General features: G+C 39.6%; 2 protein-coding genes across 4 annotated transcripts; both read right to left on the reverse strand.

Annotated features, from left to right (window-relative positions):
- Positions 1–568: 568 nt before the first annotated feature.
- Positions 569–18,655, reverse strand: slc17a6b (solute carrier family 17 member 6b). Its single transcript, XM_022200959.2, has 12 exons — positions 17,954–18,655; positions 16,261–16,516; positions 15,227–15,345; positions 13,487–13,601; positions 11,952–12,039; positions 11,755–11,841; positions 11,222–11,364; positions 10,845–10,994; positions 9,639–9,771; positions 9,167–9,277; positions 7,694–7,821; positions 569–3,580 (listed from the first exon to the last, which is right to left on the reverse strand). The coding sequence occupies exons 1-12, from the start codon at positions 18,025–18,027 to the stop codon at positions 3,239–3,241; spliced, it is 1,746 nt and encodes a 581-aa protein (XP_022056651.1). The 5' UTR covers positions 18,028–18,655; the 3' UTR covers positions 569–3,238.
- A 1,336-nt stretch (positions 18,656–19,991) lies between these two features.
- On the reverse strand, positions 19,992–52,258 carry LOC110955801 (anoctamin-5-like). 3 transcript variants are annotated; one of them, XM_022200932.2, is made up of 22 exons: positions 51,909–52,258; positions 46,383–46,427; positions 38,948–39,000; positions 33,651–33,758; positions 31,585–31,653; positions 31,091–31,375; positions 30,803–30,922; positions 30,363–30,422; positions 30,122–30,237; positions 29,883–30,017; positions 28,880–28,985; positions 28,584–28,644; positions 27,955–28,106; positions 27,766–27,840; positions 27,461–27,686; positions 27,181–27,359; positions 27,001–27,098; positions 24,905–25,035; positions 23,805–24,010; positions 23,531–23,712; positions 22,348–22,453; positions 19,992–22,248 (listed from the first exon to the last, which is right to left on the reverse strand). In XM_022200932.2, exons 1-22 carry the CDS (start codon positions 51,982–51,984, stop codon positions 22,024–22,026), a joined length of 2,814 nt encoding a protein of 937 aa, XP_022056624.1. In that variant the 5' UTR covers positions 51,985–52,258; the 3' UTR covers positions 19,992–22,023. The 3 variants fall into 3 exon arrangements, with proteins under 3 accessions (XP_022056624.1, XP_022056633.1, XP_022056640.1); XM_022200941.2 differs by lacking the exon at positions 46,383–46,427 and having other exon boundaries at positions 51,909–52,257; XM_022200948.2 differs by lacking the exon at positions 30,363–30,422 and having other exon boundaries at positions 51,909–52,257.
- Between the last annotated feature and the right edge of the window lie 5,469 nt (positions 52,259–57,727).

The raw sequence follows: 57,727 nt of genomic DNA on the forward strand, positions 1-57,727 counted from the left end.
TTTTCAGGTGCTACATTAGTAGTTGTTTAGGCATAAAAAGAAATCAAACAAATGAGCAAAATTTCATTTGAAACTACATTTCGGTTTGTGTGCCTGTGGTCTTTTCTTGTCACCCTTTTTGGCACAACATAAGAAAGTTATATTCCAATTATTTCCTGACTGTTTTGCTGAAATCTTTGGACCACTGATAATGATTGTGTGGTATTATACAACTGCACTTGGGAGTGGGACGTTTAGTGGCTCATTTAGTGACTAAAGAGTCACATAATTCCCTTAGGAGTTGGTAGAGATCTAAAATGAATATTGGACTTATATAGACACCAGGTGGCCAGAAACATGAGTCCAAATTATTATAATGTTGCTCCACAACTGCAGAAGATGTAAAACAAACAAACAAACAAACAAACAAACAAAAAACAGTCCTTTCACCTTATCAACTTGTATCTAGAGCAACATTTAAATATATTTCATAAAGTGATGTCTACTGCACTTATGTTGTTAAATATTAGCTGACTTTTTGCATGATTTGCCTTCCTCTGCCAGTACAAACACTCAGGACACACATAAATTAGTTTACAATTTTCTTTTTTTATCAAAAAAAGGATATAGAGTATTTCATTTTGACATCGACAAACCTCTCAATTTACACAGCAACAGAAGCCATAGAATCACACTTTAACTTCAGAGGCACAAAAACAGGAAACTTCTTACTACTTCAGGTTGCACATTTTGTCATTTTTCAGAATCGCATGTTAAGGTTTCCTCCTTAATCTCTGTGAACATTGTGACAATGAGATCAGGGTTGTTCAAGGGGGGAAGGAGGAGGTACATGTGGTTAAGTAGAGCAACGGGGGTCCAGACACTGAATGAAAGACATTAATCCAACTAAAAGCTGAGGAAAGACAGAAATAGACAGAGAGAGAGAGTGTAAGAGAGAGAGAGGAAACACCAGCACACAGTCAGTGCGGACCACACCAAAACAAAGACAGAAACATGAAGAAGACGAAGAGCGTCCGCTGCTTGGTCGGAGCTCTTTTTATCATTCTCATCTGGTGAGCAGTCCCGTCACAAACTCCTTGCACTTTCTTGTAGTCAAAGATGTTTGTGTTGGACTCTATTACTATATCTTTATACATATACTTCTACATTTTTTTCTTTACAAGTGTTTATTTTCTACATTTGTTATCACAAAAAACACGACTTTTAAACAAATGCATAAAAAACTGTTACAGAATGAATGTTTGTGACGTTTGACCAGAACTGTTACTATGGATTTATTGCTTTGTACACTGAGTAATGTTTGGTGCCACCTGCACACTTGTGGGGTCCAACATGCTGGAACTTCGCTGCTGCTGGTCCGTACTGCTTTAAAACATCTGGCTTCCAGCTAAAGCCCAGCTGTGCTTAACATCCTTTGGTTAATTGTGCAAAGAAATTGAAGCATCAGTAACAGTTTCTGAGACAAAGACAAAAAAAATCGAAAAGAATAAGAAACATTTTTGTAAAAGAAGGACAAACTACAAATTTCACTTTGTTCCATGCATAAATACACATCCACACACAGCTACATGGTGAAGTGACTGACATGAGGTCTCCACAGACGAGTGACAAACAACAAAACAAATTTGGCCCCCTTCAGACCTTGTCAGTGTAAGTGCAGAATGAGGACAAAAACGTAAGGTTCCGGTGGATTCTGCTCAGGAGCATAAAACACTTTTCATTAGCAGACAAAGGCAGGTTTTTACATTATAAACTGTCTCACTTCACCTCCATTCTGTAATGGAAAAAAAAGACAAACAGCCAGTTTGTCCAAATTGCACATATTAATGACTGATCCTCCGACTGTATCTTCTCTGTGACTCCTATTTTGGTGAACTTCATGCAAAGCATCGATACATGTAAACATTCAAACACTTGTTTGGGAATGTTCACAACTTTTATAATGCTGTTTGATATTTTATACTCATCACCTTCTCAGTCGTCTCAGTCTCTTTCTCATTTTAAACAATGAAGACTTATTTCTGTATTTCTTTTTCTTTTTCCTGTGGTACTTTTCTGGTTTGAAGTAGGGGGACTCAGCTGGAAAAAGGCAAGATTATGAATTTCCATGAGTCAATAAGCAACACTTATCCCTTTGATTGTGTAAATATCTATTCTAAATATTCTTTGTTTTCATCTCATTAAACTGAATTTGCCTTGTGGCTCTATAATAGTAAGACTGATTTCAGTTAATCCAAGTCTCTGCATTGCACCAGCCCTTCTTAAGGTCACGTAGGACCATAAATGAAGTCTAAATTTAATCTTATATCTTTATTCTTTCATGTCTCTGTTAGGTTTGTTTTAGATAAATCTTTTTAACAACGCATTGGTTCAACTAGATTCTTAGTGGCTTGACAGTGATGTTGAGTAAAATAATGGCTTTACTCCTGCATTGCACTGCAGAGATGTGTAGGGTTGTAAAAGCAAAAAAAGACCAAAAGTGCGCAGTTTCAAAAGGGATCACGGGTAACACACATTTGAAAGACATTTTTCACTTTTTGTGCAACCAAACAATCATCACAAATCATGATGCCACTTGTCAAAATCTCTACACCAGGTCACTTACATGTTTAGATTTACACACACAGAGAAGCCGGTGATAAGAAAACAACAATTAAAAAAAGTCATATTGTGCATCAAAGGGACACGCTAGTCTGAGTGCATTCAGGAGAGCTACAGTACAATCTATATCAACGGTGTGTCTAGTTTCTGTTTACAACGCTGTGCAGTGACATATTTATACACTGAAATGGCTGGCTTGTAGGATGCATGTACTGTAACTGTTAATTTAATAGATAAGGGGGTCAGTTCTGATGGGCAGCTTCTATTTTTAACCTACAGGCTTCATTGTGTTCAGGAAGCCTTCGCTGATGGCATGAAAATGTTCACGTTTACACACGATTGCACTCCAAATAAATATATCTATTATCAATATGCATAATAATACATTTACAGACTGCCAATTTGATATGTGTTACACCTCTATTAATCAAATATCTTTCACTTTTTTTATATATATTTTAGTAATTTTTACATTAAGTTGATCATTTTTTAGTTGTTTTTTAAATTTGTGCAAACAATACGACAATGGATTGTAGCTTTTCTTGTTTCTCGCTTGTTGACATTTTTCTGACTAAAACTGATGCACACTCAGGAAAATAAGTCTACTCATGTGTCAATGAAAGTGTGTCTGTTTGGTCTAGGAGTATCCCTCATCCTGCCTGTATCCGTAGCCTCCTGCCTGGGCTTCTTCCTGGACGTACTCCTCCGTCTTCTCCCAGCCGGCGGCCCAGCCTCCGTTCACCTGCGTGGTCGCGCCGTATGTCTTAGCTGGACCTCCGAAAGCACCGTAACTCTGAGTGATGTCGCCCGTTTCTTCTGCCAGCTCGTCCTCGTCGATGAAGCCGCACTTCTCCTCGCTGGTCAGCTCCGGGTCGGCCCACGGTTGCTTTTCTCCCGACGCAAAGATCCCGTAGAAGACGACGCCCCCATAATGCACCATGGAGGCGATGAGGAACACATACTGCCACTCCTCTCGAGTCTAAAGAGGGAAGAGGGGAAAATAGCAATTGAATATTCTACATATTTAATGAGAGAGTGAGTGAACTGATCCTACCAACAAGTTTGTACACTGTAGACATCGTTGTCTAAAAAGCCTTTAAAAACACAGTAAAGCACACGTTACGTTGCCCTGTCATTCTCATTATTATGTACCATACTGTTGCCACCACCACACCTAATATGTATTCACTAGCAAGGACCGCACCCTCAATTTGAAGCTTGATTGTTTATTGGATGCAAAGGATCATTTTGTTGGTGAGGATGACGAGGTAATCAGATTGGAAAAGGATGGATTGTTATTTGACCATTCCTGGTTCTATGAGAGGGTAGCAGTAACAATGAGTAGATCTTGAACACTGCTGGAGATGGTTAGAGAGGTTTTTGAAGAATCTGTGAGAACTCGGAAGGGTACGGCATGGAAACCATCACTGACCAAGAAACCAACAGAAGGAACATGACTGAAGAGCTAACTGTTGCTTAGAATCTTGTATCAGCAGTTGTACTGGACCATCGTGATGAGGAGGGAGCTGAGCTGGAAGGCGATTCTTCTATTTACCGATGAATCTACATTCCAACAATAGCCTACAGTCATGAGCTCTCGATGGTGACGGAAGCATGAAATGCCGAAATGAGTTTCCTCTGTAGGTTGGCTGTGTGTGGCCTTTGAGATAGGGTGAGGAGCTCTCAATGTGGAGGGAGCCTGCAGTAGAGTTGTTGCTCGTTTGTGCCAAAAGGAGCCAGGTGAAGTGGTTTAATGTCTGGTTTGGATATCTTTTGGGTAAATTGTTGGTGAGGCCAATGGATGAATGTGCAACTGGCATCATTTGCTGGAAATTTACACAGAAGGTTGATGGAAGCTGAAATGGTTTAAGTGGAGGATAGAGATGAGTGAAACTGTCATCTTGATCCTGCAATGAGAGTCAAATTTGTTGAATGGGAGGACAGAGATGAGTCAAACTGGCATCCTGGTGCTAGACTGAGACCAGTGCTTAGACAGGAGCTAGATGGAAGAATGATAGATGCCTACATCTCCAAGACGGAGAGCTATGTTGAAGATTAAGGTCAGGTTGTTGTCAAACTCTTGTACTATAAACTGGCAACGTGGTGCAAATTTATATTAGTAGTGGATAGAAACTGGCAACCCGGTGAGAGAGAGTTTGATCGGAACGGGGCATGGAAGGGAGAAACTGGCAAACTGGCAACCCGGTGCCAAGAGACAGAGAGAGAAAGAGAGAGAGAGAGAGAAAGAGAGAGAGAGAGAGAGAGAGAAGGACGTTGCTGATAACAACAGTGATGAGGATACAGTTAATTTAAGGTTAAGGTTCATCACGTGTTGAAAGCTCCAAGAGTTTGTCAGAAATTCATATATAGTTTGACTTTGACTTCAAGACGTTCTCATATGGTATCTTAAGACCAGAAACAATCTTACAACATGGTGAGTGGAACTGTTAGAAACGTGATGAGTGTTTCTGGGTGCATTCAGAGAAGAAGTCAGCTGTTCTGGTCTGGAGGTTTGCTTGCTTCAGTCAATGTGTTGTTTTTTTTAAATGGGCGGAGCTACAGGTAGCGTGGTGACGTCACGCTCTGACTCACGGCGTCTGCCGGATGGAAGATTGTTGTGCTTTACCACGTGATATACGCTCCGGGAGTTTGAAAGAAGTTTGGATAGTTCGACTTTGTCGTCAGCGCGGTGGCAAAGTAAAGTCTTTTTCTTAGTGTTTTCTGAAGACCCACGACTGTAGAAGTGTAGAAGGGCACATTCCGGATGCGCGTCTTTTCTGGACGTTCACCTGCTTCTGTCATCAATGCTGGAGCGAGTGGAAGTTGAGGATGGAGTAGCTACGTTTTGGTCTTCACTGAGAAGAGCCTCCCTGGTTGTAGCTGGGATGGGATTAGGAGTGTCTGATGCACCGGAGAACAGAAAGAGGAGTTCAGATGGGAGACGCGGGTTAATGTGTTTGTGGAGCGTCGCAGATCCCCTCTGTTCTGGGGCCTCCAATGTGGAGGAGATCTGGAGCTGGGTCAATGTTTCCTCGTGGAGGGCTGATGGATGAGCGGTTGGTGGTAAGTCAGAGTTTTCTAAAACTTTCAGACTGGCAGTGTGGCTAAGCGATGGTTGAACAAGAAGCGACAAAAGTGGGAAGGGCAAAGTGGTGTGTTGGAATATAAAACTGAGGGACTTTTGAAGTCCATGGGATATATCTTGCATACATTTTTATTAAAAGTTGAAAAATATATAATTTTATGTTCATTATGATCCTGTCTTTTCAAATTTCACAATTATTTATTATGGAAACAATCACTTATTTATAAAAAATGGCTGGATATCACTAAAATGTCAACTAAATAACTGTCCGAATTTAATAACAACCACCTTCTAATTAGCTAAACAATAATACAATGAGCTTGTTCAAAAATAGTGTTGATTGTGTTTTTTTATTAAGTTGAGATAATCATGATAGATATTTATTTTTTTAGCAACATATTAAGCTTTATATAACAAATTGCATCTGTTGAAGAAATCACTTTCAACTCAATTATCCATTACAAAACAGATATTCAGAAACTGCAGATTCCTGTGAAAGTGGAAAATTATTATTTTGCACATGTTTATATACTGAATAACAACAGCACTGTAGTGATATTTTTTAGCTGTTTATTAAATGGAGATACAATCTTGAGCTGAGGTTCAGGAGCAGGATGTCACCTCAGTCACTCCCCTTCCTGTTCTAGGGTCAATATACACTCAGCAAAAATATAAATGCAGCACTTTTGTTTTTGCTCCCATTTTTTATGAGATGAACTCAAAGATCTAAATCTTTTTCCACATACACAATATCACCATTTCTCTCAAATATTGTTCACAAATCTGTCTAAATCTGTGATAGTGAGCACTTCTCCTTTGCTGAGATAATCCATCCCACCTCACAGGTGTGCCATATCAAGATCCTGATTAGACACCATGATTAGTGCACAGGTGTGCCTTAGACTGCCCACAATAAAAGGCCACTCTGAAATGTGCAGTTTTATCACACAGCACAATGCAACAGATGTTGCAAGATTTGAGGGAGCGTGCAATTGGCATTCTGACAGCAGGAATGTCAACTAGAGCTGTTGCTCGTGTATTGAATGTTCATTTCTCTACCATAAGCCGTCTCCAAAGGAGTTTCAGAGAATTTGGCAGTACATCCAACCAGCCTCACAACTGCAGACCACGAGTAACCACACCAGCCCAGGACCTCCACATCCAGCATGTTCACCTCCAAGATGGTCTGAGACCACTAGTTGACAGGTATCGTAGTTGACATTTTTTCTGTTTTCAGGCCTAAAATCAACTTGGCTGCCTATAACAAAACACCACATGGCATTTTTACAGAAAGATTCTTCTAAAATATTATATATACAATTGAGTAAAAGGGAAATTGAAAGTTATTTATAAAGATATTGTAGTAAACCTGTTGACATGCCATAAATCCACATCTCTTTATATTCAATAACTCAGCAAGCCTTGGAGTCTTGCTAGTCTTTTCTTCAGGAGGAAATGACATCATGTGGAGCAGGTCATGTGATCTGGAATTAACGCAGTTCTTTGACAGGCGTTTTGTAATGAGTAACTTAGTTGAAAGTGTTTTCTCAGACACAATTTGTTATTTTCCATATCAAATTTTATATATTGCCAAAAAAGAAATATCCTTCATGATTATTTCAACTTAATTTAAAGAACACAGTCAAAACTATTTTTGAATAAGCTAATTTTATTACTGTTTAGCTAATTAGAAGCTGGTTGTTACTAAATTCGGACGGTCATTTAGTTGACATTTTAGTGATATTTAGTCATATTTTATTCATAAGTGATTGTTTCCATAATAAATAATAATGGAATTTGTAAAGACATGATCATAATAAGCATAAAAAACATTAACTTTTTTTTTTTACTTTGAATAAAAGTGTATGGAAGATATATCCCATGGACTTCACAAGTCCCTCAGTTATACATTGACCCTTAAAATGGAGCCGTTCTGTCTTGTTCAGGCCTCCTTTAGGACTTTTTTGCACACTGTATGACAGTATTATTTGGAGGAAAACCTCTTACCTTGTTCTTTGTCATAGCACCAACAATCAGTGGGCAGACCATCCCAGACAGGGTCCCCACCCCATTAGAGATGCCCATCAGGATACTTGCATAACGTGGAGCAATGTCCAGGTGATTGACGTTAAAGCCTGACAGATCAAATGAAAACACAGACGACAGATTTTTACTCTTGCGAATTATAACAAGGGCACTAACCCGATTTAGATTCCAAATGGAGGGAGACAGAGAGACAGTGTGTAAAAGAAAAAAAGAGCAACAGAAGCAGGACACAGTAGTAGATGAAAGCAGCACAAATGGTGACCATCTTGTTGGATAAAAAAAATCGGCATCATCTCATCCCGTATCATCCTCCTCCTCCCCCACCCTGACTGGCTGAATGAGTAAGTGTCCTCGCGAGCTGCTGCACACTGGCTGCCTGGCAAATCCCCCGAGACAGCTAGCACTGAATTATTAAACACTCCGGGAGAGAGCTGGAGAACAACAGGCAAGAAACTGATTTTGCACGCAGTCGTGGACCTCTGCATCCTCTGCAGCTAAACGTAAACAAGATCTGTTGAATGAATGAAGGAAGAAAGGTTCAGGTGTAAGGCCAGCAATATGAATCAGATACGGGGAGTATTAGGCAGCTAATACTGATAAAGCTCCATGCACAAAGATGGGGAGCAAAGGTCCAGAGGCGTTCTTTGAAGTCACTACTTCTGGCCCCTTTTACACCGATAATGTTTCTTTGATTTTCACAATGGATTAAACAAACTAAGATGTGCTATTTGGCTTTAGAGATGATGGATTTCTTTTTGATTTCTTTGGTCAGTCTTGCTGTTTTCTTTGATTTGTACCATCTTCTGGCTACAACGTCATAATTAACATGCAGACATAAGAATATCCTTCTCTTGTACACACCAAAAAAGAAAATAATTCCTTCAAGTAAGATAATATACTCTGAATTGCACACTTTCTTTATAAATATTGACTCATTTATTGTGCCATTAAACAGTATACAGCAGCCCCAATAATTACTAAACTGTACACATGTTAGAGGCTTTGGAGATAAAGTCAGAGAGGCCAGACTAAGATGGTTCGGACATGTCCAGAGGAGAGAGAGTGAATATATTGGTAGAAGGATGCTGAGTTTCCCACTGCCAGGCAGGAGGCCTAGAGGAAGACCAAAGAGGAGGTTTATGGATGTGGTTAGGGAGGACATGAAGGTAGTTGGTGTGGGAGAGGAGGATGCAGAGGACAGGATTAGATGGAGGCAATTGATTTGCTGTGGTGACCCCTGAAGGGAAAAGCCGAAAAGAAAAGAAGAAGAAGAAGATTCCCACTGAAATTTTGAAATCTGGTCAGTTAGGATTCTCAAATCGTAGACTCAATAAATGCACCACGATCACATCATTTTAAAGACAGCATATTATATTCTAATTTTAGTCGTGATTATATGCTGATTGCAGTGGAAGTGTGGTTGCTTGTACTAACCTGATATAGCAAATCCGCTGAAACCCACAGCCAGCACAAGGAAGGAGATCGCCACCCCTTTGCTGTGGGAATATCCAACCACCAGCAGCAATGTGGCCTCCATGCCAAATCCTAGCAGCGAGAGACAGCAGGTCACACACATACACACACAAACCCACACAAAGCCCACGGGCTGTTGGTCATCGTGGTGCCAATTGAATTAAGCACGATACACGGCCTTCACTCAATTACGTCAGTGACAGATATGAAATCAATGCACAGTGACAATCAGTGAGTCGACTTGTGTGCTGAAGTATTGAACAGACAGTAAAAGTATAAACAAAACCCGTCTCTTAAACCCAGTGAGGAGCAACTCAAAAAGAAAAAAAAAAACAACAACAGTATGGATCTAACACCGTGAAAGTAACACCCTGTAGTTGTGCTGAGAGAGGTGTGGAAAATTTTGATTTCATCCTCAGCTCAGACTTCTCACCTCCACAGTTCATGATTTTCCTGACAGTGGTAGTCGTCAGGATGTTCTTGCTGCGCAGGTAGTCGGCCAGCTGGCCACCGATGGGCACAATGATGGTCATCACCAAGTGGGGGAGGGCAGACAGTATGCCGACCTGCAAACGCATGGAGAAAATCAGGCCAAGTCAGCTGCAGGAGGAAATGGCAGCACGATAAATGTATGTAGGATATGGATATTATATGTTTAATAACATGTTGTCTTTTATTATTTTCTGTAAAGGCCTTAAAAATCTGCTTCTCATGTATAGAGGCCTTCACCAACACAAAATAATTTGTCATGGTTAGAAAAGTGCAGGAGATTCTCGTATTCTTCCGTATTTGTGCTTTTCTCACTGATTCGAGATAGATGTGACTCAGCTGGAAAAGAAAAATATTTTGCACTTTTCTTATTCATTCATTCCCTTCTCTTGATACAGCAAACTCAACAATCTGAGCAGTTTGTTTTCAAATGTGAAGTAAACAGATATTTCTGACTCTAATAAGTCATCATCACTAATAAGTGTAGTGTTGCCCAACTGTCAGTTTGCAGCTTTGAAATGTGACTCATGTGGGATTGTTAGTAGAAAGTCCTTTTTTTTCCCTGTTGAGAGAATTTTTGAGGAAACTGTAGTAGATAATAGTCACATTCAGAATTTGGACACTCAAAGAAAATGGCAAAGAGACCATTAAACAGCAAATGACATACTTTAAATTTGATTGTTGTGGTAAAGTCGTGATTGTTTCAGCTATAAAATATGTTCTAAGTGACTCTCATGGATATAATTTATTCATTTTCACCCGGTCTTGAAGTTACAGTTCTAATAATGTCATTTTACTCCTTATGAATCACTTGATCTTTCATTGTGGATTTTCCTGACTTGTAATATACCTTTATCCTAGAGACATAACAGCCTTTTATACTGGTTGTTGTGAACTTATTTCACCTTGTTACACAATGAACCGGATCACCAGAAAGAACCTGCGGCCACTAGTTTCACTGACAGTGATTCTGATGACGGATCAATGAATCAGCCAAACAGCAAAGTGTCACATGCTCGGCTTTAAAACATCTGACTCTGAAACACTGGTGTCGCGTTTCGCCCCATGGCTTTTGAATTCATCGCATATCGATTGTGTAATTGATGCTGCATGTTTGCCGCTAGTCCAGTGACTTACAGCATACGCTCACCTTGCTTATCTCAAAGCCAAACACTTCCTCAAAGTACGCAGGCTGGCTGATCAGCAGCAGGTAGAACGTCCAGCTCCTGCAGAAGTTGGCTACGATGATTGCATAGACAGGCATAGAGGTGAAGAACTTTCTCCAAGGCGTCTTGAATTTCTGGAATATATTACGACAAATAATTGATTTGCACATTGTAGTGGACAATATACAGTGTATTATCTGTCTGTTATTGTCTGTCTGGTGAGACGGAAATGGCTGATGAATCTGTATTGTGTTGCTAATTGTACAAGACAAAGGATTGGAAACTAATAGTAATGGATAAAGTCATTTATATTGATTGTGTTCTTTAAGTCTAGGTTGCTATCTGGAGGGTCTCCCCTCACCTCTGCAGGACCCATTAGCTTGGCACTCTCTCCAATGCTCTCCTCGATGTAGCAGCGTTCCTCATCGGTGATGGTCGGATGTTCAGCAGGGCTCTCATAAGACACAAGGATCCAGAACATGTACCAGAAGATGCCAAAGCATCCTGCGTATTGCAGACGGATGACATGTCAGAACTTCAGCTAACTGCAGACGGAGCACTGCGGCTAATTTTGACCTCGGCTCTATGCACATGCAGAGTATTTGGCAGCCTGCTCTTTCCAAAATGCCTGAGAGAATAAAACTCAGACAGGGAAGCTGACTGTATCCAGTGCAGAGAGAAAGAGAGATGGGGGGGGTTATTTATCGATGCACCAAAACATCGGGTGGAGGAAATCAATGCACAGTCTGCCTGGATAAATCCATTTGACTTTCACTGGGGTCTTTAACTGTCACACTCTTAAGAGCTCACAGCAAAAGAACCTGTACACATATACGATTTTATACATTATTACATTAATTCCCTTGTGGAACAGTGTGTATCAATCGCTCTTACCATAGACATAGAACACTGAGGACCATCCTGTGTACTGAACCAGGATCCCAGCCAGAGGCATCGCTATCACAGCACCAGCATAAGAGCCTGCAAACGAAAACAACGAGACAAAACGCTCAGAAGCTCTGACATATTATTCAGGTCAGTGACATGGAACCCAGTTTATCAGCGCCAATAGTAGATCTGTCAGTATTTACCACAGAATGAGATGGTGGCCAGACGGCTCCTCTCCAGCGGTGGAGCCCATTTACTCCAGATGCCATGACAGGCCGGGTAGGTCACTCCCTAAACACAGAACACAAAGGAACCATCTGTATTAATTCATAAAGAAATAGCAGAACTCCGTGTTCTTTTGCCTGCTAATTTGACAATTCAAACAAGCATTTTCTTGTACACATTCAGAGAGAAATTTCAGTGCTCCATGTTGGTCATTTCTTGTTTCCCAGAACCCAATAAGATCCTTTAAATGCAGCCCAATTATCTGTTGAAATAATAAAGAAGATTTGTCCAGCAAACAAATTACAGGCCATATGCATGCGTTAGTTTGCATCATTATTTGTATCAAACAAGCCAAATTGGATTCTCAGCATCTCCATACAAAACCTGTCCCATTTTACCTTCCCATTTCAAACATTTTTTCACAGCATTACCGTCAGAATTTAAGATGTTCAGCAGTTTCAGGATGCGCTAATCGTCTGTCTGGAATACCCTTATATGAATTGGAACCAACAGATATCTGGTACAATAACTAACAAATATTAACATTTTCACCCCAGTAATTATCATGAGCAAACCGCGCCGTGAGCAAAGAGGACCTGATAAGCTGCTCAGGAAGCAAAGCAGGCCTGCAGATATTAAATGTTCATCAGCTGCTAATTTGAACAACCTGCTGATGTAAAAAATACAATTTGCACGGATGTTCTTGCTGTGGAAGAGCTGCATAATGTCACCAGTCTTTGAGAGATGAAACGAGAGATCAAGATATTTTTGTTTTTTCTTTTATTTCATAAAGAACTGCTGAAACATGTTATATGATGCTAGTTTACTGATGAAGGAATTATTTACAACCAAATTAGATGGAAAAGTGTCAGGCAGACATTCCCTATAGTCCTAAAAGATGATGCCTAAAAACATATTTCTGTTATTCAGTGTTTTCTTTGTTAGAACTGTAGTATCAGCTTTCTGTATTTTCCACTGCAACAGACAAACATCATCAGCACGCCAAGATTTATTCCACAGCAGGCATTTTTTTTCTGGGGTGTTGCGTTTCACTACGAAGCCAAAGGATTGATGTGAGTTTAGCATATCAGCATTTTCCTTCTCATCCGTCTGTATGGGAGCACTTTGCTGCTGTGTATCCTGGATACAAAGTGTAAGAGTAAAGAAAAAAAGAAAAGAAAATGAGCTGGACTATCCCACAAAACCCAGCTGTAGTGGACTGGATCAATACAGCTCATCTCGCATTTCCTCTGGCTGAATATCCAGTGCATGTTGCAGTTTTTCCCTTTGTTTTCTCTCTTCGTCAAATATGCAGGAAGCTCCCTTTGTATAGAGTATTATTACAAATCTTCTGATATTTATACCCACAATAACATCAAATTAAATGTAATTAAAGGCAATCCTTATAGATGAGAGTATATTGGGTTCTGTTTTCTATTTAAGTAAAAATGACGATTTTTATTGAAGGAAAGGCATATTTAAAACGTTATAATCCACCTTTAGTTGTTCTTACCTCCACCAGTCCTTGTAATATCCTCACAAAGATGACACACCCATAATGCACTCTGGCAGCAGAGGGGATGAACATGTTGAGAGTAGAGGTGAGGACAATGGCTGCACCAAATACCCTGAAATATCAGAATAAAACGCATTACAGCAACTGAACATATATGACATTAACACATTTTAGCTCTAGTAAAATCCAATGAAATATAACATTATGACTCTTTTTGGGGAGGTTAAAAAGAACCATTGGCCTTGAGGTTTTTAAAATATTTTTTCCACTAAAGAAATACGCACAAGAGGTGGTTTCTATTTTACATAAAAATCCTCTTTGTTTATATCTCATTTTCCATCACTTAAAACCCCTGTAGAGTAAAATCATTGCTGCAGCCGAGCCGAGCACGTATCCACGCGGCTCGTGTGACCCGTCCTCGGATCTGATTGGCCCGGCTCCACATGCGCTCTTTTGACGTCACGCGGATAAATATTTTAAGCAGCGACGCCACATTAAGAGTCACGTCGATGCGTAAATGTCGCTTAGCAACCCGGTTTTTTTTCCACCTTGAAGAAATTTTCATGAAGAAAGTCATTTAACTTTAATTTGGCATCGACTGAGAGAAAAAGAAGAAGATTTATTGATCAATATGGACTCAGAAATAAAACAATATAGGCTCTGTTGCTAAAATGCTGTCAAAGTTATTATCATTATTACTATTATTATTGTTTTTGTTGTTGTGTTAAAGGGAGAATGAAATGAATAACATTAGCTTTCTGCATGTCATTTATTATTTTTCATTTTTTGTGTGTTTTCCTTGAGGGAGCAGCTGAGCAAGTGAATAAACACGGAGCTGTTTCTCATTTCTGTCACGTCCTCCCGCCCCTCTCATCCACGCGTGGGGGGCAAGCCCTAATCCGGTGGAGATAGTGTTGGACACGGGACCGATTGATTCGATCGCATCCTGGTGTCAATCATGAGGACGAGGTGCACAAAAACAGAATGCAGGGAGAGAAGGCTTAAACACAAAAAGAAGAAGAAAAAAGTGTAGATGCCACTTTTTAAAACAGAATTATTGCGTAAAATTGGCCTGTTGAGGCCTCTTCTGTTGAACCATAAGGTTTCAGTAGCAAAAGAATTGTGCAGTCATGTTATATAGCAGCATCCTCACTCCTAAAATGTGCGTATTAATGCTCCATATCCTTGCGTAATTATAGTGACTGACGCATTGGCAGAGCTCATGCGAATTAAAGCCTTTGGCGACCAGAGCGGTTCTGCTATCCATGCCCTGAGAGAGCGACAGATTAGACCCGGCGCTCCTGCCCCGGGGGAGCTCATTAACAGGTGGCAGAAAGCCCTGACACCGGGAGCTGCAGGCCTGCCAGCCCAATGCCCTCCCTGCAGCTCTGCATCAGCCTCAGAGCTGCACGCTGTCCCTATTCCTCACAGCTCAGACAGGCGTCTTTTACGCATCACCTTCGTTGTGTTAGATTCCGTTTCTCATGGAATTTATTCCACTCCCCCGAGTTGCACATTCTTATTTTTTCCACAGTCTATTTTAGAAAATAACAAATAAAGAAAACAACACATAAAGGGAGTGAGAGGAGCAAGACAGAGGCACGCCAACTGTTCAGTCGTTTCGTTTAATATGCCAACAATCATTAGAAGAAGAAGAAAAAAGAATCCTAATGCTTCATCTCCCAGATGACTGTGGCTGAGGTGTATTCATGGCAGTTCACGGGGAGTGCCGCCTACCTGTTTGCTGCCAGCCTGGAGGATATGTAGCCTCCCGGGATTTGTGTCACGATGTAGCCCCAGAAAAAAGATCCATGAATCATCCCCACCGTCTCTGGATCCCAGTTGAACTTGGCTTTCTGGTGGATGATATGGTAAACAGAAAGCAATGGGGAAAAAGAACAATGACAGTGACGTTAAAGAATCCACATGTGCTGCTTTTTCTCGTGTCACCAATGAGGAAATGAACGAATTTCTTGGCCTGATACAAAGGCAGGCCTGTTTCCTAAAGGCCCGCGACTGTTTATTTCGATTAGGTGACATTTATGTGATCATTAGAGCATCCATCATGTCTGTCTTTTAAATAATACTGAATATGAAGCTGTATAGAAAGGAATTTGTTGTGCTCGTTGGGTGAAAATGAGGATTTGGATCACAGGGATTTGCATCAAAACCTAAAAAAATACGCATTATTTTAACCCAAATAAACTGTTCTTTTGTATATTTGAGACATGGCTTTATAGATTTTTGTGCCTTCATTTGGGTTTCATACAAGTTTGTGTTTTCAAGGAGATTTGGTAAAATCGTCAACTAATATGTTTACGCTTGAGTTAGACAAATACGCAAAGGACAGTGATACATTTGGGGTTAAATCTGTTTAAATTAGCTGACATGTGCTGTTCTATCAAAAATGTAAAGTTATCCTGCAATAAAGGCTTGCTGTCATTATTAAACAGCTGAAGTGCTGCACATTAGGAAATGGGCGTGTTTTCAAACATGCAGCCCCATTAAAAATAAAATAAAATAATGCACAGATATCTGCAAAAATTGTAAGGAAGCTCATGATTAGTTAGAGAGATTTAAGATTTAGGAAATGATTTAATGGGCCAATGAGGCAGCAGCAGGCCTGACGCCTTCCTATCTCATGCCTGGAGAAATTCGTCGTCCTATTTATTTCATTCTTTCTTTTTTTTTCTTGCTTGATAATATGGAATCGGGCGTCCTAAGGCATGCATTCTGCCCCGTTTGGAAGCTGCTCTTATCCTTTGCCACACCTCTTTGATGATGATCTTGCCGTTCTGGTGGATGGTGCTGTTGTTGACCATGCCCACTATGGCCACGCCCAGGTTACATCTGATGCCGAAGGAGATACAGAAGCCCAGGCCGCTCATGATGGCGATGATGTAGCGTTGGGGCAAACCGAAGCACTTGCAGTCGCACAGCGGGGGCTTCTTCTCCGCGGCCTCCCGTGGCCGCCCATCCTCCGTCAGCTCGATCACCTCCCCGGTTTTCTGTTTCCTCTCTATCACCCTGCAACAGCCAGGTGAGGAAAAACACCGACTGCTGAGTCCTCCCAGACAAAATGCCACGACATGAGAAGATGATGCTCAAAGAGAACAGAAAATATCTCCAACTGGAGGCCCATTTTTATTTCTATTCTGCGTTTTATTTCTAATAAGCTGGAAGCTTTGGAGCCTGAGTGGGTTTATCTGAGAATTCTTGTCCTACAGTGAAGAAAATGCAGGAAGCAGCTCATGGAGAATCACCTCAGTCACAGAGCTGTAGGGGTGGCTGGGCCTCTACTGCATTTTCCTCATCTTAGTGTCACACTGAGAGAATCACACCAGAGCTTCAAGTCAGAAGCTTCAGAAAGACGCGAGGAACGAATAAAAACCGAAGGTGCCAATTTTCCTTTCAACAATATGTCATAAGCAAAACACCCAAAGTTCAGCCTGTACAGCTGAAAACAGACGAACATTGTCCCCTGACTGTACCGCATTGCAGCAGCCCCTCACTTTCACACTCATTAGCATTCAGGAACCGAGCAGCAGCTCCAGCCTGCAGACACACGTCTGTGGGCTTTCCTCAAACCCCCCTCTCTTTTTTCCGCTTTCTCCTATCCAGGAAAGTCACCTTTATTAGGCCTATTTTGTCCAAATTTAGAATGCAAAAAGCGATAGGAAAAAAATCAAAAATATTTAATATCCTGTTTATGAATGAAAAACTTCAAGGCTAATTATGTTTAAAAATGGAGAGAAAATAATCGAATAAAATGCAAAATGGGGTGAAATATTGCAGAGGAATCAAATGCCTTGAGGTTATGAGATCCAGAAAATGTTGTATTAAGAGAAATCAGTTTTATTCTAGTATTTCTGCTGCAGGTGTGAAGGAATCAAAGCAATGCCTGCCTTCCAAATGAAATAGAAAGGGTCTAGAAGTCGTTAAAATGCTTTTTGTTCAGCATGATTTCTGCATTAAGGGAGAAGCGAAATGACACCGGCTAAAACAATCAAAGCCACTCTCCCTAAATCTGACACACAACAAGCTGCAGGTTTGTCTTTCGTGCGCGTCACTGGCTGCAAAAATGATCTGAAATGCGTTACAAATTATGAATGAATCCCTAAAAATGTCTGGCGTGGCCTACGCGTCCTGCATAAATCTGTCTGCCAATGAGATTCATGTACAGGCCCTCTGCATCAGGATCCAGTGGAATCCAAACGCCTGCCAACAACACACACGCGCACACACGCACGCACGCACATTTGATTGCATAATTTTCTTCTCACTTCTAGAGGCGTGACTAGAGATCCCTGTAAGTTGTAAAGCAGTTTTAGGTGGCCCACGGACACACACACACCCCTCTGTGGCGCGTGTCTTGTTAACATCCACGCAAATAATCACATTTTAGGTAAAACACACACGCACAAGTCCAGGTGATAAAAAAGAGAGAAAAATGCACGCTCTTACCTGTACATATGGCCCAGGGTCTTCCCCGCAAATTCCTTGACCCCCGCCGTGGCTTTCGTCTTCATGGACTCCATATCCAGTTTCTGTGTGCTAAGGCCTGCTTTTATTTGTATTTTTTTTTTCAAATAATATTTTACTGCTTGGGCGTCATGTTACAGCGCAGGATGGCCGACTGCAGCGGCTGCAAGGAAAACAACAAACCAAGTTCTAAAAGAAACGTGAGCCCAGGGAGGCGACGGTCCGTGCGTAATTTTCTCGCGCCCAGGCGGAAAGCGCAAAAGCGAAAACACCTCCGTTTCAAAGAAGGGGGACCTAAACGAGCTGTGCGCCTTCATCCACCACCAGCTCATCTCCTGCCTGATGTACAGTAGCCGCGCCGAGTGCCATCACGACGGGGGGAGAAAAAAAAACGAGGGGGAAATTGACAGCCAGCGTCGTAACGGATCTGCGTTCACGACGAGAAAAGACGAGATAACGAATGGAAGGAATTTTAAAAAACGAGAACAAGTCAAAGTTCAGAAATCAGAAGTGGCTGTTTGGAGTAGCTTCAATAAATCAAAGAGGGAGTGAGGCTGGATCGTGTCTCCTGTGGTGAGCGCAGGTTCATCTGACGTCGTGTTCAGCACCGAGGTCAGCGACAGCAGCAGCTCCGCTTCCCAACATCTGGCCAGCTGCTGAGCGCAAATGAAGGCCGGGGTCCAAACACAACATGCTAATACATATATATGAGTCTCTCTCTATTAGTAATTTCATAAAACATTAAGAGGAGGGAGCGAGAGGAGGGGAAAATGTGACACAGTCGAATCTTTATTTCGCAGCTTTAATAATGCGCCATATAAATGAACAGCTTCGATTATGTGCGTTTTCCTTGTAATTTTGCGGGGTTTTGTGTTTTAAAAAGCATCAAAAACAAGGACAGTAACCCCCATATTAAAGCTGCAGCCCTCCTGAGGGCGGTACTATGGAAACCAAATGAGCAGGAGTGGATTTCCTCCCCAACTAGCTCCTCTCCCCAACGCAGGAATCCATCAATAATTTAAGCGTCTCCCCTGTTTTCATCCCCCAGACAACCACATGTTCCACGGAAGCACGAAGCAAATTCTAAAGTCATTCTTTTTTATTTTGTTATTAACATTGTGTGAGATTTAAATAATAATAATAATGATGATGATAATAGCAATGATAACAAATAACAGCAACAATAATAACAATAATGTCCCTTTAAGATCAAGATCTTGCCTTGAAGGACAAAAGGGAGAAAAGAAAAGCGATCAGTTCATTTCTTCGTTTCTTTTTATTTGTGGGCTTTGGGCGACACCTGGTGGTTGTAAATGAAAGTCTCACAATTTGTTCTGGGTTTTTCTTCCTTTGTGTTATTACTAATAATTTCTTCTCTTTTACCTTGTTATTGCTATTTGATTACCTTTTATTTATATGCAGTTTGCTAGGTAGTTTTTTACAAATCCTTTTTCTCTTAAAGTTGCTTTAAAAAGTGTATTGTCTCACTGTGACGTTGCAGCACTACTGGGAAGAATGTTCTTTGTGCAGACGTTCTACATTCACCTGCTGGAGTTAGGAAGGTTTTAACTTTGTTTGCCTAAAATGTGACCGCATCCATGAGCATCACAGGTAATTTGGAAGTCAGTCCTGATTCAATTTGCAATGTTGTGTACATTGCAAGTGTGATATGATAGTTTCCAGCACACTTATGATGTGAAGTAAAAATGATCTTGTGTCCTACAGGGTTTGTAGGTCTTGCATTTTATAAGGCCTTCCAAAACCTGTCATAAGTTAATTTTTTTAAGTTAGTAAGAATAGATATGTGGTCTTTGGGAATCTGTAAATAGTTTATTGCTTTATCGTGGAAAAAATCTAGCAAGAATACTTCTATATGGAATGATTTTATTACTATTTAATGTTTGTTATATGCCTACTTATTATATATTTCATGACTTAAGTTGTGGGAACATCCATTGTACAGGCTTGCAGTGTTTTCTTTACCTGTTTTTTGCAAAACAAAAAACAAACAAACTCAAACTCAAGTAGCTTTTTCTTTCTTTATTGTGAATATTAACAGCTTCACTAAGTTCCTGTCCAATAGGCTACAGTGAATTTAAAACATAACTGGCAAAATATTCTCATAACATTGATTCATGCAGAAAACAGCTACGTTGCAAACGACATAGCAGCAGCAACAAATGATATGAAACAGGTTCAGAATTCAGATAGGAAACTTTGTCGATACAAATCCGTACAAAAAACAAGTAAACAAAGATGTTTAAGGCATTTGTTTGTTGGGAAATACGTGGTGCACCTTTGTGGGATCATGTTGGAACCCCCTGCACACATCTGCAACAAGTGGTGCTCGACCAACGTTAGATGTTCAGTCCTGAGATTAGAGTGAGTCAGGCTTCGCTTTTCACCGTCAAATGATGTCCAGCTGATAAAGACTGCATCATTGACATTGTATATCGCAAAGATGTTCCAATAAAAGCACAGAAATATAAGTGAATGTAAAGCATAAGCAGAAAAAGATGTAAAGTATCTGAAGTTTTGAATATCAAGAGTTTTTTTCCACGTCTGGTCCCTTCACAAAGTAATAACTTGCATGATCAAATGTCTGAGCTAACACTGCTCAATGGCAATTTATGAGGCGATGAAGAGTACAAATGTAACAAATCAGAGCTTACAAGTAAACCGATAAAGATCTCAAACAAGGATTATGCAGTAACTCTAAACACTTGAGGCTACAGAACAGAAACAAATCCATAAATTAATTGCACCAAAACCCATTTAAATATATTTAAAATTCTTAATATCTACAGCAACACTTGGTGACCATCTAGTTAGTATGAACTGGTTAGTAAAAGTCATTTCTGTCCACTGAAACCCTCACTCGCATGCGCCAAAGAAGTTCTCCTTCCTGTTCTCTGTTTATCTCCAAAAAACATGGAGACAGCAATAATCTGAAATCCAAAAACACAAATGCACCGCAGGCCGTTTTTTTACGTACACAAGGAGCAGTAAAGTAAAGCATCATCCACTCAAACTAGATTGTATTAAACAAAAGATCTGTCCTGATCTGCCAACATTTCTTCACTTTTTCTTTTTGGTAGAAATCTTATAATTGGTCCCGCAGCAAGTTGGCAACACATGTGGAAGATGAGACACGAGCCTGCAGCTACTGTCTCACTGTGTTACTGAAACTCAGGCTGAAATGAACAACAGCATTCTTCTGATTGTTACAGTATCGCTGCAGTATGACGGAGGTACTTGGTTTTCAAATGCACAGTTTTTTAAAAAGAACTTTTCCCTAAATAGAACGCGCTCAAAAGCTGACAATCTAATAGTCCAGCTATAGATCAGTGGAAAGACAATAAGTAGCTACCAATTTTTAATAAAAGGTTTAAAAAGAAACCATAGTGAAGCCATCTAAGGAATAAGCACTGCCTATTACTTTTTGTGTTTAGTCTCTTTTATATTTAAACACATGTAAGTCTGAGTGTTTCTACATTCATAGTTAAATATGAATTTCCAGCCACTGTTTTATTTTCTCACAACTGACACATTATATTCTTCCCTACATAACCCAGTCCTTCATCTTCTATTCTCACAGGATGAATAACATGCAGAGAATGAAGTTAATGGCATCAAAATGAGCTCTTTAAAGGGTAAATACACCTCACATGTTCACAAACTCTAACTCTATCTGTAAATACAAGGGTTATTTCTTTCCCGACAAATGGAGAGTTTGAAGACGTTAAATGGAGAAGGTTACAAGTTGCATTCGCATTCCTTCAGCTCTTTGTTTTTTATGGCACTGAGATGTTTCATCCACAAGGGAAGCAGGTTTTAAGCAAAACAACAAAAGATTTTTATTTTTGGATGCCTCTACACAGGTCCTAATATAGGAGTACATCGTGGCAAGTGTTAATGTCCTGTCAAAAACAAAGAAATAGCGTTTTTTAAATCTCAAAGACACAAGCCCTTGCATGGGTGTTGTCACTGAAAAGGAAACTCCCAGTAAAGTCCACTTTTGATTTGGTTAGTTGGGGTGGTGATGCTGGGGGCTACAGGCACTCAGACAACGCTTCATGCTTGTCCGGCGTTAAGGTCATTTCTGACTGCGGCTCTGTGATGAAACTGGCGCTCAGCTGGAGTTTGAGTTGCTCCACCTCGTAGTTGTGCAGGTACTCTTGAATCAGGTAGCGTTCTCGTTTGATCCGAGCTTTCACGTCTGAGGGGACGTCCGGGATCATCCAGGCCACGAAGAACTTCACCACAAACACCACATGCTGCAGAGAGGAGAGGTATCACATGGGAAATCTTTAATCTACATTGATTCTGAGGATTGTTCTTAGAGTAAATAGTGGGGAAAAGCTGTGTTTTCTTACTTCCATGATAATAATAAAGGCCATTTTGGCTGCCAGGATGTGCCAGAACTGCATGGTGTGAGTGTACTCCCTCTGGTGGCCCGGAGGGTAACGGTAGTCTCGGTATCTGTACAAAATAACAAGCAGGAGAGCATTGTACAATCATCCATCCATCCATAATCTATACACAGCTTAATCCTCATTAGGGTCATTGGGGGCGGAGCTGGAGTCTATCCCAGCTGACTTTGATCGATGACAGAGGACACCCTGGACAGGTCGCCAGTCTATCACAAGCCTCCACATAGAAACCAACAAGCACACATTCACACCTGTAGGCAGTTTAGAATTATCAGTTAACCTCAGCATGTTTTAGGACTGTGGGAGGGATGCACGGGGACAACGTGCAAACATGCAGAAAGATCCCAGGCCCAGGCCGGGACGCAAAGCAGCGATCTTCTCGCTGCAAGTCAACGGTGCTAACCACCGATCCACTGTGTAGCCCATTGTCCAATCTAAAATAAAATGTGTGGGTTAGAGTTACAGTTACCAGTGCACATCAGTAAACCTATCAAATAGCTCCAATAACATATATAAACATTTGAAATTCAATAATTTTAATATATTTATTCAGATGTTGGACCTTTCTGGCCAACAGTGTCTAACAAACTGAAAAACAAAACCTTTAGAAAATGCCTTAAACATACAGCTATCCTTCTTAATCACTGACATAGTATCAAATATATATAATAAAAATGTTAGGAAACATTTGCCTATTTAAATACTAGTGTTCATTTAGAGTCATGTTTTAGGCCAGTTTTCAACTTTGAACCTTAATTTACCTCGCTTTCATTTTTTGGGTTTCCATAAGCCCTGTCTTTGATTGCTTGTCAGTTCACAGTGCGTTTAATAAAGCTTTTTACAGAAAAAGGCCACCTGCTGCAGCTGGAAGCAGCACTGTGAGACTGTAGGCCTGAATCAAAACAGCAGGGTTGCAGGCTATAAAAGAGCTGAAACATGTTAAAACATGAGGAACTACAGAGTCTGGGAAAATTCTGTGGGTTTGCCACTACAAGCGACTCCTGTCACATCAAATACAGTATTGTCGTTTGACCTTTTTTTATAGATTAATATTGATTAGTGTAGCTTTAAAGTTGCTAAAACTGCAAAAACAACTTAGCCAGACATGCTCTCTAAGCTCTAATACCTGCAGGTGCTGGTGGCGTTATCAAACCAGTTGTCCTCTGGCATGTTGCGCTCTGGAATCTGTGAGATGTTGTATATCGACAGGCTGTTGTTGACGTAGCCTCTCATGCTGGACTCTTTACTGTAAGCGTACAGGTACACCATGCGGGGGATCATGTCTGAGGTGAATGCCATGATGAAAGCCTGGAAAAAAGGAGGCATACAATGTTCATAAAATGTTTGAAGCAAGGTCAGTGTCAACTTTTTTTTTACATTACTGAGAGGGAAAAACTCACATTGGTAACAACGGACAAAATGGCCACAGCGTTGAGGATCTCCTGCCACGCTCCGATGTTTCGGGCCTTGGAAGCCATCGGCCGTTTGAACTGGGTGGTGAACTTCCAGGCGTCCACTCTGATTTCCAGGATGTTGTTGAACAGGGCCAGGAGGGGAGCCAGGGGGAAGGAGGCCACGAACAGAGTGATGAAGCCAAACTGGACCACTGAAATGACAGAAAGGGCAGCCACAGTCAGAGAATGATGAACGAGAAAGACAGAAAGACAAATGCAAGAAAAGCATTAGTTGTTTGTAGACATTTCCTGGTAAGTCTGCAGAGATGTGCCACTTACAGTCATGAGCATAAGTTTACATACACTTGTGAAGACCATGTATATCACAGCAGTGAGTTTCCAATGACTCTTATAACTCCGAATTTATTGGATGGAATCATTAATGCACATTTGTCTTTTGTGCATTTTGTGCATTATACAGTTTGGTTCTTTCATGGATTTGTTACGGATCTTCTGGAAAATTGACATCTGCTGGATCCAAAATATACACACAGCAGCCTGAATTATCAGTTTTGGTGATGTAGAAAGTTGTGGTAATCAAAATTTTCTTAGTTGCATGAAATCATGGCCTTAGTGTTGTTCCTTTTGTCATTTTTCCAGAACACCTATAGTGCATCTATGAAGGAACCAGAATGCAGAATTATTTTTTTGTGACAGCATGTTTCAGTCATGACATACATGGTATTTAAAAGTATAGGTAATCTTTTGTTCAACACTGTATAATTCATCATTTCAAATATAATTTATTCAGATCGGGCTGCACAGTGGCTTTCACTTTGCAGCCAGAGGTTTGCATCCCAGCCTCCCTGGGATCTTTCTGCATGAAGTTCGCATGCTCTTTCTGTGCATGTGTGGGCTTTCTCTGGGTACTCCAGCTACCTCTCTCAGTCCAAAAACATGCTGAGGTTAATTGGTAGTTCTAAATTGGCTAAGCTGTGTGAATGTGATTGTCTGTATATGCAGCCCCCCCTGGCGACACTAGCTAGAATTGAGCGGTGTGTAGCTAATGGATGGACGGACAAATCCAGATAAATCAAGCTTCTCACCCATCTCCAGGTATTCATAGAACAAGCCCAGCTGGCTGAAGTTCTGCAGAACGTGATCCTGCTCCCAGCGGCTGTAATGGTTCTCAGGATTGTGACGTCCTCGTCTGCCACTCCACCAGTTCCGGATCAACCTATCAGCAGTTGCATGAAAAACAATTGTCTGTTGAACTGGCAGTTATTTAACTGCACGAACAGAGTCATGATGGTGAAATGATTACATGGCTACTAAATTAATTCTGTCATGTTTGGTCAAATCCCACAAATAGGCATTCATTATTACGTGGTCTAAAGTTTAGGAAATCATCTGAGAACTTCTGATTCTTTTATTAAAAGTTTCAAAAAGTTTCACTGTTTGTTTTATATGCATCTGGCTAAAGGATTTTCCTTCAGACTACTATGCTGCTTATTTACACACATTAGAAGATTTTAACTTGATGTAAAAGGGAGAGGGCGGGCAGCATAGCTCAATGGGTAGAGTGGCCATCTTGCAACCAGAGGGTTGCCAGCTCAATCCTTGGCCCTGCAGAAATCATGTCAAGGTGTGAGCAAGACACTGAAACAAAAAGACATGCAAACCTAACTGCTCCTGGTGGGTCGTGGTTAGCGCCTTGCATGGCAGCTTCTGTCATCTGTGTGTGAATGTGATGTATAATGTAAAGTGCTTTGGGTATCTTTCAGGTATAGTAAAGCGCTATATAAATACAGACCATTTAATATTTAAAAGGTGTGATTTTGGGCTTTTTACGAACACTGTTTTTTGCAAAGGCATTGCCATCTGTGCACCAAACACTCAGGACAAAGCTAACAATGTATTCTTAATTTATACTTTATACTTTAAAGTTTTTTCTTGGCAGTTTTATCTAAACGGATATTTTCTGCAGACCAGGGCAGAGTGTAGCTGAAAGAAAGAAAATGTACTGAATGGCCCTTTTTTCCTACCTGAGCAGGAAGTGACATACCTAGAAGCTTAAAAAAAGGCTAACAGAGGCAGCATGGAGGAGAGCAGAGTGAGTTAATAATAGAAGAGATCTTTGGAAGACTAATCCTGTTTGCGGTCATCTTTGCTTTACAGTTCTGATGTATAAAAGGAACTGGAGTGACTTTGGATACAAACTTTTGAGGATGTTTCCTGAGGAACAAGGAACTGCTGACTATGAGCTGATCCCAGCAGCAGGGTTGGATATAACTAGTTCAGCTCGCTTCTTGACCTGCAGTGGTGGGCAGCTGCATCTTTGTTGGAACCTAGTTAAGGTAGGTCTCCTTTGTTTTGCAAATCTCCGATCTTCTCCCGTTCTATTGTCTAAATTTAGTGTTTTCTATCCGTCCTGCTCTCCTCTTCTATCCTCTTTTGCCCCTCACAAGCACAGCCATGCTTCTCAGAACTGATCTAAACTGCAATGAAATCCTTCTAAAGTCTTAACAGACTGTTCACCTCCCCTAAACACATTTTGTGATACAAACAGCATCTCAGTTTTCATTTCTGGAATGTTTATCATATGAAAGTTTTGTCTTACTCAGTTAATTCAGAAGCATTCAATTTCACTCTTCAGGATGCAGAATGTGGCTTTCTGTTGATATTTGGTCTCTGATTTTGTGTTTGTTTCGGCTGATTTAATGTGTGTAAGATGCTTTTGTGTTTGTTTGCCATTTGGGTAGTATGTAACCAGACTTAAACAAAGAATCTGAATTAATTTAGTGGTGTGTTTTCCTTTTAACTTGTGCATTTTGACAGTGAGGCAGGTCTCTAATTTGTTTATGAAAGTATTACTTTCATGTGAAAGGTGGCGGATCATGTGGATTTCCCTGTCTACTATCCGAACTTCATGTTGAATATCAGTGATATCCCTACATTACACTGAAGATGACCATGAAACAAATCAGTGACATGATAAATCTGTATCGACCTTCATGTGGATAATTTTTTTTTTTACATTTTGTGGTGGATATCTGCATATAGTGACAAACTACATAAAAATCGACAGTTTTTAGAAGCTTTGGGATGTTTTATGACATGAAATAGATGCACTAAAATATTATCTTTTTGCAATGTATTGCTTTTTCTACACTGACGAATAAGTTGACAGTCAAGGACTCACGGCAGCAGGGCTTCCTGAATGTTCCCACATAGCTGCTTCCCCGTCATGACGATCACCAGCTGCGTGGTCAGCTCTATCAGACAGCCTCCAGGGTCACACTAGGACAGGAAAAGGCTTTTTTAATTTTACATAACATACTTTTACTTCATTACTTCCTGAACCAGAGCCACAAAAACTCACCTCCTCATTTCTCAGATTGCTCCACTTGCCAAACATGTATGAATATTCACCAGGGTAACCCACAAATTTACCCTTGAAGAAGGCCACGTAGAAGCACGATGAGTAGTAGTTGACAAATTGAAACAGAAACATCTTCATGGTCAGCCTGTTCTCATATTCCAGGTGGGTTTTGGGGATTTCTGCAAGAAGCAAACAGTTACAGTCAACACTAGATAGTAGATCAGTGTAAAACATGACCTCTTTTCTCTGATTATGTGTATTTCTGATGGACTCTCCTCACCCAAATCAGTGATCCAGACGGCCACTCGCTCATAAAAAAAGTTCAGGATCATGATGATGACAAAGTTGATGCAGGAGGCAGTGACAGAGGTCGCTAACTGTGGTGTGATGAATCTGCCCACCAGCTGGATCTTCCTCATAGGGTCTTTGATGATGCTTGCAAAGGCTGCATAAACAGCCAACCTGTATGCTATGACCCCGATAATACAGGCCACGATCAGAGAAATCTGTGGAGAGGCCACGCATAAGGTCAATGTGACGAGGCATTGAATTACCTGCTTTGCACCACATAAAATATCCAGTTACCCAGAATATGACAGCTGCTGCAGAGAGAGAGAAGCGAGCGCACTTGCTGGTGACGGGGAGGTATGGCTCCATTTCCTAGGACATAGATTCTTATTACTTTATTGTTCTTAATTTAGCTTATTTGCAAACTAGAGAGTGCATGATGAATCTTAAGTTTACGGTCTTGATTGAAAGAAGGCTCTAAAGCACCTGTGTGATCCTGTTGAGTCTCCTGTTGGTGCATCTGATCTCAAACTCTGGTCGTATTTGAAGTTGCTGCTGCTCCTCCTCAAAGTCCACCAAGTCCCACTCGTACTCGAGGCGGGCCTGACGCCGCTTCCAGAACTCCAGAAACAGAGTTACTGTAAAAATAGTTAGAGAAAAAAGACTAACACCTACGCTTGACAATTACATCTACCAAATAGATTTTGTAATATAAGAACTCTATGGTTTATGATGTTAATGTGTTTGCGTGTCCATTAATTTAAATTTTTTTAATCAAGCCGTAGCTCCAACTTCAAATCCAACATTCCTGTGTTGGCTTTTTGAAGTGTAATGTGTTTCAGCTGTGCTGTGGCTGGCTCTCATGATTTCTTGGCTAACCACCGAGCTAGACACCAGTTTTCAGGACCACAGCATGCTGGCAAACTATCCTGCCGCTTGTACATAACAACATAATTGTGCTGGCAAGTTGTTCTGTTTCGGAGCAGAGTTTGGGTGAAGGTCGGCGCTTCAGTGTAAAAAGGCTTTAACTGTGAAAATCTGTCCGACAGGAGGGGGTTTCATCTGATCTTTGACACAAGTTAAACACGGTAAAAGCAGCACAGACTGACACTTACCCCAAATCCCCATAAATATGGCAAAGAATACCGTTCCCTCATTATCAAACAGATGGGATTGCTGGAAGAGAGAATATGGAGAAGCGTAAGTACCTTAGAGAAGAAGAGGAAGTGGCATGCTGGGCATAAACAGGGCAACATACTGGTTACTCAGCAGGACACAATTTATTTCATGTATTTGGTATCATAAATATGCACGAGCCAAAAAAAAAATTCAGTCATCTTCAGGCATAAAGAGAACCACTTTCTAACAGTTTTTAATGTGACTTTGTTAATATATCAAGTGAAATTATTACCCAGGATGACAGGCAGGTGGAGTTGAGCTTCCAGAAAGGGCACTTTTTATCACAAAGAGGACACATCACAATACTTCCCCCAATTTCAGGATTACATATTTCTTTGCTAAAAAAAATGAAAATAAAGAAATACATGAATATACATACAATTAAAGGTATACATCAGCATGTAAATATTCAAAATAAAATTCTATCCATCTGGAATGAAGTTCTCAATCAACAGTCCATCTTTAAGCCTCTGAATGTCCACATCAGACTTCTAAGCATCCTTTAATTAGTTCATGGTTTGTGGTGGGAAAAGGGGAAGACTGCTAAATATCCCCTACAGAAGTTCATTAAATGGACATAAACACACGATCAGACCACGTTTAATCTGGTGCCATTTGAATAGCTTCTGCCCCTTACTTCCAGCTTCCCTGTTTCAACACAACAACCCTGATATTAACTACATCAAACACCTTAGAGGTGCAATTGAGCTTTCATGACCATGAGTCAGATCTTATCATCCGGCATTCGGAATGTATCTTGACTTCAGCTGTGTCTTTCTACCCAAATGGGGGCAAATGTCTGCAAATTAAAATCTTGTAGAAGGCCTTTCCAGAAGTATGGAGGCTATTTTAACAGAATAAGAATACTAGCTTTGGAATTGCAGTGGGGCAAAAAAGTATTTAGTCAGCCACCAATTGTGCAAGTTCTGCCACTTAAAATGATGACAGAGGTCTGTAATTTTCATCATAGGGACACTTCAACTGTGAGAGACAGAATATGGAAAAAAAATCCAAGAAATCACATTGTAGGATTTTTAAAGAATTTATTTGTAAATTATTTTGGAAAATAACTATTTTTAAGGACTTATTTCAGGACTGCTGCATTAAACTACAGTTTTTTTGTTTTTTTTTTAGCTCTGCAACAAACAAACTGACACTTGACTGTCGGTATAATGTTTTGGTGTCAACATAGTTTCAACATGATGACCTCCATGATGCCGTCTGCTGGTACCAACCTTGATATGTTGTCATCATAACTGAGCACTCCGTAGGTGAAACATATAAGGCCCATGACGGCTGCAAAGAACAGCATCTCTGTGTAGAAGCCCAGCCAGGCAAAATAGATCCCAATCTTCTCCCCATAGTACTTCCTGCAAACAATGAGCCACTTTAATGTCACTCCACACTAAGAAAATTTCTAATTCAGTGTCAGAACTGTGATAAATGTGAAGTCCTGAGTGTGATGTTTGTTCACCTGATCAGGTTCAGAGGCTGCTCTTTGTAAAAGCAGAGGAATCTGGCCCAGTGTTTGTACAAGTTGTAGCGTTCACTCTCACACTCAGCGTTTCTTGCCTTTTTCCAGTATCGACACTGAAAGCAACAGAGCCGACGTCATACAAGCTGCTTAGCAAAACATCTTTGGAAATTATGAAAAAAAAATCTGTGAATAGGTGTGTTTCATAAGGTGTCAACATGTTCCGTTAACCCTGTCTTACTGTGAACATTTTTAGAACAGTTTCATCACATTTTCCTCCAAGTGGAAACAGTTTATGGCTCTGGAACAGGCACATGCACAAAAAAATGATAGAAAAATAGAACTGAAATGAGTCTTGAATTCAACACCGAAGCACTTTTTTAAAATCAAGGACACAGTAGCAACAACACTATGTACACATTTTACAGAATTGCTTCTGTTGCCATGTGTTGAAATACAGGAGCAACATTTTAATATTGTGTGCCCTCCAAAAAGTATAAATTCTAAGTACTTAATATGGAACTGGGTCACTTGAACTCTGTGCATCATATCATAAATCTTGCATGTTGAATCTTTATCTTCAAGGAAGTGTAGATAAAAGTAGCAGCGGAATGAAGGAAAAACTCTCACAGAGTTGAGTTCCAGTCTCTGAAAGCTGTTGTTTACTTGAATGTGTCTTACATCATGAAGTGGGAAGGCTGCTGTGTAGGTGCCATTGCTGAGTAATCGCTTGATGCCCGTCTTGCCTTTGTCTTTCCGACCCTCTTTGTAGTACGGACAGCGAGCCAGGATGTAGAACACCTAACCAAAAGAAAGGATTTTACCTAAAGATCACACAATACTAAAATAAATAATCATCTCTACAAAGTCTTCTATTGTAGCACGTGTAGCAGCATCTTCATTCATTAGTGGCACATTTTTAAGAGATATTGACAATATACCAAAACCATTCATCCCTCAAATACTTACAATTCTGTTTCTTGTGGATGGCGGGAAGAAGGTGTCTTTGTCATTGATAAGGAAGAAGTCAGTCTTGGTCTTGTCGAATGGGTAGGTGAAGTAGTCCGGCTGTGGATGCATGATGTGATCCGGCAGTCGGAAAGGGTGCGAGAGCCACTCCAGCGGGACGTCCTGACCATGAGGAATATCGCTCTCCTTGAAGGGCACCTTAATCTTTAAGACGTCAGCGAAGGTGGCCAGCACATCCCACGGAGCATGGATCTTTAAGAAATATGTCTTTTGGTCTTTGGAGTCCTGATAGAAGAACAAATAGGAGTGAACAAGTATACTTAAAACTCTATTGTTAATCATTTGAGAGAATTCTTTTATTTCCTTAAAGTGCTTGCTGGCAGTTTGATGTCTGTGAGGAGGAACCATCCCTTTAAGACATTTTTGTCACATGTGTTGTGCCTCAGCAAACTGGCCACTAGGTGGAGCAGGCTCTCTGTGGATGAGTTTCTTACTGATTTGTCCTCCGTCTCCAGCTCCAGTCCTGCTTTCTCAAGGTTGGCCTCAAACTCTCTCCTCCTTTCCTGTGGATAAACACACAAACCACAAGCACTGAAGTCACACAAACTCACATAACGTCACCTTGTATTCCCCTTTACTTATTAATCTTGGAGAAATTTAACAAAATCCTCATCTGAGGAGTTTTGCAGTTCATTCCATCTGACTATTCGTTTGTATACAGCTTAAACTCTTGTAAATGGATTTTCTTCAAGCGCACTCTGGAAACTGGCCAGAGGCATGAAGGGGGTGTAAAAGTGGGCAGGATTCTCACAAAAATACTCTGAAAAGTGCCAGTTTGGCTTCAGGACACAGTTAAAACCTCTAACTATGGACACAAGGAGAAGGAAAACCTCAGCACCAGTCAAATACAACAGGGTCATCAGGGGGCACATTTATATTTTAGTTTTCAACCTGCAAATTTTTACAAAAAAATGGTACTGAAGTGACCCTGGATAACAGATGTAGAGAGAACAGGCCATACTGTAAGGCGAGGTTAATAAAAACCTTCCACTTTCCTGACACAAAAATGACATAAAAATATTTGAATATACTTTTAATCCATAAAGGTCTAATTATAATTAAAATAACACTACGTATATGTAGGCACAAACTACAGAAAAATTACTGAGTAAAGAAATAGCTAACAAACTAAAGGGCTACAGATTGCTTTAAAAGTAGGGTAAAATAGGAATATTAAGCTGTTGGATGTTGGTACAGGACAGAAACCCTGACAGGTCCCACTTCAGATGTAATCATGACAAAGTGCACATCAGCTGATCTCCAGTGAACCAGCTGGAGATGAACTAATTTACTAACTTTTGCCTGAATTTCTGCTTGAAATAGAGAAGGAATAAAATGAATACAGCATTAATATAACCTCACCTTTAAGTTTACATCGATTTACAACCAGTGGGAAACCTTGGTTAAATAGATGTTTGATATAAATCAAAGTCTGATATGCTGTGAGTAATTTGGAACTTAACTGTGAATGCATCATAGATCATTTCAATATAATGCAATGTTCTGCCTGATTGCTAAACATTGTGGCAGACCAAGCACCCCCCCCCCCCCACACACACACACACACACACACACACACAGCAGAAACAATTCCCGACAGTAGCAGCCTCTCCCAGTAGGACAATGTGACCTGACATATTGTAAAAACGATTCCAAAGGACCCACTACTAACTCCTCAGGGTCCCATGTCCCTGCCTTGACCGGTCACAGCAGCTTTGGCACTGTAAGATGGAGCTACACAATATTAGACAAGTGGTTTTATTATTATGAGTCACCTGAGTCTGACTCTTAAGCTGCTAACAGCGTCACGATCTTCACTATCTTGTGTCTGTGTCCAAAAGGACTCCCTGTTTGCAATATAGGCTACTGGAGTTACTATCTACCAGTTTATGTGAAAGTCGTGGATCCACTCAATAGTGCCCTAAACAAAAAGTAGTGCCCATGTATACTACTTTCTGCTAACAGCCTCCTGATACAGCTGCTGGGTGACTCTAGAGTTGTGAGCAGTGATGCAAAATGATGATTAATGTCTGAAATCTCAGTTTATTACTGACTAAGCTAATGACAGTCTGGGATACCAGCATGACTGAACTGTGTGAAACTATTTCTTCATTCAGTCCTCCCCCACATCTGACCAATAATCACATGATTTATACTTAAACTATATATATATACACACACACACACACTATATTTAGTCATGTGACATAAGTGGCACATATATATGCTCTTTGTTAAGTCTACAAACAGCTGATTTCATTTTTCCTGCTATCACCCAACACAGAATATACTTAAAAATCTGTTCATTTCAGTAATTGTGCCAGATCACGTATGTTATGCCAACAGAAAATCTGCTGAATTTCGCTTCCTCTTTGCAACACCACACATTCCTGTTCTGTTATTAAATTGCATAACATTGTCAGCTGCATCACAGTCAGACGGTGGTGGCACTATAAAATGCTGAGCAGTCGGGTAATGACAGTTTTTCTGTTAAACGTACCTGCTTCTTTTCTCCATCTTTATCTTCGACGTAAGACAGAACAAAGTCTATTCTGCGTACGCCGTCCCTGAAGAACACGGTGTCTTTGTTGGAATGTAGCTTGTCTGTCTGGAGGAGAAACGATCACAAAGTGCCTTTAGTTTTCTCACAGAGTGGGAAGTAGAAGCAGACTGACATACAGCACAACAGACACTGACAGAGAAACAAATAAACTGACAGAACACTGGTGACAGACATAAAGAACATAGACTTACACTAGTAGATATAAAGTACTACATATATGGAAGATTGCAGAAGAACAATACATCTCATTTATTGTAGACTAGTGATTCCAGGGGCATCAACCTTCAGAACCCCAGAAGGTTTCTAAGCATTTTTTTTTTTTTTTTACTGTTGTCACATTTTTGCAGGCTGTAGGATCATTTTTCACAGCAATAAAAAGTCCTGCACCTCTTTGTAAATGGCACAACCATGACTAGAAGTACAAAACAACTCATAATATCTTCTGTGCTGCGTAGCACTGTTATAATGGCATTGATCAGGGGAAAAAAGCAAATGAAAGCTGAATTTTTTTGATTACTTATTTTCCAAAAATTGAAAAAACCTGGAATAAACACTTACAACCACTTTCCCAAGTACTCGCAGGTTTTACCAAAATCTGGGGGAAAAAATGTGACTCTACCAAATATATATTGTTCAACTTAGATTTTAGTTAGTTTACATACTTCTCTCCTCTCTGCTCGGTGTAAACACAGACTACAGTTTAGCCACGTTTAGCCGAAAACTGAATTTTTTCACACAATAGGTGGCTTGCAAACGCGTGACTTTAGCGGTGGCATTGACTTCCGGTTAATGAAGTGGTGGTCAGGCTAACCAAAATGACTGCCGCAGAGCAAGGAAAACGCGACTCTTTTTCGGAGTATTTTCTTGCTTTAGATTCTAATTCTCAAACTCGATACATCGAAAAACTCAAATTTTTGTGATGGCATAGATCCGTATGCGTTATCCACGAAGAATTTGACCTATGAGTTGGGAAAATATCCGCCAGTTCAGTTCCCTGATGTCTCAAACTATCTGGTGCTTTTGCACTGCTAAACAAATGAAGGCTTGGAAAAGCATGGATTCATACAATTTCTTTGTCTGTGGATGGGTTAAAGAAGTCGGAGTTAAGATCCTGAAAGACAAATCCTGCATCATAAAAAGCCGTGTAAGTAACGATTTATGTAAACTTGTACTTGCTAGGTGTGTTAGCTCGGTGGATGCTAAAACGTGTTTCTGCTGTTCTTTTCAGGTGAAACATTTGCAATGTTTATCAAAAACACCAACTCATACCTGGTTGTTGATAAAAGAAGGTGGAGAAATAATAACCGTGCACTGCGACTGCATGGCTTCAACTGAGTCAGTCTTCAAGATTGCACCAGGAAGTGCAGAATTTTTTGTTTTTTAAAGAATCTGGTTAGAGCTAACAGTTTCTTTTTGCCAAATTTTTAAATGAGACATGTAGAATAAAGTGATTTTGATGAAAAATCATGATTTCCAGCTTAGATTTAGTTATTTTTCTGATAGAACAGCACGTCAAAGATGAGCAGTTCAAGGACCACTGGAATGCTTTCAAATCTCATGATTCTTTCTGTTTTTAAGAGTTTTTGGCTTATAAATACTATGCTTTTTTTAGATTATACAACACACACACAGGTTTTTTTAGGGTTCAAAGTGTTAACTCAGAATTCACTTCTATGGACTGCAAAGTATTTCAAGAAGCCTTTTTTTATATTAGTCATGTCTAGAGGGCGACCATGATGACTGTAGAAAACCACATGAAACAGGGAATTTTGGAGACTGTACAATCACAGCCTTTCATTACACAAAAATAGTCGACTGTGGAGGAGAAATGTGCTCTACACGTTTATATCAGCTTTTATATTTCGGTCATTGTCTTAACTCCTAGTCTTCAACAAGTTCATGCAAGAAGTTTCTTCCATTACTGTCAAAATGCTGTTTTGTTTTGACACTACAAACTCCTGCTGGTTACAGCATGAAGCTCCTCTAAGAAAATAACTATTATTTTTATCTCTCGGAAACAGCACTTAACTGGAAGTGACAGAATTTTGAAAAGGGATAAAAGATCAAGTGATCTACAGTATGCAATATCCTGTCTACAAGTACACTAGTGTCTGCAATGCACACTATATGTCTTTATATGTAATGCTGTTATAATAATGTCTGTCTGTATATTAATAGCTCTCATAACCTTGAACCACAATTGAATTTATTATACTATAAAACCTCAGTCTTCACTTGTAACTACACTGTTAAATTGTTAAATTTCTGGCTATTTATAATTGTTCTTCTTCTTTAGATTGCAATACAAATGGTTCAAAGATAGTACATTGTTGTTAAGCTACTCTTAATTCAACATATGTTAATGACGGATGTATGCAAGCGCAATGCCAAATTTTATTTAAAAATATGACAATTTGTGTATTCTTGAAAATATGTCTAATTTAATTATTCATATCAATGCATAGCTGACTTAAACATGACATTAAAAAGGTCAACTTATATTTTTTTTCTCCTATTGTTATTTGTGAGCGGTGATATTCGTCATTAGGCTCATCTGGTTTAGCAACTAGAGACAAAACATACTTAAAGAACGATACTGTAAATACTCGGCTCGGAGCACTCAGCATGTTGAGCAGTTTACTGAGCTCCACCCAGCTTGTTTATCAGAGCCTCACATTCACTAACTGACCTTCCTGTACAGGGGCGTAAACACTGCTCACGGCTCCTTATAGTGTTATTCAATCATGGTCTGAACTGATAAAACTTTTTTTTTTTTTAAATACTAATGTTTGGTAGATTTACCCTGATAACAAAGTGCTCCTTTCTTGCACTAAAACCTAGAGACATATTTGACAGAAATATAATCCGGGTAATCGATTAAGATGAATCACCCATCTGCTGCATGACCTCATTATTTCAGTGAAAACCAAACAGACTCCTGTTTGAGCAGCCACAGCTTATTTCTGTCTCACTCTTAGAGGAATGAGAGCAGCTCTTTGAGACACAGAAGTCTTGTGACTCGACAATCAGAGCGGTGAGTCAACAAAAGGTCAGTGATCTAAATCTGTAAAATCACACAAACATGCAGTAAACACTGATATGAACAGTCTGCTGGCTACACAATAACACTGGCTTTGGAAGTATAATGTGATCAAACTGAGATTGTTTTAAAAAGAAAGAACATTATTTAACAATTTAACAAGTCAAAGAATGCTTTGAGAAATGTGCTTTTTGACCTCCTTGCAGAGAGTTTGATACATTAAATATGAACCAGCGTCCCATTATCTTAGCTTATCACAAAGACTGGAAACAACTCTTGAATCCAGCAAAAACTATGATGCCCTCCATAAAATACATAACAGCCTGAGAGCTGGTGCTGGCTGGCAGATTTCCTGACCTGTGGACGAGGTGCCGCCTTCTTACTAAACTAACCTACCAACCTGCTTGCTGCAGCGTCATACACACGTGGACAAAATTGTTGGTACCCCTCAGTTAAAGAAGGAAAAACCCACAATTCTCACTGAAATCACTTGAAACTCACAAAAGTAACAATAAATAAAAACTTATTGAAAATTAAATAATCAAAAACAGCCATTACTTTTGAATTGTTGATTAACATAATTATTTAAAAAAACAAACTAATGAAACAGGCCTGGACAAAAATGATGGTACCTCTATAAAAGATTGAAAACTATTTGACCAGAGTGACATGATTAACTCAGGTGTGTCATTTAATTGACATCACAGGTGTTTCCAAACTCATAATCAGTCAGTCTGCCTATTTAAAGGGAGACAAGTAGTCACCCTGCTGTTTGGTGAAAAGGTGTGTACCACACTGAACATGGACAACAGAAAGCGAAGGAGAGAATTGTCCCAGGACATCCGAAAAAAAATTATAGACAAACATCTTAAAGGTAAAGGCTATAAGACCATCTCTAAACAGCTTGAAGTTCCTGTGACAACAGTGGCTCATATTATTCAGAAGTTCAAGACCCACGGGACAGTAGCCAACCTCCCTGGACGTGGCCGCAAGAGGAAAATTGATGACAAATTGAAGAGACACATCGTTCGAATTGTATCCAAAGAGCCCAGAGCAACCTCCAAAGAAATTAAAGGTGAACTCCAAGGCCAAGGTACATCAGTGTCAGATCGCACCATTCGTCGTTGTTTGAGCCAAAGTGGACTTCATGGGAGACGACCAAGGAGGACACCACTGCTGAAAAAAACTCATAAAAAAGCGAGACTGGAATTTGCAAAAATGCATGTTGACAAGCCACAAAGCTTCTGGGAGAATGTCCTTTGGACAGATGAGACCAAACTGGAGCTTTTTGGTAAGGCACATCAACTCTATGTTCATAGACTCAAAAACCAAGCATACGAAGAAAAGAACACTGTCCCTACGGTGAAACATGGAGGAGGCTCAGTAATGTTTTGGGGCTGCTTTGCTGCATCTGGCACAGGGTGTCTTGAAAGTGTGCAAGGTACGATGAAATCTGAAGACTATCAAGGCATTCTGGAGAGAAATGTGCTGCCTAGTCTCAGAAAGCTTGGTCTCAGTCGCAGGTCATGGGTCTTCCAACAGGACAACCATCCAAAACACACAGCCAAAAACACCCAAGAATGGCTGAGAGAAAAGCGTTGGACTATTCTAAAGTGGCCTTCTATGAGCCCAGATCTGAATCCCATTGAACATATGTGGAAGGAGCTGAAACATGCCATTTGGAGAAGACACCCATCAAACCTGAGACAACTGGAGCTGTTTGCTCATGAGGAGTGGGCCAAAATACCTGTTGACAGCTGCAGAACGCTCATTGACAAATACAGAAATCGTTTAATTGCAGTGATTGCCTCAAAAGGTTGGGCAACAAAATATTAAGTTATGGGTACCATCATTTTTGTCCAGCCCTATTTCATTAGTTTGTTTTTTTAAATAATTATGTTAATCAACAATTCAAAAGTGATGGCTGATTTTGATTATTTAATTTTCAATAAATTTTTATTTATTGTTACTTTTGTGAGTTTCAAGTGATTTCAGTGAGAATTGTGGGTTTTTCCTTCTTTAACTGAGGGGTACCAACAATTTTGTCCACGTGTGTATGTAACGCACAGATGACTGCTATCGATGTTCTCAGGCAGCTCTTCACAAAAAATACATTTTCTTGATAAAATGTCACACTTTTTCCTTAACAGTTTATGAATGTCTTGAAAGGCCCCACAGACAAATCAGAACTTACTTCTGTGTGTCCAGGGAGTGGAGCTTCTTTCAGACCATTTCCACTGCTTTCATCTGCAAAATAATTAAATGAAAGAAATAAATCAAACATGTAACACTCAAATGTATAGGAGTAGGTAGAATACAGAGTATATATTGAAAATTTGAACTTTGTATAGAGGGATAAATACGTTTCATACAACCCAGTGCAGCAGCTGTTCATGGTTCAAAATTCAGTCTATAGTGTAGAGTTAGTTATTGTGTATTATTGGTATATAACACCGCATTATAATGCAGTTTTTTAAGGGCAAGGTCAAAGGTTCTTTATTGTCATGTCATTCCACATTTGCACATGAAACAATACGAAATTGGACTCTGGTCCTGGTTTCAGCCATAAGACAATATAAAACACTTTCATAAAAGACAATATAAGTATAAAGAGACACACTAATATATACAAACCTACAACATAAATATATGTGCAATGAGACCATAAGTTAGTGCAATACAGACAGAAGCTTTGGCTCCAAAGTAGTGGTTGACCGTAGATAAATAAATAAAGAGCCTAGTGCAGTAGTGCAGTGTGTGTATGAATGTGTGTGTGCCTGTTTGTGTGTGTGCATGTGTGTATGCTTGTGTGTGTATGTGTGTATGTGTGCATGCATGTGTGTTTGTGGGGAGAGGTGGTGATGATGCGGGGAGAGGTGGTGATGATACGAAAACGGAGTCTACAGAGACCTGTTCAATAGCCTGACAGCTTCGGGGAAGAAGCTGTTTCTTAGTCTTGTGGTTCTAGTCCGGATGCTGCGTAACCTTCTCCCTGAAGGGAGAAGGTTAAGTGTTTGTGTGCAGGGTGGGTGAAGTCCTTCAGGATGGAGGTGGCCCTCCTCCTGCATCTGTTGAAATAGTCTTACAACTTAAGGATGTTAAGTGATTTTGAATTGTAAGTATCTATGTGTGTTGTAGGGGTCTGACAAATTATCAATTGCAGTATTTGGTATTTTTCAGATTATTTGTACTTTTTTTTGCTTTGTTAACTAACTAAGGATGTCCGATATTGGCTTTTTTGCCTGTGACCGAAATGCCGATATTGTCCAACTCTCAATTTCCGATTCCAATATCAATCGATACTGATACCAATATATGTGGGCTATTTAGCTAATTTATAATTCCATAGTGCAGACATACTGTTAGTCAGGCATAGCAAGCTTGTTACTGCAGCCACACGCTTCACGACACAGTTTGATGATGTCATCATTTGCGCACCGGTAAATGCCGGTCAAATCCAGGCACTACTTTTATCAGTTTTCATGATGGGCAAAAACAACGATAATGATATTGACCGATACGTTTTTCTACCAATATCGGGCATCACTAAAAATAAATAAAAAATGCACTACCCTGACTTTAATGCAGTTAAACCTCACTATCTGCAGTCACCACTCTACGGTCTCATTACAGCACTATCAGACTGGTTACACATTACAACTAATAGCCTATAAACACTGGAGAGTAAAAGTTGAAAAACTCTCTTTTGAGTTTAGCATATGTAAAATGTAAATAAAGAAAAGCCTTTCAACAAAGTTTTGCAGTGTATTTTGTGTTCACCTAAACTGATGACACGATTTTTGTCTTTACTGCGCCTGTACTGTATCTGAAAATTTTATTGGTCTACCTGACAACTAATAGCCAATATAAATATCAGCCCTAAAAAATACATGTCCTCCATGCATGTCTTTTATCCTCCTGAGAACCGAGGACAAATTTTTGCTGTTTGCTATTATTTTCCTGACCAAAACTTTAACTGAACTCTGACCCCAACTTCTAATTCCTGATGTGTTCATAAACAAGAAAATACATGATTACCATAAGTGAAACAACAATATCTAAACAGTATTTGGCTTAACTTTTCTCTTTTCCTGGCCAGGTTTTTGTAGGGTTGCTCAAATGAGTCAAAAGATATAGAAGAAAAACAAATGTCCAGTACAGAGGACATACATGAATGGGCTGGGTCTCAGGAGGTTATAGACAAGTAGTTTAGATTGATGTGGTTCATTTTACATTTGAACTGTCTCAACAAAGGTGTCACCGGGTGGCCGTAGCATCAACAGGATCTGAACTGAAGCAAAGGTAAATACAGGAGGCCCATGGATTCAGTACTGATCAGTCTGACCTACATGTAATTGTTTGTATTGACAAAGGTGACTTTTCAAAGACCTCTTCCACTTTCCTGTTTACATGAACCCACCCAGTGAAGGAAAACAATAGTTCCAAAAATACTGTCCTACTTATTCCACTCACATGCAGTAATTTAACTGAGCTACATTAAGCTCCCTTTATATCCATGCAGGATACGTGGTGTTCAGGATAATCATAATGCTCACTGAAAACCAGTCCATCCCTTTAAGAGCCATCAGCCAGGCAATAACAGTTATGGCCGCACATGCATCTCAGACAGCCTCAGTTTACCAAGAGCCCAATAGAAAACCTTGAGGCTCCTGGTTAGAGCAGCAGATAGATTTTCACCACATTGGTGGTCACTGAGCTGACAGAGAGATGAGGAACACAAAGGCTGCTGCACACACACACTTATACAATGACACACAGCATTCCTGCAGTGCCTCTTTCTCCCTGCGTGGCCGGCTCTGGCAGCGGGAATGTGCTCGTGTAGCAGCACTGCTCCGCTCGCTGCCTGCTCCCCTATTATTCCTGAATGTGGGAACGCTGCACTTCCTGTGGGGGAGGCTGGATGTGAAGGCGCTGGTGTCTGGGGGAGGAGCTGGAGGCTGGAGGTCGCTGTGATACCAGACGTCCAACCTCCACTGAGAAGAAACGCACGCGGCACACAAAGAACACAAAGATCTCCAGCCTCCTTCAGCTTCAGCCAGCCAGCGCTGACCAGGCTTGATAATGTGACAGACAGCAGCGTGAGCCAATGAGAGAGGCCCTGTGGTGTCTCCACGTGGAAGCTCGATGATACTCACTGCCAAGGAATGGAAATAAGCCATGACTTAGGCCGTAGGAATCCCTGAGGTACACAAAGGGCAAATGGCACCGTGATTTTTCCATTAGCCTCGTGGGAAGCACAGTTGACCGTGCAGCTGAATTTTTCTTTCTTCTTGGCAGCTTTCTTCCCTCTTTCCTTTTTATTTGTCTCACTGTTTTGGGCGCGCTCCAACTGCGCACAGCCAGTTATCAGAGCCTGCCTGGCTTGAGCAAACAGAGCAAAGGGCCAGTAGTGTGTTAGATCCACTTCCACAGAGACACAAATAACCAGAGAACACATGGAGTAGCTCTCCTTCTGTGAAGCTCAGCAGCAACGATCGGCTACAGTACAGACACACTGAGTGGCACAGATGGCCGTAAATGTTCATTCATTCGGAATAATTACTATATATTTAAATTACATCATTCATTCATTTGAAATTGGCTCGGTAAATGTGACTTTTGACCCATGCACTGTGTTTCCTAACCCACTTTCCACCAAATTACACTACTCCTGCTGTCTATTTACAGTAGCAAAGATAGTCTCCTGTGAACACCCGCCGAGTGCCAGCTTACTGAAAAAAAATCCAATAACCACAAATCAGTGAGACATATTTAACCACCGCCTTCAAGGGAATTAGTGTCCCAGCTGGGCATTTCCCCTGACATAAAACAAATTTAAAACCCTCATTCTTTGGGTAGATGTACCGTTTTCTCATCCGTTTTGATGTAATGTCACATTGTGGGAGATAGACAACACTTCCATTATATGGCGGATATGCAATCAGCAAAATAAGCAATCAACTTCCTGGCTGAGTCGCTTTGAACAACTATAAACCCTGCAAAAAAAAAAAAAAGTTAATAAAGGGGTTGTTGTCCTGATGAGCTGCAGCTCTCAGCGTCTCCAGAAGATCAGAGGTCAAATGGTTCACTCAAGGAGCTATAAACTCATGCATGTTGCATCATTTACCAAAAGGACAGAATCTAACATGTTTTTTAAAATTATTTTTATTGATATTATTACTCTTTATTATTGTTTGCTATTGTGTTTTACTCTTTCAAAATGGGATTTCTTTTAATCTGACTTATGAAGTCTTTTCTTCTAAGAAGGAATCTGCTTAGTGGTGTTTGGTGTCATCCTGCAACCCTGAAGCCATGTCTTAAATTTAAAAAAAATATCAATTAAACTTCTCAGTTTTTTTAACCTACTTAATATTTTTATATGATATTTAAATTTACACTCAAGTTGAAAGACATTATGTGTGAAATAAGCAATCATGGGCTCAAACACATGAGATGAGATCAGTGTTTCATACAAGCTTAAAGAAACAACGTTGCCATTTTTTGGAGTGGGGCTTGTCGTTCTTCTTCAGCACTGGTTTCCAATTCAAACATTTATGACTAAACTATTACTAACATCACAACTTGCTTTTGTTGGGCATAGAGTAGTTTCACAGTGTTTGAGCAGAGTCGTGGGTGAGCTGGTGTGCTCAAGCTGCAGTGAAAAAGGAGGTTTGAGTGGAGAAACAGGTGAAGACTTCATACATCTAGAGGAAGTAAGAATTTAGAGTTACATCTAGGCCAGAGAGGGCATAGTTTTTGTGGAAAAAACAACTCTAAATATTTAACCGATACACAGAGATGAGCTATTAGGAGTTAAATCCACAACCAGGAAGAAACTTTAAACACAACTCTTGTAGAGTACTCAAGATGGTGTGCAAGAGCTGCCTCAAGACCAAAACTAGAACAGAGCAGACCCCTGCAAAGCCAGTGGTGAGGCAGTGAGCTTACTCCTGTGGAACTCAGCCAAGGACACAATCAAGCATCTTTATTCCTAAATTCCCCAATTCTATCTATAGACAAATGAAAAACACATGCATATTTACTCACTGCTGCTGTGTAGAAGGAGTTGAAAGGCTGCAAAATTCACAAGTGAATATGAGACGATCATGTGATCAGGATGATTTCAGTGACATTTGTGTATTTCTGCAGAGATGATGCACCTGAAGTGTCAGAGGCTGAGAAAAAGATTTTCAATCTCTGCTACAGGTCAATTTACAAAAAGCCAGGATACACTCATGGCTACAGACTGCAAGGCCAAATTCTCTGAGGGAAACTGAACATACACAAGGTGCACAGACAGTAAATATTGCTGTTTCCACTGTGCCAATAACGAGGCTGTACTGAAAGACTGCAACTTATGTGTATTTGTTCAGTTGGTTCAAAGAAATGCCGGGAACCTTCAGAACAAAGTACAGATAGACTTAAAAACTGATAATATCAGTCCCTCCTTGTATTGGTGGGAAATACACATTGTCTTATTTATTCATAAAAAAACAGCATTTTGCACTTGAACATCAACCTGTCTGCCAGAAACAACCATCAAGTCTCCTGTAAAAGGTTCTGTAGAAGATATGCCATTAACTAAACCATGGTGACTCTGAGGCCCAAATACAGAAACTAGCTGCAAATTTTTCAACCGCACTGACAGATGGTCGACTTGGTGCATCACCATGGTGACAACACTTGTGTCCATCACTTTTTAATGCCCCCTGGAAACATTTCTATTGTAATATGTGCTATTTACAACATTTCTGCACCATTTGGTGTATTCACAGTTCTTTCCTGCATTTAGGTTTGTTTTCTGTATTTGCAGTGTTTTCTTCCATCTATTGCCATTTTTTTAAAATGGTTTTAGAAGTGTTTTTTTTTTTTTTAATTTACATGTCTTTTGGCTATTTCCATATATTTCACTCAAGTTGCTGTGCACTGACTTTCCATCGCTACCGTTACCAAACAGTGGAAAAGCATTTTCAGCATTTCATCCCACTTCACCTCAAATATTCTCTTGCAGTCAGGAACCCGTTGGAGGAAACTTAGCGATATTGCAACAGTTCACTAGTCAAAGCATTCACAGGTCAGATCCTGGTTGAATATTTGTCCATGTTTCCAAGACAATTAGTCCTCGATTGCTGCATCGTCTCCACCAGGAAGAGCACTGAGGGCTGGGTAGGAGCAATCAGCATTAGGGTTGGACAATTTTCCACCACTCTGAGTGATGAAAGAAATCAGAGGAGGAAGTATAGAGTCGGAAGAGGAGATCACTTGTGCCAGTACATCAATTCCCAGAAAAATGCGCTGACAAAGTAGAGATGAAAAAACAGCAGAGGCAATGAGCAAATAAACTACTCCACAGCCGGTTCACGCCAAAACTCACTCCAACCTGGAGAATTTTTCCATTCCCTGCGACAACGATCGCCTCTGGACAGAAAATCTGCCTCTAATTTCTGTACTGCTGGAGCAGATGAGCTGCACATTTAGCACTCTGCGGTTTCACTTTGTACAGCAGCATGTTTAACTGTCAGGCGGTGACCCTCTTCAGTGTGTCCCAGAGTCAATGAATGTTATGAAATATAACCTGCATTTGTCAATATGACTCAACATACAGGGTTTAGTATTTGTCTGACAAGAGGATGTGAAAGAATATGTCAGCCACCCACTTACCCACACACAAGCACAATACGTAATAGACATTTTTCAATAGCAAGAAATAGCCACAAACTTGAGGCCTATTTGACATTGTCATGAATGTACAAGGAACAAATACAGCAGCAGTGGTGGAATGCAAATGAGGGATTTACTCAGTAATTCTATGTGCATACAATTAAAGAGCTTATATTTAATTTCTATTTTACTACTTATGTTTTAATCCAAATAATGTGAGAAAGGAATATTGTACTTTTTACTAAGAAATTACCATCGTATATCGAATTCTAATACAGCTATAGATCAAATTACTCTGTAATTGCTAAACACTGCAGGCTGATATACATCTCTGATCATTCTACTTTAACAGTCTCTTCTTAAAGTGCATTTTTATTATACTACTACAGTTATGGATGCTTGACTTTTACTTGCACTGGGCTGTTTTTTATGTTTGTGTACTGACATTGTTTGCAAATCCATAACACTGACTACATTACAGATCAAGATACTTTATCAGAATTCTGCAAAAATGTTCTAAAGCACAGACAGACAGCTGCATTCCTTATCGGTTAACAGTGGTGAAATACAACCAGAGATATTAATGAAATCGCTCGTCATGGTATAAATGTTAGCATCACTGAGCCCTGGTTGAGACACCATATGCACATTCCTCACTGCAGCATTTAAATGCATGCATCAGTGCAAATTTGACACTTCAGCCATAAACACAGAATGCGGCACATTCAACTACCAGGAGTCAGGTAGTAAAGCAGATGCCACCAGAAACTGAAATGGAGGTTGACTGAGACGCACAGACAGTTTGATCTGAGCAGACGAAACAGAAAGCAGCTATATGTTAACAGAGATGTGATTCCTTATCTAGTAGAGTTCAGCACGATGATGGGAGCATGTGGATGAAACAGCAGCAGATTATGGCAAACGGACGGACAGACAGGCATCACATAAAGCCTCAGATCTGCCCGTACCTGAGTGCAGGTTAATCTTGAACGCGGTCAACACAGCAGGACCATCTTTAAAGGACAGACAGACATACAGGTTAGGAGGCGGTATTATATTGTAGATCAGGAGAAGTAATCATGCAGGGTTATTGAGTACTGAGGTGCAAACTCCATCATGGTGTTACTTGTGGAGTAGGACCCAGGGCCTACTTGGAAACATCTAATAGAGGAAATAAACAACATGAAAGCTCTGCAGAGCATTTTATCACTGGTTGCAATCAGAGCAGTTCTTCTATCTGTTGTGGAACATACACAGGCGCTGCTCCTAACTTGAAAAGAACGCACCGTGTTGTGTACCTTTGATTCAGTAACAACCAAATTGTTTTTTTTACTATGACTCAAGCGCGCTGTGTGGGTGTGTACTGTTCGAAGTAGCAACCGTAACAGCTCTTGTGCAGCTCTCCCACAAGGCTTTCACACTGCTAGACTGCCCTGTTTACCCCCACTCAAACAAATACATCTATTTTTCACTTGATTATGAACTCCTCAGAGAGTCTTGCACTTCAGCAAATGCAGGCTAACTAACCGCAGCGCCACATTACGACAATACAAACCTTCCCCCAAGGGAAATGATACAAACATGTCACAGATTTGTTACTGTTTCTATCTAGGCAGGAGTTTTCCTTGTGCCAGATTTATGAGAAAAAATGCCTGGCTGAATGTATGGAGATGAATATGAAATATTAATGAGATAAATATTTATATGTAGGGGCTCACGCTAAAAGTCAACCACTATAAAGTATCTGACGAGCCAAAAGACTGTCCTGATAGGTGCATTAGAAGGTGAGTGCAGCAGGGACTCATGTGTAAAATGGAAAAGCACTAAATTGAACTTTCAAAATTTAATACCCATACCACCGCTGAGTCCTGAATGCAGAGCATCGTGGTGCACGGCATGTTACAGTGAAACCACAACATCCTGAGCTCGAACCGAGCCTCAAGTCCTCCATGACAAAACATCCTTTCTATCTATAACCCCACATTTCCTGTCAAGTCCGCCTATTATATTAAAAAAAGAGAAAAAATCCAGTCAAATATGAATTTGTTATTAAAGCTCTAGAGTGAAAATGTAACGTATCAGACATACACTGAAAATTAAACTAAATATGCACAACAATAGCAAACAATACCTGCTGACGGTGGTATCAGCTCCATGGACTGTAAATATTAAGGAGAGAACACCACTGATGAAGTAGCAAAGGTAGCCACTTTGCGTCTAAGTAAGCACGCTTGTGCTGTCAGAAATAAATATTTCTTTTCTTATCATCAGGATATTGTTGAGCTAAAGGGGAGATTTCCTGACATTCCCCGGAAAGCTCCAACTGTGCCAAAATACCACAAACAGAGGAGGTCATGCGCATGACAATGGGGATAATGCATTATCTGTTGAGGAAGGAATGAAGTTTTTAAGGAATACTGGTCAATGCAGATTAGGACACAGAAAGCAGCTATTTTTTTGCTTGCATGTCGTGCAGCCTCTGGACTGGATGTTTTTTTTGATGTTGTTCACACAAGATGTTCCATAATCATAAAGGCAACATTTACCAAGAGATGCAACAAACACACCTACTGCAGGCTCAGCTGTCCTATGGAAAACCCCATACATGAAACAGAATTTAATCAAGAATGTGTATTTACTTTAATCTACGCGTCTCCACAGCAGATGGGACACATGTGGCAGCTGTGATCTAAACTTAAACCAGAAATTGTGTTTTAATCCAAATAAAATCCAATAAAATCTGAAACTTGTCCTGGCAGCTCCAGCAGTTTTACTCTAGCTGTTTTCTAGTTTGCCGAGAGAAAAATCTTGCTTGCTCTCCATGTCTGATTTAGTATCATGCCTCCATCAAAAGAGGTAATACAATTATATAGCCTGTTGCCATAGCAACTCTTTGGCTCTGCTTCACCTCTGACGGGAAGATGACTTCATCGGCCAGACAACTAGGGGCAAAGTGAGATCCCCTTAAAAGGAGGCAAATCCCTATAAATAATGAATAATCGCTATTCAAGGAACTTAAAAGATGATAAGATTAATTTCCTGGCTGTACTTTAGTTGAGGCCAGAAAGAAACTGAAAACATTTAGTGAAAAAGATAAATGTCTATAAATCAGTGTCTGGGCAGCTGTTAATGAGGAAACACACTAGAAACACATATAGATCAAGGTGAGGACGGAGCCTGTCCTCTGCTTTCTGTTTTCTCTTTCACATGTGGCCGACGGTTCCTCCTGATAACAGCCTGAACAAAGCCTTTGTAGAGCGAGAACAGTCCTTTAATTTGCAGCTCACCCCAGATAACCAGCAGGTCTCTTTATTAAACCACTAATTAACACAATAAAGAGTGTGGTCGCACTAACGGAAAAAGGGTTTGATTTAGATGTAATTGTGGCCGCTCACTTCACTTTGATTCAACCTGAACACTGGGGAATGCATTTCCCTTTAATGAGCATTCAGTGATGCAGTGTTTTGTTGGGTAAACATACAGGAAGTAGGACTACGTTGTAAGTGAGCTGGATCCTGTTTATTATTATGGTACACCTAAATACAGGTTTTACTTTCAGTTTTTTGCAGATACATTTTTATCCTGACAAAATACTGAATGATCCTTTTAAAAATATGTCATATTCTCAATTGCGTTTCTAAATATAAAGAAAAACTACACATAAAAGCTCATTTTCAAGGCTCTTGGTTGTTTTCTTTTAGTGATTTAAAAGAAAGAATAGATGAGTAATTCTACATAGGTGAGTAATAGTGACTGTTCATACAGAAACCAAGAAAACTTTTCCGACTTTTATAAATGAAATGTGAGATCAAATTCATAACAGTGATGCAACTACATTATAACATATCAATTGTTTGGAAAGTTCTGGTATGTTCTTACAATATTACCTCAAAATTAAGCGGGTCAATATATAATTGCGGGACTTTTTGTCACAATTGACATTTTTGCTATTTTCAGGCCTAAAATCAACATGGCCGCCGATAACCAAACACCACATGGCATATTTACAGAAAGATACTTCTAAATGAATAAAATTGAAACTGAAAGTTATTTATAAAGATATTGTAATAAACCTGTTGACATGCCATAAATCCACACTTGACTCACACACTACTTTATATTAAATAACTCAGAAAGTCTTGGAGTCTTTCCAGTCTTTTCTTCAGGAGGAAATGACATCATGTGGAGCAGGTCATGTGATCTGGAATGAACACACTTCCTTGAGAGGCATTTTTGTAATGGGGAACTTAGTTGAAAGTGATTTCTCAGACAGAGATACAATTTGTTATTTTCCATATAAAATTTGATATATTGCCACAAAGAAATGTCTTTCATGATTATCTCAGCATAATTAACACAACACAATCAAAATATTTTTTTAAATTATGCTCATTCTATTGTTTAGCTAATTAGTAGGTGGTTGTATTCGGACAGTTATTTAGTCAACACTTTAGTGATATGCAGTCATTTTTTATTAATAAGTGATTGTTTCTTTTTTATTTTTAATAAAAATGTATGAAAGATATACCCTATGGATTTCAAAAGTCCCTCAATTATATACTGAAGTATAAAACCCTCCAAGAGTATTTTATTGTCAAGACTAAACATAAACTTTTGTCTCTCCTTCTTTGAAGTGTCTTCTTTAAAACGCAGCGCTGCTCTTATCACAGGAGCCTCGGACCTTTTCTTTTTTTGCATTTAAGTCATCTTGTGTTCTGACAAGCAGAGGTCAAAAGATGTGGTCGGTCAATATATGTCATGCGCTTAATGCATCTGAGAGTATTGTCTACGTGTACTTTGCTTTTCATATTATGGATAGGGGTCTCTCTTGGAAACCAGAATGTTTCCTGATAATTTGATAGTTACTGAACTTCTTCTGTGCCTCAGCTGGTTGTAAAAATAATAAAAACTTTACCTCTGCTCATTCGAGTATTCGGTTTAAATGTCAGTAAGGGAATAGGACAGGTTAAAACGAAGAATTGACAGGTTAAAACGAAGAATTTTAGCTGTTAGTGAGTGACATGATTATGCAAACTTGAATGTGACTCTTTATTACGTCACGATTCAAGCACTTTGTCTCAGGCTGCACAGTTAGGAGCCATTACCTCATTACTCAGACTATCACACTCATCTGCTTCTCCGGAAATTGGTGAAAAAACATGATTTTTGCTTCATGAATTGTTAATTAGATCTAAGAGAAAACACTCTTGAACCACAGAAAGCACTCTTTTCCATTTGTCCTTTTTCAGTTTCCTTTTTATTTAACTCTGGATTGATGAAATTTCAACTATTTCGGAGAACACAGTCACTTCTTTGTCTGTTATGAACAAGGCTGACTGCTCACTGATGAGACTGACTTGTCTGTCTTATAACAAGTCAGATATACTTCAAAATGATTTCTGTGCAATACTGAATACCACCTGAGCAAAGTCATAACACCACCGCTATTATAACAGATGGAGCTCTGTGGCAATGAAACCAATCATCTTTACTTACTTTGTAGCCTCCTCAGACATTACTGCACATAGAAACAACAAATGATCGTAAACCAATATAAATAAATCACGCTAAAGTCTGAAAGCAAATCCTAAACCAAAACCAACCTGATAAAATCTCATGGGCTCGCCTGAACAGACCCACTTGAAAGCGGTTTATTGTTTGGCAGAGAGTCGCTGAAGCCTGACTATCTCAAATGAGGCAATCCCATTAGATATAGTCACAGAAGCTGAGCCTGACACATACTCGTTTACACAGACGCCTCATGTGTGACCTTTTCTTTCTTTTAATTCAAATTGAAACTAACCTTGAGATGAAGATGCTGCCTCGGCTTCCTGTAGGATCATCTGCTACAGCGATAATATTTGTAGGTGTTGCTCTAATTAAACAAGATCTAAGAAAACAATCACTATCAGAGGGGAATTCTGTGCCAGTGTGACCTAAATGACTTGTAGGTACCACTTTTTAGGGGCCTTCCTGTGATGCAACAACAACAACAACCCTAACAGCCCTCTAAGATCCAGCCTATCTGTTGTGATCTACTTGCCTGCTGGCCTGTCATGGGATCACTAACTGGACTTGAAACAGACTACATGGCAAGTAACCAAATTATAAGAAGCAGAGTGAAAGTCTGTGTTGCTCCAAGAACTAAAATAACTACGAGAATGAAATTTTGATACAAGGATTTACACTTTGTCAGCCTCATTATTCACCTTAATGTGTTTATGTTTAATGTTGCCATGAGGATAAATTGCAGGATACTAATTAATTGCGGCCTCAGTGTGATTTTTAATTGCATTAGCGGCATTTTGCAGGAGGATGCTCCCAGAAGCCTGTTTTTAATTGTGTTTTCAGCTCAGAGGGATCACGATTACACTTAAACATGCAGTGGGCTACTTTGCCAGAGCAGCTACCACCATGTACAGTGCCACCTTATAGGAGGAATAACAGCAAATGTGGCAGATTTGTCGCAAATAGTCCAATTTGGCCAAACCTACCTGTGACCTGTGAGTCTGAGGCGTTCTGCAGCTCGATCAAAGTTTCATCCTTCGCCTTCCCGGTGATCCGTCTCATAGCGGCGGACGGTGTTATTCTAAAGGCTTCACCTTCTCACAGAGGATGTCTGTCTGTCTGTCTGTTTGTCTGTCTGCTGTCCAATCGAGCAACGATCCGACATCCGAGCATCCGCCGATCACACACTGGAATCAATGAGTCCGATCAGTTTATGGCAGATGGATTGCATTTTTCATTATAGCCAATTTTCGAAACTGTACCCTGCTGGGCTCCCTGACACAACCCGAGCAGAGCAGGCACCCATAAAGGGGAGTGGCATGGCTTTTTCGTCGGCACAATAAGTGTGTTTGGAAGAGACGGTCATAGAGAGGGAAAGAGAGAGAGAGACAGCCTGCATTTCATATGACATTAAACAGATTGTATTTTCATGCTTTGGCAATATGCCAAAAAGCACTTTGAACTAAAGAAATTAAGTGAATTGACAGAGTGAGAAACTAGGCATCCAATTCCATTCAATATGAGCAATACTGCAAAAGAATAAAAATAGATAAGTAAATAAATAAATAAATAACAGTTTATTAAGTAGGAAAGTAAGATTAAATACGTTTTTTTTTAACCCTGTAAGACCCAAAAAATAAATAAATAAAAGAATAAAATATATATATGCCCAAATATAGAAAAATGAACAAAAATACAATAACAAAAAATAAAGTAAAATTGGAATTATGGATATATTTTTTAAATTAAAACCAAATAAATTAACTAATAAAATTATAAATAAATTACATAAATAAAATAATGTAAACATAAATAAAATAAAAATAGTAAAAAAAATAAAATAAAACCGATATTGTATTTTTTGCAAAAGTGGGTTTTACAGGGTTAAAGAAGAAAAAAGAATATTGTGCCAGAGAATGCTCTGGCACAATATGAGAAAAATATCAATAATATGAGGATAACTTCAGTGCCACATAAAAAAGGAATAGAATATAAGTATAATACATTATGATAAATACAAATAAATAAGCTAAACACTGGGATAGAAAAGTAACAAGTAATACTGACAATGAGTCTGAGGTAGCAGAATAATATCACAAAGATTAATGAAATTTTGCCCAATAAAACTTCAATATTGCACGTGAAGCTGAAATACTGAACCTGAGAAGAAGATTTTAAAAAAAAGAACAAGAGAATCATAAGGAAAAAAGGGAAAAAAAGTCATAAAAATGTCTTTGTGTATATGTCTGTGTGCCATATATGTATAATATGCTGTGTCAAGATAGTTCTAATAGCATGCCGTATATATGCGTTTTAATTGCATCTCCCTCTGCTTATGGCATGTTATTGCATATTATGTCCTCTTTTTCAAATGGAATCCATTCCTTTAAGCTGTCATCAAATTCTGCGAAGTCTGGGATTAACAAATCAAAGTTATTAAAGGTTTTGTTGTCTTATAGTATTGTGTTGTTCTATTTTAAGAGGAAATGCATCCGTCTAGCTCACCTGTCGTGCTCCTTCTTCTCTTGGTATCTTGTGTCGTCCTTTCTCTGTGGTCACTGAGTCTGTATTTGATCAGGATCAGTCTCTGCTTTGCATCTCTGACAGCAGAGAGATATTCTGCCAATTTGTATTCATAACTTCAGACCAGATAGCATTGAAGTTGGTTCTGTGTTTTGGTTTTACAATGTCCCATATGAGCATCTCTATTAATGTAAGAATTCAATTTTTTTTTTTATTAATACCAGAAGATTAGGGCTGGACTAAATTTGATCATCCTCTTTGTCATTTTTGAATTTCTACTTAGTAAAACTGTATTTTTTCCTATTTTCTCAGTTCATTGAATTACATCATCCTTGATGCTTTGTCACTTGTTGTCCACCTGATTTGCATATTTACATGCCAATAAAGCAAATTTAAATTTAAATTTGCAAACTGAATTGAGGGAGATACAGAGGGAGGGAATATGCATCCCAGAGAAAGGTTTGTGAGTCAGCAAAGCAAGCTGAGTCAGTTGACTGAAATAGTCTAGTGGTAAGTTACATTTTCAGTGAAGTGGAGCAGGTTACCTATATGATCACAGGATCTGAAAATATAAAGGGGAAAGCACTTGACCAGACTAAATTCTTCTGCATGACGAGGACATCTTGTGGCCATTTCTAGCATTTCACAAACACATGTAATCTTTGGATATGTTCTGTTTTATAGCCTTCTGGATTCAAAAGCTTTAATGTCAAACGCATCAATGGCAAGTTATGAATGCAATGGAATTATTAGTTCTCTGTGTCTCTGCTTAGAGCTGTAATTAATCTTTCTACGGAATACTTTGATTCAGAAACGCTTATCACTTGCATCTACTCGTACACAGTGAGGTAACAAATATGAACAAATAAAAACAAAAGTGTATTGGTATTGTTCATCTCTGCTATTGCACGGAGGTAAAAACTGTCCTTGAATCTTGAATTTCTGCATCTCAGACTCTTGTAGCATCTGTTAGACAGCAGGAGTGTGAAGATGTGGTGCTGCGGGTGTCGTTGTTGTTGACACTTCTGAAGACTCTGCTGCTAAATGTCCTGTAGAGATGGGAGGATTAGGCCTGTAATTTGTTGGGCTGACTTGATCACCCTCTGCAGACACTTATGGTCCACTTGTGTTGAGTTCCTGCACCACAGTGTGATGCCATGAGTCAGAACGCTCCCAATAATGCACTAGGAGAAACAGAGGTACAGAGACTTTAATAACATTTACATAAACTTATATAAACATAGAAAATAAATTATGTTGAATCCAGTATATAGCTGTTGTTTGCGAGTTAGAGTTCTTTCCTACCTTATTATTGTTATTAAATAAAAAATAAACTTCAAAAAACATAAAAAAAATATTATATATTACACAACAGTAGCCAGCTTTAAATGACATACACATAATGGAAGCTTACAGATTATCACCTGAAGAATAACATAAAAATACCACAAATATATTTAAATTTTTAAAAAGTGTAATTTAATATGATACAATCACTTCAGTATAGTAATAGCAGTAAAGTAAGCATTAAATACCTGTAAACACTTGTGAAGTAGAAATTAATTGTTGATATTATTTACAATTTGGCCTGTTTTTTGTTTTTTAAATAAAAAGACCAACATTTAAACGAATAACTTAAACACGTTTATGTTATTTAATCAAATTTAAAAGAATGCTGAAGGAAAATCTGCAAAATAACAGTAAAGTACAGTTACAAAAGTTAAAAAAAAATACATTTTCACAGTGTACAATGCAGAGGAGTGATGGTACCAGTTGAAATTTCTTCAGCCTCCTCAGGAAGTTCGATCTCTGCTGTGCTTCCTGGTCAGCTGGGTGACGTGGAGGTGAAGTCCTCACTGACCCTCAGCATCTTAAAGTGCTGACTCACTAACAGACACAGAGTCGTGGTGTTGATGACTTCTCTTCTTCCTCAGGTTCACTATCGCTTCCTCTGTCTACTTGATATTTAGAGTTGTTTTACAACCACATGTTTTCGAGGGTTGCCAGTGTTGATTAAGAGTGTCGAAAGTGATGCTTCCAATCCTGACGCGCTCTCTGTATGATAAGAAAGCAAACACTTTTTTATGTACAACTTTCAAAGCAGAAATTTGGTGCCACTTTCCCATCAACCTTACACATTCTCAGGTGATTAATTTGCACATTGAAGTATATCTGTTATTTTTTTATGACTTGTAGTCCATTGATTACGCTTATTTGTCTTTTAACACTTACTGTCTGCTATCGTGCACCACTTTTTCTTATTGCACTAAAACAGATTACTATAAGTCGAAAATTATTGTGTGTGAAATTCTACTTAGCGATAAAACTGCTTCTGAAAAGCAATGGTTTATGAATTTAATTATGATTTTATTAATTTTGTTGCCGAGCACCATGACAGCAACCAGTTCATTAACTATTTCCTGCACTTTTTATTTAACATTCATGCAGTAATCACATGCAGATGGCGAAAAATGTTTACACTTACAATAAAATAAAAAATTGCTCTCTCTTAATGGCTTTATTATCGTGTATAAATGCAGAATAAATAGTTTTTAGCCTTCTTTAATGGCTTATAAACCTTTACATCACAGAAATGGTGCCTTAAAAAAGGTGAGCATTGCTATACTTGTTAATGTATAACATTAATAACATATTAAAGGACAATATATTTATACTTGTTAACTGATTAATAAAGGATAACAATAAATAATTTATAGACCTTCAGATAGATTATTTATAAATGGTATTGTATAAGAAAGTGTAGATCAGTGAAGCTGTAAAGTCATGGCAAAGACATTATCCTTTATTCATACTGTACATTCTTGGTCATGCTATTATGTGTTTCATGACACTTCAACAGCACATTATAGATTACAGTTTCCTAACAACATCTCAAAAGATCCTTTAAAAAAAAAACTCCATTATCAGCTTCAGGCTAATCTCTCTCAGTACAGCTGTTGAGCTCACAAACCACACGGCATCAATTAGGTTGCAGCAGGCTAATGGGCTGCATGGCCTGATTTGAGATGCTCCACTCAGCAGATTAAACAAATACCAGTGGTGACTGTAACTGCTGTACTGTCTTCTACCAAAATCACAGCTGCTATTTTCACTTGATACTGGAGCTCTCTTTACGGCTTAATGGAGGCCCTGGCCTCAAATCCCAGACTCCCTGAATAATAAATAAGCCGGTCGCAAAACTATTGCAAAAAGGATGTCAAATCTCCACTATTGTTGTCAAGACTCAGTGTCAGGGATGAAAGCAGCACACAGGTCCTGAACTTAACTGATAGTAGGCTACCATTGCAGTGATGTAAATATACAGTATTATTGATGTACGCCGATCAGCCACAACATTATGACACTGACAGGTGAAGTGATTAACATCGATCATCTTGTTATAATGCAACGTTCTGCTGGGAAGCCTTGAGTCCTGACATTCATGTGGATGTTTGACATGTAACACCCACCTAAACGTTGCAGGTCAAGCAACCTCCAGTCCAGCAGTCCTTGATGCCAGTTCCCACCCTCAGCAGGGCAATGCACCCAGACACACTGCAAAAACTGCTCAGGAGTGGCCCAGGAAACAAAACAGAGCTGTTCACCTGGGTTCCACACGCCCCAGATCCAGATCATAGTTAGCATCTGTGGGATGTTCTAGGATAAACCTGATCTAGGTAGGTCCCACCCTGCAACCCACAGAATTCACTGCGACCATCCTGGTGCCACAGAACATCCCCAGAGGTCCTGCATCCATGCTCCTCTGGGTCAGAGGAGTTTTAGCAGCAACACAATATTAGGCAGGTGGTCGTAATGTTATGCCTGATCGGTGTAAATCAAAACTGAACACACTCACTTTATAAAGAAAGGTCTCTGATGCACATTCACGCTCATTTTCACACCCATGGCCAATCATCACTTAATCTAAGCGTGTCGTTTAGAGTAAGACACGACTTCAGCATACTTACATGTCCTGGATCATAATGAATTCACTTTAAGTGAACTAAATGATATGCAAATAAGCATGCCTTTTCATGGTGTGTGTTTTTTTTTGTTTTTTTTTTGCTATTGAACTAAACAATTGTTTCATTAAATTTTCAAAACAATGACTTCATCAGGTCTCACCTATAAATATCTAGTTCCAACCAGTTGCTTTCCGCTGTGGCCTCTGGAAAGCCAGTGATACTGTTTGCTGTGTATTGGATGCAATTAAAGAGTCAAAATATCCAGAAAAAAAACAAGTAAATTAAGCCATTTTCAAGAAAATGTAAAACTGCTGATT

Source organism: Acanthochromis polyacanthus, chromosome 2 (assembly GCF_021347895.1).
Source record: "Acanthochromis polyacanthus isolate Apoly-LR-REF ecotype Palm Island chromosome 2, KAUST_Apoly_ChrSc, whole genome shotgun sequence".
NCBI classification, from domain to species: Eukaryota; Metazoa; Chordata; class Actinopteri; family Pomacentridae; genus Acanthochromis; species Acanthochromis polyacanthus.

Bases quoted from the DNA above. Each gene is read 5' to 3' on its own strand.
- LOC110955801 (XM_022200932.2), bottom strand. From the start codon at position 51,984: ATGAGACGGATCACCGGGAAGGCGAAGGATGAAACTTTGATCGAGCTG. The intron at 28,986-29,882 runs GTTGGTACCAGC...CATTTTTTTTAG, and splicing joins TATGATGACAACATATCAAG to CAAAGAAATATGTAATCCTG. The intron at 28,645-28,879 runs GTAATAATTTCA...TCTCTCTTCCAG, and splicing joins CCACCTGCCTGTCATCCTGG to CAATCCCATCTGTTTGATAA.
- slc17a6b (XM_022200959.2), bottom strand. From the start codon at position 18,027: ATGGAGTCCATGAAGACGAAAGCCACGGCGGGGGTCAAGGAATTTGCG. The intron at 11,365-11,754 runs GTAAGAGCGATT...TGCAATACGCAG, and splicing joins CTCAGTGTTCTATGTCTATG to GATGCTTTGGCATCTTCTGG. The intron at 7,822-9,166 runs GTTAGTACAAGC...TTGATCTGTCAG, and splicing joins CAGCGGATTTGCTATATCAG to GCTTTAACGTCAATCACCTG.